General features: G+C 43.0%; 3 protein-coding genes across 5 annotated transcripts in view; 1 reads left to right on the forward strand and 2 right to left on the reverse strand.

Moving 5' to 3' along the window:
* Positions 1–20,954: 20,954 nt before the first annotated feature.
* Positions 20,955–47,042, reverse strand: baz1b (bromodomain adjacent to zinc finger domain, 1B). Its single transcript, XM_083773055.1, has 22 exons — positions 46,058–47,042; positions 43,692–43,808; positions 41,438–41,582; positions 40,601–40,793; positions 38,537–38,664; positions 38,047–38,244; positions 37,690–37,878; positions 36,099–37,021; positions 35,157–35,572; positions 34,601–34,807; positions 33,776–33,914; positions 33,114–33,256; positions 32,637–32,760; positions 31,775–31,873; positions 30,584–30,761; positions 29,843–30,034; positions 29,361–29,508; positions 26,559–26,706; positions 25,801–25,922; positions 23,451–23,593; positions 22,269–22,375; positions 20,955–21,641 (listed from the first exon to the last, which is right to left on the reverse strand). Exons 1-22 carry the CDS (start codon positions 46,186–46,188, stop codon positions 20,963–20,965), a joined length of 4,869 nt encoding a protein of 1,622 aa, XP_083629181.1. The 5' UTR covers positions 46,189–47,042; the 3' UTR covers positions 20,955–20,962.
* Positions 47,043–48,916: 1,874 nt separating this feature from the next.
* bcl7bb (BAF chromatin remodeling complex subunit BCL7B b) lies at positions 48,917–56,625 on the reverse strand. Of its 2 annotated transcripts, none has more exons than XM_083774084.1 (6): positions 56,461–56,625; positions 55,447–55,522; positions 53,511–53,604; positions 52,937–53,098; positions 52,022–52,110; positions 48,917–50,020 (listed from the first exon to the last, which is right to left on the reverse strand). In XM_083774084.1, the coding sequence occupies exons 1-6, from the start codon at positions 56,550–56,552 to the stop codon at positions 49,949–49,951; spliced, it is 585 nt and encodes a 194-aa protein (XP_083630210.1). In that variant the 5' UTR covers positions 56,553–56,625; the 3' UTR covers positions 48,917–49,948. The 2 variants fall into 2 exon arrangements, with proteins under 2 accessions (XP_083630210.1, XP_083630209.1); XM_083774083.1 differs by having other exon boundaries at positions 52,022–52,125.
* Positions 56,626–62,858: 6,233 nt separating this feature from the next.
* The window catches only part of hip1 (huntingtin interacting protein 1), a 67,859-nt gene continuing 58,628 nt past the window's right edge, over positions 62,859–72,089 (forward strand). For both annotated transcript variants that reach the window (XM_083773893.1, XM_083773895.1), the window contains exon 1: positions 62,859–63,281. In XM_083773893.1, coding sequence (XP_083630019.1) covers positions 63,153–63,281 — 129 coding nt within the window. In that variant the 5' untranslated portion in view covers positions 62,859–63,152. The remainder of the gene's footprint in view (positions 63,282–72,089) is intronic.

Here is a 72,089-nt window from a genome sequence, read left to right on the forward strand (position 1 = left end):
GCCTGTCTGTCGCTGAATAAAGTTTGGAGCATCATTAAGTGAGTTGCGAGCCCCTGGAGTGACGTTTGAGCCACGAGTGAAGAAATACACTGTTTTAATTCAGCAGCACATTTATGAATGAGCTCAGTCAGGATGACCACACCGGTCTATTATACTGGTGGTATGGGCACAGGAAGGCAGGCGCGCATGCACGAGCGCACGCACGCGCACACGCACACACACACACACACACACACACACACGCACACACACACACACACACACACACACACACAGAAGAGAGATAGAAAAAGCAGGACTGTGTGCCAGAACAGGAGGCAGACACTAACATAATCATTCACAGAGTGTAAAAGGTGACCAGGAAATTGCATTGCATGCCAAAAACAACCCAATATAACCACAGCAGTGACATGCTCCTAAATCTCTCCTCCTCTTGCCCTTGTTGAGTATACGAATAATTATTAATGCATTATTCACAAAAACAGAGCCTGCATGCTTGCTGCCCCACCCTTCTCCCCTAATTCTCTCTTCTGAAGTGCGTACTCTAGCTCTCCCTTTGATGATAAAAACCAAAGAAAGTACGCGAGTGAGTGCAGAAATAGAGAAGTTCAGAGGATGGGGGGGTTTTCTCTGGGGGAGACATGCAGTCAGAGATCTCATCTCAAAGGGAAGCCTGACGCCCGTACATACTACATACTACATACTACATACAGAATCTTCCTGCAGACCAGACTGCAAGTCAGCTTTTTATTTAACATGATGTCACTCATACTTTACAGTGGTGGAAAAAGCACTTTGTTACTTAAGTAAATAAAGTATCAATACATACCGAATACATTAGTCGGGTCTGTTTATACTGAGCAGAGGATTCCATATTCGCTTATTGAGTGAAAAGCACTTCAATGTTATGCCTTGACTTGATGAATTGTTTCTCTAATGCCACAAATCTGTAGTTTGTTAAATGTTTGGCCTTTGTCACCGTCTCTGTATAATAGACAGGAAATAGCTGCAGTGATAGTCACCCGGGATTTATTTATTTTAGAATGAGAGTTAAAGTCTGATTAACCATGAATAATGTTTAATAAGTACAGCGTGTCAAAGACGGAGCCAGTGTTTTCTATTTTGATCATCACATATATTTTAAGCAATAAATCTTCTCTTGATACAACATACAAGGCAAAACATTGTGTACTTCATATATCATGTGGAAGTCCTGGCTAGCCATGTTGGGGTGTTAATGCCGGTAACAGGTAGCGTCGCCCATAATCCATCTCATGCATCCATCTCCTTCAACCGCTTATCCATAGTCGTGGCTTCGGGGATAATCCATCTCGCACTCGTTTTTAAAAAGCCAACCACTCGGTCCGACGGTTCTAGTTTGTTTTACTGAGAATGAGGTTAGAAACAAGTTTAGCAAGGGGCACGGTGGCACAGTTGGTAGTGCTGTCACCTCACAGCTAGAAGGTCCTGGGTTCGATTCCCGTTCTGGGCGCTGGGGGTGCTGGCGGCGTGTTTCCTCCTCCGCGTCATCAGTGCCCATACCCGAAGGCGGGGTTGGCGAAAGGGCCTTTCTGTGTGGAGTTTGCATGTTCTCCCCGTGTCCCCTAGGGTAGATACCCTCACAAAAACATGCAGTAATCCTGGTCTCTAAACTGCCTCCCCCTGGCCAGCCGGGGCGCCTGATGGAGGGGAAAGGAACTGGTTGGAATAACGTATTCCTTCCACACGCTACGTCCAACCAGGGAAACTCCCCCCTGTCAGGTGTAAAGGAGCAACTTGGACACTCAAGCATATAGGAAGCATGAGTTAAGTCCGTTGCTCTCCCCAGGTTGGCGGAGGGTGTGTAGAGCCCAGGATCACATTAGATGATTGACACAGGGGTGAAAAATGGCTTACAAAATCGTGGGATAAAAAATATATAAAAAAAAAAGAAACAAGTTTAGGGTTAGGCACAGTTTTACTGGGGTTAAGTTTAGGAATAGGGTTAGGTTTAGCCGTTTAAACATAATTTACTTTAGGAATAACAGGCCGAGCAGTTCCGCCGGCTGTACGCCCGGCGCGGTAAAAGGCAAAAGGTATTCGTCATGCCTGATTTATGCTCCGTCATACGATGATTTATAAATCAGCCTAGAATGTGCATGATTGATGTACGTGAACGTTGTATTCTGCCATACCAATCCAAGCCCAGTTTCCCTTCAAGTTGCTACAGAACCCATGTAGATAAATTATAAGACCTGGCAGCATCAGAGTTAAGGGGTCCACTGGACCGGTGCTAAAACTAATTGCATTCACGGTACTGTAGCACAGGGGTTCTCAGCGTTTTTGGCTGGGGACACCCGGAAATGCTTTGGCCATGTCTCGCGACCCCCGCCCCACCCCCAATACAAATTGGCCGCTACATTAACCTTAATAATAGAGGAAATACATCATAAATAAATACTGAAACCAGATATAATCATTGAGGAAAGTTTATGCCCTACCAACAGTCATTAAGACATGTGAATCCCTTGACTCCTTCAAAACCGCTCTCAAAGGGCACCTATACGGACGGCTGCAATTCGAAACTGGCCCCCGTAAATTCTGAATCCACCCCCCACCGCCCACCCTTTTTTCCCCCTCACTCACTGTATAATGTTTCTTTTCCCTTTTTGCTTCCTTTATGATGAATTACTGTTCTGTTCTTTGACTATATAGAAGTGTCTATTTGTACGTCTCTAAATGTTTTGATGAATTGAACATGGTGGACCCTCTTGTAAAAAAGTGTAATGCTTAATTGAGTCGTCCACTCACAGTTAACAGTCTTTGTATTGAGTTTGTGCTTGAAATGTACTGTAATTCTGTAAACTGTTAATACATATTTCAATCAATCAATCAATCAATGCATGTACTATGTGTAGGCCTACTATGTAAACTCTTAATTTCCATTTTCCAGCCATTCAGTAAAAAAAAAAAAGAAAGGTGAAAAAGGTGACCCCCCCGGTTGAGAACCCCTGCTGTGGCACATTGGACAAAAAAGGAAAAAAGGAAGACACTGAAAGACCCGATCCATCTCCACAACCGCAGCAATAATATGCAATTAGCATGCTTTTTGAAACCTTTTGTACTTTACAACCATATTGTCTCCTTTGTAGATGTTTAACAGTTGTCTAGAGTTACCTGACGATGGCCCTGCTGTCTTATATGTGGTATGTTTCTCTGGAGTGTCTGTGCAGTCTGGTGAGAATAAATAGATTAAAGTGTGTAATGGTCCAGTGACCACCCTATAGCCGGGTCTCCCACACAGCTCTACTAAACGTGGGTGATTCATTAAAAAAAAGAAAATCTGCTGCAGCTGTCCAGCGACATAAGTTCAGATTCATGCCTTCAGTACAAAGAAGTGAGGTGTGTGAGAGTGTGTGAGAGAGAGAGAGAGAGAGAGAGAGAGAGAAAGAAAGAAAGAAAGAAAGAAAGAAAGAAAGAAAGAAAGAAAGAAAGAAAGAGAGGTATTTAGGTACTGTAGTTGTAGTATTTAGGGAAATATTAATTAAGTATTACGCATTTAATAATGTAAGTTTAAGTTTTAAGTGTGTGTATGAGAGACAGAGAATGAGAATATGTTTACTGAGGTATTGTATGCATTTAATATTAAGTGTGCGTGCATAACTGTGCATGCATGCACGCGCACAAGTGCACGTGATGCGCGCACGCACGCACGCACACACAGACACACACACACGTGCCGTGTACTAAAGTGTGTGCGTGTGTGTTTTAATGGGAAGCAGTCACTGAGCTGGGCTGCTGACGGCTCCATAAAGAAGCCTTTGAATGGACCTGGCTTTAGTAAATTCATAGCAGATGTGGAGGAAAGAATATCCACCCAGGTTGAGTGGCCCTCTCCACTCCACTGCATGAAGGCGAGAGCTAGGCGACAGGAGCCCAAACCAGGAGGCCGCCAGGAGCCGGGAGCCTGTGAGTGTGTGTGTGTGTGTGTGTGTGTGTGTGTGTGTGTGTGTACGTGCGTGCATGCATGCGTGTGGAGCAGGAGCTGGGAGCTAGACACGCTTTGGGTGCGTTCCAATCAGACAGGACTAGGAGGGAGTCGAGGGACCTTCGTCAGTGGTGTAAAAAAAACCAATTACTCGCCTTGTTTAGTTAAGTATAAAGTATAAATACGGCAATGTAGAAAATATGCAAGTAGAAGTGCGTAATTCAACTTGAGTAAAATTTAAATGTACTTTAGGTAAAGTAAAAGTAGGAGTCGTTATATGCAGAATGTCCCCATTTCACACAAGTTTTCAAATGTATGAAATCAAATCAAATATTTTGAAAATAGACGATCTACAAGCTCATAATGCGTCACATTGCGACGCATTATGAGCTTGTAGATTGTCGATTTTCAAATGGCCGAAATATATACGGTAGGTCTTAAGTGGTTAATATTGTATGTTTTGTGATAATAATCCAAATCTACAAAGTAACTTGGTAACTAAAGTTTTCAAAATAAATGTAGCGGAGTAAAAGCAAAAACAATATTTGCCTCTGAGATGGAAATTGGAAATAAGTACAGTACTTAAGTAAATGTACTTGTCTACTTTCCACCACTGACCTTCGTAGGAGGAAAGAGATGGAAGACGAGAGCTTTTTCCCTGAGACACTGCTACTCTTAAATAGCTATAATGGTCCCTCTTTTATATCAAGTTCTTAGAAAGAAGAAAATGTTAATAATAATATGTAGAGTGCCCTGCTGGGGCCATGCAAGAAGTGCTGCACTCTGGGCAGGAAAACTCTTTGCAGGGTGCAGTCTTTTAAGGTCCGGTCGCTACAGTTTGGAACATAGCCTCAGTCTTTGGAACCCAGGGAGCCTGGAGGGAGCTCCATGAGGCCAAGGCTGTATGCCACCTTTCCTGGCTGCGCCTCACGTCGGGGGGGTATGGGGGGGGGGGGAGACTGGCGCCTCACTACCAATTAATGTCCTCTCACACTGTGAGCAGGGCCAGGTAACACATGATAGGCTCCAGTCTCTCCAGAGCTACAGTCTAGAGCCCAGAGCTGTCGCTGAGTGACGGCCAGCCAGCCAGGGCTCCTGGCCATCGAAGACAGACAGGTGAGGTAACTCGTATTAACATACCCATGTGTCTGTCGCTGTGGTAGGATCCTGCATGGGGCCAGGGTTTGTTTTGTTTGTATTTTAACCACTTAATCCTCTACGCTTGGTAAACTGGACATGGGTTGAATCTCTACTTAACAGTTTCCGTGCCTTGAATGGATTACTCCAGGTTAATGTCGCTGCCGTATCGGACATACCCGCCTTTTGTTTTATGTGTTTAATCCGCCGTAATGTAATGAATCAAAAGAAAATCCGTCTTCGTCGCGGAGTATGAGACTGGATGCCTTCGCTGTGATGACAAAACCGGAAATCGTCACATGCTGTGGGCTGCTAGGGCTTCTGGGAAATTGAGGCCAATGGAAATGCATTGGATGCAACGCCTCATTGAAACCAATCTTGTGTGCGTCTTCCGGGTGCACCAAGATGGTGGATGCTACACACAGATCATAACAAACCACGGGAGCTTTTTTTGATGGATTTTCGCGGATTAAAAGCCCAAATAATTCAGCGTATGCTCTAAAGGTAATACAACAATCTCGGCAGTGAAGGGGGGTTGATTAAAATGCGGGTTAATCGTAAAAAACAGTCAAACTGTTAATTGTGCCCTTTCTTTTGTCACTCAACACCAAATCTATTTGCTAAAAAAAATCACACCCGTGTGAAGTGAGGGGCGCTCTTATCATCGTACGTCGTGACGTACATTCTCCATTCATTGTCAACAGGAATTTAAGACGAAAATCTAAACTAATATAGGAGGGGCTATAGCTCCCTCCAAAATAGCTGATCTACAATCTTACGACGTGTTGCATTATGAAATGTTGCTGTGAGCTTAATCTACTATTTTTGGCAAATGTTAACCGACAGAATCAGGGTTCGACTTCAAGTGGTTAAGACAGAGATGGAATGAAAAGTGACGGTTGAGGATAAAAAAAAAAAAGGTTATTTTGCAGAAACGGATTCCTTACATCTACTGGTTTTTATCTCAGCCTTGGTGCATTCTTACAGATCTCAGTCTTTGTATATTCTTATACAGCACGGCTATTACAGCACTGTTGGGTCACTGTGTGTGCGTGTGTGCGTGCGTGCGTGCGTGCGTGCGTTCGTGCGTGCGTGCGTGGGTGATATAATAGACTTGTTTCTCCAGTATATTATGTCACAGCTTTCATGGGTTACAGGAGGTAAAACGTGGGACCATAATGAGCAAATCCATTTGAGAACCATTGATTTAAAGCTTCGCTTCTGGTTGCCAGCTGTTGGAATTCAAATATAGTCGGACACTAGACACACTGATTTCCTGGTTACTTCCCCCCCCCCCCCCCCCCCTCTGGTTAAATGCTTGGAGATCAATGAGGTATGTACATTATTTAAGTCATTCGCCTCTGTGAGAGTTACCCGTAACTCTGTGGTTATTCCCAAATGACTCACACACACACACACACACACACACACACACACACACACACACACACACACACACACACACACACACACACACACACACACACACACACACACACACACACACACACAACACGACGGAGTAAAAATAATTTCCCACACTGATTTTGCAGCGGTAAACCTGCCCGTGACGGTGATGATGTGACAACAACATGGATTGTGGTGTGCTGCTGGTGCCTGGAGAACACTGCTGCTGTTCTGGCATTCCATACTGTATACTGTATACTGTATGTTGATCCTTCCCCACCCGTCCTTCCTCTTCGACGTCTCCCTTTTGACTGACACCTGTCCGTTCAAACTCTAGACGGGCCCGCCGCAAAGTTGTTATTGCAGCCGTGCCCGGCGGCCGGCGAAAACTAGAGTTCTCAAAAGGCCCAAAAATGACTAATTAGCACACATTTTACTCCCTACCCGGACGGAAAACGTCAAAAAATGTCTATATATGGGCATTCCCAGACCTGACGTTTCAGAGCGACCTCGTCTTTAGGGTTACTTTAAGTAAAAGTATCAATACTGCAATGTAGGGGAAAAAATATATGTCAATTGTTTTGAAAATACTTCTTTGTACTGTAAAAGAAATCAATAAACATATGTTTAAAAAAAAAGAAAATACTGCAATGTAGAACTAATCCGTTACAAGTAAAGTTGATGCCAATACAAAAGTATTGGCATCAAAATGTACTTAAAGTACCAAAAGTAGAAGTACTCACAAGAGGTTGACCACCGAAGACTACAACATGATGAGCCCCGGTGATCACCAACGCTCACACAACACATCTCTCCGTTTTTACTAACCACCGTTTCGGTGGTCACCTCTTCACCGAATACTGACTATGAATAGGCCACTATGAACAGGTACCTCACTGGGTACTCTAACCACGGGTACAAGAGGTACATACAATAGGTATTCATCACCGGGTGGGGCCTGCAATCTCAATTTGCATTGTTCCCGATTTACATCGTCCTCGACTTTCGTGGTCCCCAAGTATATTACACAGACGCACGCCACGCCATGCCACACATGCCGCACACACACACACACACACACACACACACACACACACACACACGCACACACACACACACGCACATGCATACCCACAAGCACACGTACACACACTTATGTCAAACTTGGTTTCCTGAAAATATCCTCTTTAACTCTAATGATGGTTTGAAATGGGGGGAAAATCTTTGTCCAGACAGCGATCCAAAACAGAAGACTCTCTGACACGGAATTGACTTCCAAAAGTGTGAAAGCTAAGAAGCAGACTGGAGCGAAATTGCTATCCGGGGAATTTCCTAAAAGTATCACTGCTAACCTATTTGTTGAACTGCACGTAGCCATATTCAAACCTATAGGTATAGGATCCAGGTTATAGGAATATTTCTTTATTAACAAAATAATTTCATGAAAATAATGACCATATTTTAACCCAAGTTGACATACAGTAGCCTACTGTAAATATCTGTCTAGATTTAGAATGCAAGGTTACCTTCAGCAAAGCAGGCCATGGACCTGTGTGGATTTCGTCCATCAAAAGCCTCATTTATACGACACCTTAAATCTGTTCTTTTTGGCAGGCAACATTGCCATGAATAGTGAAGCCTGAATTATACATGGCTGCACACAGGTGTCACGCTCCGAAAATAGCTGATCTACAAGTTCACAATGTGTAAAAATCTGGCTTAAACTAGAACTGCACTCTGTCGAGTGCCTATACTTGCTTGTTGCACACAAGTAGGCCATAAATGGTACTGTTGACCTCTACAAACTGTCAAATCTCAGCTTCTCTGTGAAAGAACGTTTGAGATATTGAATTATTAGGTTTAGCTATTTGCTACGTACCTAGTTTTTGGAGGTAAAAAAGTAGTAACGTAATGTTGTAATTAATACGGCTGAGTGACGGCTTTCGATGGTGACTTATATGTCAGTGCCGGGTGGATTAAAGGAAATGCCTCTATGTATGTATGTGTAATGTGTAAGTTGATTAGCGGTATAATGTAGTTACTTTGCGTATGCCCCGTTTGATGCGTATGTATCGTAGCAGCATATGACGTCAGGGTATAACTGGTATAACTAGCTCTCAATGATGACGTAATAAAAATGTTGATTAAAGGACCCAATGCCAGGGTGTAATTGGTTTTTGATGGTGACGTAATGACGATATGTTTTAGCGTCTGAAGGACCTCCTACTCCTACACTGTGTGTGTGGGGGCGACGGGCACTCAGACAACCTCCTACACTGTGTGTGTGGGGGCGACGGGCACTCAGACAACCTCCTACACTGTGTGTGTGTGGGGGCGACGGGCACTCAGACGCCCTCCTACACTGTGTGTGTGGGGGCATTGGGGCAAACGGCACTCGTCTGTGACCCAGAGAGTGTTATGTCTGACTGACTGTAACTGAAAACAAACAAGAAGAGGGCAAATTTCACACCATCAGCACCTCCCAAGATTAAGACCCATGACTCCCCGTACTCTCTCTCTCCTCCTTGCTCTGGCTTTGTTCCGCTCCATCTCTATGTCTCCCGATCCACAGTATCTCTCATGCTCTCTTTATCTCTCTCTCTCTCTCCCTTCTCATGCCATTTTCTGCTAGGATGGAAGACAAAGTAAGGGGTGGACACCACTGCTGTGCCACTGCCAGCAGGCATCACTTTCACTTTTAATTAAAACCCTCACACCGAAAATAAATGCAGCAGACTGATATCACCACGTGAGAGACAGACAGAGACCGCCAAGGCCGGGCCGAGTGTTTGTCTTAGCATGATAAATAACCAAGTGGCAGCTTTCTCTGTAAGGGGAATCGCGGCTCCCTCTGTCGTTTTTGTCGGATTAGCTCGGCGAAGGAAAACATGGGGATCGTGTTCCGCGTGTTTCCCACTCTCTGAGGCCGCTCAGCATAAACACCCAGGGCTTTTTTGGCTGCGCCTCACATCCGCCCCCACGACTTCTCCTCCGCCACTCTCTCTCCTCAGCCCCCCCCCCCCCCCCCACCCCACCCGGGGCTCCGGTGTTTGTGTGTGCGTGTTGGTGGGGAGTGGAGAGGGGAGGGAGGGAGGGGGGTTGTTTTAGTAGCGTAGCCCAGAAAGAGTGTTTGGTTGTGTTGTGTGTCACACTGGCTGAGTGTTTGATTATGTTGAGGGGTTACACAAAGTGGGTGTGCGTGCAGCACTGAGCAGGACCAACAGCCGAAAAGGAAGGGGGAGACGCTAATCCTCCTTTCACTTTGTCCTCCACAGCACAGCACAGCACAGCACAGCACAGCACAGCACAGCACAGCACAGCTACTTCAGAGCAGAGCTGTGGAGGAATTCATCTAACTGCTCCTCTGAGAGGGGCCTTTGGCTCCGAGGGCCCTCTTGGAATGCTGTACGTTGTCCACACACTGCGCACGCACGTGTGCACACGCACACGTGCATGTACATGTGCATGTACATTTGTATACACACAGACGCACGTGCGCCCAACGTGTATGCAAACACAGTCACACACTGTCAACTATGACACAAAGACAGGATATGAACCCAAATGGACCCATAATAAGGGGTCCATTTGGGTCTGGAGTCTGGCACATCATCATCATCACACGTCATCCGTGTTGACAACAAGATATAAAAAAAATCACACACGTGTGAACTGAGTGGTGCAATTCCCCCCCCCCCTCTCTCTCTCTCTCTCTCTCACTCTCTCTCATTAGAGTCACTACCCCTCTCACTGTTTCTGGCGCCCCCTACTGCTATTATTAAGTCACATACTCATGCTCACAGACAGACAGACAGACACACACACACACAAACAAACAAACACACAGACACACACACAAACAAACAGGTACGAGGACATTGCAAGCTGGTTGTAGGAGTGGTTTGCACCACTCAAAAAGTAATCATAAACGTGTGATGTTAGTAGTGCTGTAGTACTGGAGTGCTGGAGTTCTTCACTCATCTCCAGTCCGGTCTTGTCTTGGTCTCACTCATAATTTGACTCGGACTAAGGGACTCTGGACTCTTCCTCCACTCGAGTCACTACAATGCAATGAAATATTTGTTTATACCCATATTACCTTTAAGAGAGCGGTCTGGCGCTTATAGACAGCTCTCTCGTTAAGTAACACCTTCCGGCTCTCTCATGTTTTGACTCACATTCGTCCCCCTCCCACACTCGGGTCTTGACTCTCGGACTCGACCCCCTTCCACACTCACTCTGCCTTGACACGGACTCGACCCCCCTTGGATTTGGTCTTGACTCGGACTCGCTTTTAGGTGGACTCGACTACAACACTACATGTTGGCCTCACGGTTTCATGTAGACTACAATGAAACCCAGCCTTTCTTTAGCCACACATGCACGCAGCATAGCACAGCACACCTGGCACAGTTGGGTTCTGCATGGTCTCAGGCTATAGTCAGGCCACAGTAATAGGCACCCCCCCCCCTCCACACCCGGCCCTTACATCCGCCCAGGACCATACGTACTGCTTAACGAGGCTCTACCCAAGGCTGTAAACAAGGCCCAGATGCAACCCCAAAAACACACACACAGGAAATGTCTCATGACCACAACAACACAGGGGATCATGCCAGCTCACGCATGATGGGGTGCGAACAGGAAAGGCTGATCCTCGCAGGTTTTCTCTCTCGACTCCCACAAGCAAAGCAGCTATTATCCCGAGCCTGGAGGGAAAGACAACTGCATGTGGTGGTGGTGGTGGTGGTGGTGGTGCTGCGCTCGCTCGCTCGCTTGTTGCTCGACCCGCGTGCCAAATCCCAGACGGCCCGCCAAGATCATCACAGACCACTGCCTTCCTTTCGCCTACTTTTCCAATGCCTACAGTTACAGTGCATACACAAACCACAGTTTATTCAGCACCGTATTGGACCTGGCATGTAAGTGTTTGACACGCTACAATAGGAACTATGTCTGTCCTTACATAAAGAATACCTCTCATGCAATAGGGGGGGGGGGTTGTGAGTGTGTGTGTGCGTGGGGGGGGGGGGGACCTGGACAAAAGGTCCAGTGTGTGAGTGAATGTGGCCCCAGCTGGTTCTCTTTACTACTAGACTGGCTAATGTATAGTGATCAGCCTAAGTCAACAGTTCTAGTCCGGAAAAAAGGGCTTAATTGATGATAGGAAATTTGGGGTGGGGGGGGCAAATGTTGTTTGAAGTGTCCCATTGAATTCTACACTTGGCTTTTCCCGCCAACAACTGGGCAACTCTCCTGACTGTACAGGTAGTTGCCGTGGACTGTGTTTTTTTTTTCTTTTTCATAAAAGAATACACGGATACAAAGCAGGACTTTAGAGCAGTGCTTTTTCATATCAGACCCAAAACCTACGAATATTTTGTTAGGTCGACGACAGAGTACAGCATCTTGCAATGGGTCTGGTCCACAAGATTCGATACACCACCAAGATACCCATGTACCTGTCTAAATACTTCCTTAATGTAAACGAAGTCCACACCCACAACACCAGAGGGAGTGCAACAAACCATGTACAACCCAGATTCGGCACAAACAAGGGACTAAATTATTTTCGCTCCTATGCCACCAAAATGTGGAACGCCCTACCAACAGTCATTAAGACATGTGAATCCCTTGACTCCTTCAAAACCGCTCTCAAAGGGCACCTACGGATGGCTGCAATTCGAAACTGGCCTCTGTAAAATCTGAATCCCCACCCCACCCCATTTCCCCTCACTGTATATGTATCTTTTCCCTTTTTGCTTCCTATATGATGAATTCCTGTTCTGTTCTTTAGCTACATAGAAGTGTCTATTTGTATGTCTCTAAATGTTTTGATGAATTGAACAATGTGGACCCTGTTGTAAACAAGTGTAATGCTTAATTGGGTCGTCCACTCACAGTTGACAGTCTTTGTATTGAGTTTGTGCTTAAAATGTACTGTAAATTCTACAAACTGTTAATAAATATTTCAATCAATCAATCAATCATTGGATAAGATGCTGTATAGAGGGTATGCGAGTGATCAAACCAGGAAGTTATGCAGGAATGCCTACTGAGTGTCTAAAAACTACTTTCTGGCCTTGACAGCCCATACATCCAAACAGAAAAGTCATGTCTAATTGCATTAAACGTCATTAAGCAATGTTAAACTCACTTTTCCTGTCACTTTGCCACTCGATTTGCCATCCACTTTATGCATGCGCATACCCTCTATTGATGTCTGCACCATAGGAGAGATAACAGGCGAACGTTGATCAAATAACAGTTCTTCTACGTTTTCTAATTGTGTGTAGACTTCTTGTGAATTAAGTAAACAATAATTTAACTCTGTTAAATATAAATCTTCATTTTATGCTCTCAAGAGTTAAACATCTATAAGGGTACACACACACACACACACACACACACACACACACACACACACACACACACACACACACACACACACACACACACACACACACACACACACACACACACACACACACACACACACACACACACACACACACACACACACACACACACACACACACCTCTCGTCACCTGGGGGCCGCGGAGTTAATAAGCTGTGCGCTGAATATGTGAAAGTTGGTGTCAGCACTAATTTAATCATCACGTGTTTAGGCCTCATGGTGCAAAAAAGAACTCCCAACAGGTTCATTTGGGTCTGTTATAACGTTCTCTCGTTACATTAACACAGTGTCGTAGTCTACCGTTAAATGCTATATGTGTAGTGCGCAGTTCCGAAGTTTTTTTGGAAGAAAAGAAAATACGTATCCTTCCTGTCTGCTAATCATTTCATCCATTTAACATGCACGAGTGTTTAGCTTATAACAGAGCCATAGAGTAAGACAGTTACGAAAACGCCATTGACTTCATGGGGCCAGTCCATCTCTTCTACATAGACTTCTATTGGCGAAGAGTGTTCTATTGCGAAGAGTGACAATGTCCTGGACCGGAAGTTGGCAGAATGCACTGGACTCAGGCAACAGCCCAGCTTTAATGAACTGAAAAACAGTTGTCATGTTGCACACATGCCTAAAATTGCTGATATTTGCGCCGCACTCGTTGAAAACAATCTATTTGATCAAACTCCAGCTTCTCACTTTCCAGGCTTTTTTCACTTCACCATCACACGAAGCTTTACAACTCCATTCAACTAAACTTCACTCCTCTCAACTAAGCTTCCTTTCCATCAGGCCTGAGGCCTTACTGGGTCAGTTGGAATGTCAAGTTGACGACGTGTTCCAAGGTTGTAAACAGAAGAACGTGTTCTGTGCAGTGCTGGGGTCTCCCCTACACTGAGGGGACTCTTTACATCAACACATCATCAGGCTGTTGAAATAAAAATGAGAGGCCAGAGAGAGAGAGAGGAAGAGAGAGAGAGAGAGAGAGAGAGGAAGAGAGAGATAGATTCTTTGCCAGTCATGAACCAATACAGCAACAGCACAACAGCTCACAAATAAGCTCAGCAACCACAACACTAATACTCAACTGTTCATCAGCCTTCAGTTGAAAATGAACATTAACGTAACATTAAACCTCTAGCTCGAACCAAAAGGAAATAGCAAATTCACTCATAGGATTATTGAGTGATCAAGAGCCACCCACATACACTGTTCCCTGTTACGACTCACATACCTTCAACGGCAGATACAACACTGCAACAAACAAACTGTAGATTCACATCAGCATTCAATTCCAGAGCCACAAACAGTTACTGAACATGTTTCATTGCCACCCAGTCATTGGGTCGCAGAATGACAGCAATAGTACACCAGATCAGCTTGAATCACACTAGTATATACACACAGCAGACAACACAAGCAACAGCAGCAAAGAAGCAAAAAACTACCTTAAGCCGTCTTCTATAATTGACTTCATCAGTTGTGTAAGTTAAACTTTGGAACACATGGATACTAGAGATGGAGCCTCCAGCTCTCTCTTTAGTTCATGATGAGCCCTCCAGCCGTGTCTCCAGACATCTTCATCCTCCATCCATCCTCATTCTCCTGGCTGCCATCTTCTCACTCAGCCTTGGATGTTCAGTACTGCACATATCATTCTGGTGTAGTGCAGTGGTCAGGGATTAGGGCAGCTAGGCTCTAGGGTCCAGCATTCACAGCATGTCACAGGAGAATGGATGGACTCAGGGCTGAGAAGAAGCTGAGCTTGGGGGTCTGGGGTCAGACTCATCACCATGGCTCGTGTACCTGTGGAGCAGGTTGAGAGAGAAGAGACACACCATAAGCTTTGAAAGAAACAAAGGGCCGATTCATACATAATAAAAGTCTCTAGCAGTGATTCTCAACCTGTTTCATTTCAAAGACCCCCAGTTTGACATGCATTAGTCTACGGACCCAAGTAATGGCATTTCTATCTCTGGGACCCCCAATTTATAAGTGGAACCAAATGGACCCGTTAGGGTCCACTTGTACACTCTCAGAGTTACAGTCACACCTTTAAGGGTCCATTTTGGTTCCAAACTGTCATTTAGCTGGGGACCCCCTGGAACTCCCTCAAGGACCCCACTTTGGGAACCACTGTTGTACACCGTACCCTGTCACAACTTAAACATACACAGCCTGTATACAGTAGGTACAGTATACTGCATCCTTCCTGTCACATCATACTAGACCAGGTGTTTTCAACAGGTGGTCCGTGGACCACTGGTGGGCCCTGGAAGTATTGCATGTAGTCCCTGACCATTCATTTAGTAATGTAGGATTTGTTGATTTTTAAGAATGTCATTCCACTTCCGCTGGTGACCTATGATGACCGTCCATGTAGTCATTTACCAACAAATTGGAGGTCCAGAAATTCAACAGAAAAAGGGAGTAAGAATCTCAAGAGGGGGAAGTGCAGTGGATTGTCTGGTTGAGTCATTGTTATTATTAGGAAATTATTAGTAGTCAGTCAGTGGACAATTGGTTAAGAAACAGTGGGATGTTGTATACACATGGGATGCATAGAAAGTGTTACAAAATAAATCCATTCCCCACCCAACAGTGGTCCCCAGGTTGATTCTAAGTCAGGGTGGTGGTCCCTGGTTCACAATCAGTTGAAAACCCCTGTATTACACAGCCTAGTAGTATACGTATGGGTGTTCGTAGTGTTTGTTTTATATCGGATAAATAATATATTTTAGGACGGAAGCTGTGGGGACTTTGGATAGGGGTGTAACGATACATTGTAACAGCGATACGATACATGGTTGGCGATACGATATACATACATGGACGATATTGGTTCATTATGGTGATACGATATGATTCAATGATTTAAAATAGATACAGTAACTATTTATGTGAAACATGTGGATAGAGCAGGTTTTTTAAAGGGAAACATTTATCTCTGGCAAATACATGGATATTATATTTGAAAACATTATGGACCTGCAGCTTGACACGAACACAGAGAATAGACACATTTATCGATAGACCAAGTGTAGCGATATGGAAGGGAAAAGTGATGAAAAACATTTGAACTTTTTTCTTCCTAAAATCGCTAAATACAAGGCACAAGTGCTTAGTATGAATACAATTGATTATTTGCATTGCAAAGCGATTCGATACCGATTATTTGCATTTCAAAACGATACGATACAAAGTCAAACGATTACGATAAGTTTTCATTTTTCGAGTTTTCATTTCGATATATCGACATTCTTGAAATGTAAAATCGATTTTTCGATGCAGTTACTATATGTTACACCTCTAACTTTGGACAATGCCTGCACTAGGGTAGGCCTATAGTAGCCTTTGCCTTGAAATAAATTGATAGAAATCCATATGTGCAATTCAGGTTGTAACACTTTTGGGTTCAATTAAACCATCATTGGTAAACTGAAGAATGACATTTTATATAAAGGGTTTGGTGCTGTGCTGTGACACCCCAAACAAAACAGAGTCACTCTGTATGTCTGTATGTTTATTTACGACAAGCACCTTTGTTCATGTCTAGCCATTCACCCTCCCTCAGTCCCTCTCCCTCCCTCTCTCTCACACACACACACACACACAGCATTAGCATAGCTAACTCACCTGCAGAATAAACGAACAAGCAGTTTGTTGTGAAGATGAATTAACTTATTTTTCAAACTGTCACACACACACACAGAGCGAGCAGTTTTCACCCTGACTCTCAACTTCCATGAGGTGTAAAGTTACATTACAAGTAGTTTATTTCATTATTTTTTAAACTCGTGTCTATGTCTGTCTGTTTGCAGCAGCAGGTGTGGTTACTGTGGTCAGGTGGAGGGCGGAGGGGGCGTGGCTACCGGAGGATTTGAAAGAGCGCGCTTGACGCTAGCCTTTAGCTTGACGCCTGCTCACAGTGCCCCCCCCCCCCCCCCTTGGGAAGTCTGGAACCTTGTTTTAGGTGCTGTACTTGGTACCAAGAGGTGCATGCATAGTCGAAGAAACCAGCTTGTACGAGAGCTCCTGTTAGGGTCTTCAAGGTGTTTTTGTTGACCAGTTACCACATTTACCACATGTCCACATTGTGGACAACATCTTATCTTATTCAATGACATCACAATTCCATGATGTGGTATCATAGGAGAGATAACAGGCAAATGTTGATGTAAATTAAGTAATGTAGATATAGTTTTACAATAATTTAACTCTTGAGAAAAACAAAATAAAACAAATGGGTGCATTTGGTTAAAAATTGTTCAAATCCATAAGGGTCATTTGGCTGCAAACTCCATCATTTAAGTTTAACTGGGACCACCTGGAACTCCCTCAAGGACCACTGAGTGGTCCACCCAGACCACTGGTGGAGAACCAATCAATCAATCCAGTACCAGTAGGAAATACATTTGGTCATGTATAGCTTACTTTAGACGCGGTAAACATTATTCAAGCTGTCCAATGCATTTGAGGCCCACTGTAATAACATATTCAGACTTTCAAATGAATCTTTTTAGACAACCCACAGCTTAAAGGAGTAGTTCGTAAGACTTATAAGCTGCTTACTTTCACGAGGCAGTTGATGGGCACATTGGGCAGGGTAGGCCCATCATTCTCAAGAAGTATGGAGCCTTTCATCATCTCTGTAACGAAGATTCGGCCAAAGTTGTTCTCTGTTGATGCGACGACATGACCCATTTCTACCCATTAAGTGTGAGTTAAAATCAAATGTGATGACAATACATAATACACCTGTTCAAGCTCATAGCGCGCCACTCGATGGCACGCTGAGCGTGTAGATCTGCTATTTTTCAATAGCTAAAGCATAACATAATGATAACACCAAAAGGGGTTTCCCCCCAGAAGGGGTTTTAACCAACTGGAGTCCACAAACATAGAGCAAGACAATTATAGGATGCTTTTTGTGTGTATGTTTTATTCAAAAGTAATGAAGACACATCAGTCTGCGGTCCTGTGGCTACCAGCTTTTCCCCATCCTCCCTGTCAATTATGTATCCATCACAAGGTTTATTTATTTATTTGGCAGTGATTTGATGACTATATAGGCTGACAATTTCAACCTTAACACAAAGAAACCGGGGAAAAGAAATATTATCCTTTGCCTTTATTGGAAATTCTTTACATGTGAACCCCCCCCACCCCAAACTGTCCCCTGCCTGGCCCCAGATTTAGTGACTATAAATATATATATATATATAAAATGAAGTGTAAAAGACTTTGTTTGGTTCCTCCAGAAAAAAGCATTTACAACAGTCAGATCTTTTTCTTGAGGGCAGCCACTTCTGCATGTTTTTTAAAACTCAAAGCAAATGAAGAGTGATTTTAAACAGCCAATAATTTGCAATCATGTCACATACAGTTGAAAATGGGGGGAAACACCAACAAAGGAACCCAAAGCCTGTTTAAGAAAATCTGCAATGTCCAAATAAAGTCTGAAACCAGGAGGGAAAAAATGTGTTACCAGCGCTATAACAAACACTGGGAAAAAAGAAAAAGCAGCAGGCCACAGTACATACAAAACAGGGCAAACAATGTATCTGTAACCAACTGCCTAATCAGTATATACACACACATCACAACCCCCTACAAAAAACAATCTGCACATTCAAGGGGGAGCAAACCAATTCCCCGCAATTTGCTGGGCACAATGGCTAGCAGATTTCAAAAAATGGACTAGCTGCTAACATTCTGTCCAAAAGAGGCCTCCGGTGCAAATGTTGCAGGATTTGAGTCCCCTAGTACCTGGCTGCCCATTTACAGGAAAGCCAATAGTGCATGGTAGACCCACAAAGCACCTGGACGTTGGTGTTACGCCTCCACAATCATCATAGTTTACACAACATTGTCTAAGATTACTTGGGACACCTTTGCACAACGCAATGATAAGTGCAGCAGCAGACTGCCACCTGCTGTCACTGACAGGACACACTGCAGAGTTGGTCACTGGGCCTCCATACAAGTCTAATGCACAAGCATTTGACTTGTCATACTATTTTCCCCTCCATTAAGAGATGCAAAATGGAATAAGGGCAGTTGTCAGATGAAGTCAAATTCTGATTCATATTCGATTGTCCGAGTGGACAAGGAGTGCCTTGGGTAGGTTTTAGCAAAGAAGAGAAGTGGTTAACAATTACAAGGATCACATACATGTAGCCGAATAAAATGTTGTGCAAAGAAAAGAGTCCAAACTTCAAAATGCCCGTTTCTATTTTTCAAACACTGGTTACAATAGTTATGCATTTATTTATTCAATATAATCAAGTATGGTCCTGCCACGGCTGGCTTAATCGAAGTACATATCAAAATATAGTGCTGGTGAGCATGAGACAGATTAAGGGGTTTCTCCAATATGGCAGGGCAGCTCTGATGACAAAACGAACACACAACAGCACAACGGTTCCCCCACCTCCAAAAGCATCTTGTAACCAAGGATCAGCGATGGAATTTAAAATGTCAGTTCTAGCCTGTCGAGGTCTAGCTAATTCCACACTGGGTGCAGGCACACTTTGGCGTCAAGAAGTGGCAAGAAAACACCTAGACCAGGGCGCGCTAGCATCATTTCCATCCACCAGCTGTTTAAAAACCCTAGGATAGGCGTTGTCTTGCCGCCTCTTGACGCAAAAGGTGTGCCTGCACCCTATGCCAGCCCAGAAGTCAATGTCTGGCTGTTAACATCCATATGATGTCATCCATAGATTTGTAGTGGAACAGAGAGGAACTTGTTAAGCCCATTAACAACCTGGCCCAGAGTGGTCTGCACAGGGGACCGGGGATGGTGAAGAACTAATTTCAACCATCTGCAATGCCTTCCGTTTTCCAAAACCCTGGGACAGAGACCTCCATTCTGCCTGCAGGTAATAAAACATAGATATATGAATGCCTTAACAAAACAAACACAGAGACAACGTTTAATTATTAATCACCGGCGTTATTAACGACAAGCTTAATTAATCAGCCGTTATAAACGACAAAGCATAACACTTGAACGATGGATGATTGATTGTTACTGCTACAACTTTTTTTGCAATACCCGAGTAAACTGATGGCTGGATTCTGTGTATTGTGTGTGTGTGTGTGTGTGTGTGTGTGTGTGTAGCCTGAGGAAAGACCTCCGATTAAAAACAGAAGGCTGGTGTTTTCAGGGTCATGCAAAGCAATCCTTTAGCAGAGGCCTGCTGTTCCAGGGTCATGTAGATTAGTGGTTCTCAAACGTTTTAGCCAGTGACCCAAAAGACCAATTTGATACTAAAATAAAAGATCTACAAGCTCACAAGGTGTCGTTTCACGTCGCGTTGTGAGCTATTGATTGATCGGCTATTTTCACTACTACTTACTAGTTTTCTAATTTATCAAATTACTTTCTTTTCTTTTTTTGTAATGTTCTTTGAAAATGTTTTGAAATAAGAATTAAAAACTAAATGTAGGAAAGCCAAGGGACCCATAAAAATGGATCCCGACCCAGTGTTTGGGAGCCACTGATGTAGATTGTAGAGCAACCCTACAACAGATGCCTACAACTTTACAATGGTTTTATTTATTTTTTTACCAATTCCAACCAGCCAGATGATGCTCTGCTTATTGTGAGGTCATGAAGTGGCGGAGAAGGAAACTCAAATTAAAATACTCTTATTAAGAGCTCTCAGCATATCCTCGTTATATCAAATGTCTCAATTTTTCTTTTTTTCTTAGTTGAAAAAACAAAATTCACCAATATTAAACGCATTACAAAATATAAATCTTTTTCTATCTCGTTTTTTTTTTTCTTTTCTTCAAAATATGAACATAAATTCCCAAAACACAAAAGAAGAAGGTCTCCAAGCTGTGTCAGTTGAGTCCTGTTTGTCTGGCTATAGAAGGAGGAGGAGGTGGTTAGGAGGAGGGTTCCTCTGCTCAAATTCTCTTTTATTATTAGGGTAATTTGTTTTTTGTTTTAAGAGCGGGTACAGAAATTCAAAAGAAAAATATTAAGCAGACGTATAAAAGGAAAAACAAAAAATCACCCTGGACTTCTTCACGAGCGTTTCTGCCTTTTGGAATGTCGCGTTCTCCGTGATGTGTCCCGCTCGCCATCACTCTCCTGCTCCTTGTAACTCCTCTTACTGGAGGTGGCGGCAGACCGCTTGCTCCTCCTCCTTCCCTCCTCCTCCTCTTCCTCCTCCTCCTCACTTTCGCTCTCCTCCTCCACCTGTCCCTTGCTATGTCGTGTTTTCTTTCCCCGCTCCACCACCGCCGCCGCTTTCCTGCTACTGCCTGCTTTGCCGTTCTGCATCTTCTTCGCCTTCGGATCTTCCTCCTCCTCCTTCTCCTCTTCGTCTTCAGTGTCGTCTTGGTCCGACTCCTCGTCCTCATCTTCGTCCTCCTGTTCGTCCTCCGACTCGTCTTCCGAGGTGACTGGGTCGGGAACTCGGCTGACGCGTTTGCGCGAGCGCCTGCGGAGGTAGCCGAGGCCCGGCAGCATCTTGTGGAGGAGCTCGGTGAGGCTCTGCTCCGTCTTGGCCAGGCAGGTGAGCACGGCGCTGCCCTCCTGGTTGTACTCCTCGGCGTTGGAGAACACCAGCTTCATGTCCTCCAGGAAGTCGCTGCCGTGCCGGTAGGTGCCCTGGCCCAGCTTGTCCTGCATGGTCTGGAAGTCCATGGGGCTGGCGATGATGTCCAGGTAGTCCTCGGCCTCCTCGGTCGACACGGGCTCTCTGTGAGAGTAATGACAGGACACTTTAGCTTTTTAACCACTTTAAACCATTCTTTTTAATCTTTAGCGGTTGAAAAATAGCAGATCTACAAGCTCATAGCGCACACTACGAGGTTGTAGATCTGCAAAAAAAAAATGTAAATCATGAAAACGTGTGCAAATCTTTGAATATTTATTCTTTCTCAGTAAAGGTTTTTAACTCGTATCTTTTGTTCTGGGGGGACTCTGGTACAACATATGTTCAGGAAGAAACTAAAAGAATAAACAGGGAAGACATATAACGACACCTGGGGGGGTCTTAGTCTATTAAAGAAATGTTAACTCCATAGTCACATACAAAACAGAAAAAGCATTCCATCTTTAAAAAAGCTTGTAGATTTTGGAATAATAATACAAAATATATTTCAAATAATTTTAGAAAATACTGTTTAAGTGGTTGGACTATTAAAAAACTGCCTCCCAGAGCCTCAATGTTATTTATTTCAGGACAATCTGGCTGTTTTTACTCTACCAACCCACAAGTATTCTACCCAGACAACCATACAGTGTTGACATGTATCCTCTGTATAGCAGTTTCTCCAGGGTATGTTTCTCCACAAATCCAGGTGCAGTAAGCCGTGTTTTTTACCTGAAAGGCCAGCTGTGGCGGAATTTGATCAGTTTCTGCAGGATCTCCTCACATTTCTCCAGCTCCAGCACCTGCTTGCGCACGCCTGTCCTGGAACTCTGACGCACCTGCAAGCATCCGCACAACCAATCATTAGCATACAACATAGCTCATTGCTAATAAACATACTGACTAATAAATATGGTGTCGGGAGTACATGATGTGATGATGCCAATGCAAATGGTTCCTTCCTTGACAGGTCTGTGGTTTTATTTTTGAAAGAGCAATGTTGTAGGGGAATTGTGGAGCAATCCGTTACAGTTTATTTTGGAGATGCTCACTCCATTTCTACAACTGAGGGCAGATTCACACCGAGTCGGTTTGATTCAAACTGTTCCCGCATACGATTGCCTGGTCCCCGCTGGCCACGATTCACATTGGCCTGGATTCTTCCACACCCAAGTACACTTCATTCAACTGTATTCATTATGCTTTCACATTGCATAGATCCATATACACTTCAATCCGGCCCGAGACTACCTCCATGCGGTCCTGGGATGGTTGGGTGATCCACACCAGGGAACGGGACGCAGCATTCACACACACAAGTTACGTGCTATGGACTCAAGGAGGGTTAACAAGTGATACATGTCATACTGTGTGTGTGTGTGTGTGTGTGTGTGTGTGTGTGTGTGTGTGTGTGTGTGTGTGTGTGTGTGTGTGTTATCCTTTGTCCTGGCTGCTATTCAACTGCTGAACAGCAGATAGTACTTTATTCTTGCCTCTTTGCACATACTGCCCACTAATGCACTTTTGCTGACTTTGCTACTATTACTAATGACTAATGTCATGAATTCTCTGTCTCTAGTGCCCTGTTCTTAGATCTTAGTCTTGTATTGAATGTTGTGTGTATTCTTTACTATGATCTGGCTGCAAACCAATTTCCCGCAAGGGACAATAAAGATAACCTTGAAATTCAATTCCAGCTTGTGTGGGTTTATATCAATTCCGTCTTTGTGAGTTCAAGTCTGTGTTTTGACAGAGTTCAAGTCTGTGTTCTGACAAGACCATACAAAATGAGTTTTTGCCAGTGAGAAGGGAGATGAATGTTTTACAGGCATTGTGTGTGTGTGTGTGTGTGTGTGTGTGTGTGTGTGTGTGTGTGTGTGTGCGCGTGTGCGTGTGTGTGCTGTTCTTCCTCACCAGCTCATCGATGTCTGCAGGGCTGTTTGGACCAGTCTTGTGTTTACTGCTGCTCTTACTGGGTGGCGACTGCTTCTTGGATTTGTTCTTATTGGAGCCTTTGGATCGGGACGACGTCTGTTTATTTTTCTTCCTTGGTCTCACTGTGGGTCGGACATAAATTATATCATATTTTAGGTTTTGTGGAAAATTGGCCAAAAGTTTTAACTTACTAACACACATTTTCTTGTGAAAATGACCCAAACAGCACACGAAAATGTACTACTAGGCCACACAAACTGACCAAACGAAGCAGGGGTCTTCACACAAAGTTTTATTGGCAGTCACTCGTGAGGAAAGGAGGAATGGATGGATAGAAATATGAGGGGGAGAAAGAGGGGCTGGCGTTTGAACTTTACTTTCAGCCCCTCTAGTAAAAACAATGGTCTGTCACTCACAGCTACCTTGATGTGTGGTGTGTACAAGCCTGAAATCACAGACGGCTCACCCTGCCACATACTCTCTGTCAAGTCAGGGTTGAGTGGCCCGTATAACATCACAAACGGAGCTGGAGGGCTGAGTTAGAGCCCGACCGATGTCAGGCTGGCCGATATTATTTAACTTTTTTTTAAGTGGTGCAACCACTTCTACATCCAGCAAACAATGTCCGTGTACCTGTGTACCTGTTTGTGATGTACCTGTGTGAGCACGAGTGGTGTGCGCATGCGTGAAATTGGAACGAGAGAAGTATGTGACATGGCTGCCACCTGCTGGACGCAAACGATACAGAGAAGAATTTGGAACGATACAGAGAACCAATAGACGGGAGTTGCACCACTTGGTTCACACTGGTGTGATTTTTTTATGACATCCAACTTTCAACCTTTCTGTCCATATGTTTTGCGCCTGCCATTCGTGAAAAGGTTCCAAAGCTTCCGAAATAATTCAGAAATAGCAGATCTTCCAACTCACAATGTGTCGCAATGCGATGCATTATGAGCTTGTAGATCGGCTATTTTTGACCATTTTCTAATGGGGCTTAAAGGACAACTTTAGTTTTTTTCAAACAAGGTTCATGTTTTAGGTTGTTATTAGAGAAAGTAAAAGATGAGTTATTTTTTTTTCATTTGCTGCTTTCTTTCGTTTTAGGGATTTTGACAGGGGGGCATCCGAAAATGGGGCTAATATTTTTTTTAATACGTTTTACAGCGATTTCTTTATTAATATTTACTATAGTCCTACTAGCCTCGGAAACCCAGATGTTTTTATTTCCAGGGAGAAAAAAAAAGTCTGGGACCGAGTCCACTTCAATTCGGCATTTAATGTTTTATTTCGCCCTTATTTTATATTTTTTATGGAGGGACAGACAGTAGGCTGACAGGAAATGGGGAGAGAGATGGGGGGGGAAGACATGCAGTAAAGGCCGTCGGGATCGGGAGTCGAACCCGTGGCACACTGCCAGACTGGATTACCAGCCAAGGTGCCTGGACCGCTGAGCCACGGCCCAGGCCTCTGCTGATTTCGTAAAACCTAAAACATGAACCTTGGTTGAAAAAAACTAAAGTTGTCCTTTAAGTGTTTAAATAAACAAGTTCAAGTTAGATGTTCTCAAATAGAAACTTGACTCAAATCAAAATTTATTTATTTTTCTTCAAATTGATTAGACAATGTTTCACTTTGACAAAATATCGGTCAAAATCAATAAATTGGGGGGGTCTAGGACATTCCAAAACCGAGATCGGCATCGGACTCAGAAGTTCTGCCATCGGCCCGGGCTCTAGCCTGAGTAGCCCGGCCTACACAACAACACTGAGACAATGGAGACGGGGAGGGATCGGACCGGGGCCAGATTATGCTGCCCAAAGCATTCCCTTCATTCCCAGCCCTCAACACCCTCCTCCCTTAGCTGTTGTCCATGGCCTTGTGTCACAAAAAGCATCTTGGCAGATAATGTTCGTCTTATATTTATCCACTCCGACCTTGACTGTAACAAAAACTCTCACTACTACTTAACATGTTTCTGGATAACCCCCCAGCATAGGCTGTTGTTGGACCACCAGTTATACTGCAACTATTCAACTTGATAACCGATACCCGAACAAATCCGATAACAAGCTTATCGGGTACCCGTTATCAATAAGCTTTGGGCTTATCAAGCCTGTTATCGAGCATAACGTCACGTTTAAACAATCAAGACATAGGCAATTGTCTTTGGGTTAGTGGTTAAGATATTGGCTTTCCATACGGGAAACGCTGGTTCAATTCCCAGGTGTTACATAGCATGTTGTGTCATGTCTTTGATTGTGAAGCAACCTCCAGCACCACTTAACCAAATATTCCCTGAGTGTTAATGCGTTCTCATGCTACTCACAGCTGTGGCCCATGGCCTTGTAGTCGTTCTCCTCCTCACTCTCCTCGTCTTCCTCGTCAGACTCCTCCTGATCCGACTCCTCCTCACCCTCCTCTTCGTCACTGTCACACTCCTTGTAGCTCCTGGAAAGCAGCGTTTGTTCAGTGTCGGCAGAAGAGAAAGCACTAGTGAAAGTTCCACATGCACTGCTGTCTACTATCACTGGATGGATCGATGCACATGTTGGAGGACATCCATTCATTTGACTGTTCTTGTAACCACCGCGCTATGACTTATGGTGCGCTGTCCACTTAAGAGCAACATCATAAAAATAAAAAGGTGCTAGGGTCACACAGTGGAAAGAGTGAGTTTTAACTCTTTATTTTCTACATCACAGATGTTTCGGCTAATCCAGCATTCATCAGTGATGCATCTGCTGTTTTTCCTTTAACCTGTGTTAAGGCTGGCTCTGGTGACAGAGGCTTATGCTGTAGCTCATGTGCACCTGTTCATTTGACTTATCCAAGCGTAGCAGCTATACTGACCCGGTCATACCGTAGCACTAATCGACTCCCTAGTCAAAATCAAAAAGGGAGCAATGCAAGTGGCAACAGATTTAGTAAATTGTCAGTCTAGTCTCTCATCTGACTTAAAAGCACGACAAATTCCTCCTCCTCCAGCCTCTCGCCATGCTCGGTGGTCACACACACACACACACACACACACACTTCAAAGTCTCTCTAGATACCGTCTCTGCCAGGAGAAAAGAGAAGTTCTACCTTCCGCGAGCGGCACGTCTGGCTACGGCGGGTTGGCAGGCCGTACAGCGCCACTCCCCGGCAGGGATGCGGTACAGGGCCGGACGCAGGCAGAACAGATGGAAGGCCTTGTTGCACTCATCGCACAGGATCAGCTTCTCATCGTCACCTGGTTTAAAGGAAGGAACAACACCTTTTAGTCTTATAGTGTTTTAATCAAATCATAGTTCTACCTGAGATTGGTCTCCAGGGCCAACAACAGGTGGCTATTAGACTGACATAATTATACTGGGCCTGTCACGATTATTACGTCATATAAATCGACTAATCGCAATTATTTGAGATAATCCAAACTATTTTCGCGTAATCGTCAAATGTTTCAATGTTGAAAAATGTCCATACATTTTCAAGCATTTTTCAAAAATAGTGACGTGTAAATTGAAGTGTTGTAGACCTTGTAGATCAACTATATATATATTTTTTGTTTGAAAGAACACATATTTGTGATTAGGAAGCCTAAAAGGCCAAACAGAAATACAAATTGTAATGTTCCAATGTTCAATGCAAACAAATTACTTGTGTGACAATCGTCAACTTCAATTTGCAATCGTGACAGGCCTAACATACACCAGAACCACTGGGTGATATATTTGAAGGCTGAGACCCCTGAAGTGTGAAAGTGTGCAGAATTGGATAAAAAGGTACAAAAATCAGTACAATGACTATTAAACTAGAAATTAAATCTGGTGCTCCTGTGAGTGCAGAGTGGAAACCAAGTGCTGGGATCTAGGAATTAAGTGTTCCAACGCCACCTACTGACTCATTCTGGGATTACAGACTCAAAGAACACCTCAGTCACATCATCAGGTGGACAAGCATGCAGGCACCAACTATATAATGACCCACCGAACCAGTTTGAAAGTGAGTTAGTCAGTTGTATACAAATAAATACCTGTAAAATATGTCTTAATATCTGTGAAAATATGAAAACAACTTCATTCTGTTATCAGAAATGGGGACAATAATGTTGAGTTATTTACGTTATTTCATAATATCGTTACCCAAAAAGGGTATCTTTGAAAAACAAAGAAGAGGACCCACACACTGTCGGAAACTCTTTGTTTTTCAAAGATACCCTTTTTTTTATTATGCATTGCACCTGTCACTAACCTGTTGAGGTGTGCATCTGCCTATTTCTATAAAGAATATCGCAAACCTGTCCCTTCAAATGACACCAATTCAGATGCTACAATTGCAGATCATACGGTTCGTCTTGCGTAGCAAATTCAAGATGGGGCATAAAACTAGTTGATAAAAATAATACAAATTGGAATTATTTGGAACTAATGGCATTGCAGAACTAATGCAGAGACTTTAGGGCGGCCCTTAGTATTGGAACAGTGATAGGATTTGTTTTCACAGCGTATAGTTACGTAGTTCTGCATCATTATGTGAAGTCGATATACTCATGGTTTAAACAAAGCCAAATAAAATCTCATGACTGCCAACTGTTGTTAGGCCAAGACCCAATCTGTGATTTGTTAAACCGAGTGTTTCCTCAACAATTAGCACAATGTAGAATCTTTCTAAACCTATGCTCCACATTCCAGTAGAAGAAATTGCAGATTGAGGTTTTTTCTTTAATGAAACATCCGAGATCATTAGGGTTTTTGTAAAATGCTTCTGAACATTCACTCTATAACTACCGTAGTTTGACCACTTCAATTATTCTTTCATCTTAAATATGTGTATTCCATCTCCACAACGCTAAAGCTGCCAGAGAACTAGACATCTACCTGAGCGGACTCAAACTGAAGCATGCACCCTATCCAACCTACCTTGGTGTGACCCTCGACAGAACTCTGTCCTTCAAGGAACACCTAAAAGGGACGGCAGCTAAGGTGAAGTCCAGAAACAATCTGCTCTGCAAACTTGCTGGTGCAAAAAGGGGGGCGGCAGCCTCCACACTGCGCACCTCAGCACTGGCCCTGTCATACTCTGCAGCAGAATATTGTGCCCCTGTCTGGTCTAGGTCATCACACACACACACCAAGTGGACACCCAGCTCAATACCACCATGAGAACCATAACCAGGACTATTCGCTCCACACCACTCCCCTGGCTCCCAGTATTATCAAACATAGCACCCCCACACATCCGGCGAGCAGCAGTCTCTCAAAGGATGCTTCAAAAGGTCAAAGACTCTCCCCATCTACCAATCCATGCAGACATTTTCAACCCACCCACTGCTCGACTCCCATCGAGACGACCAATTTGGAGGAACCCCCCATCAGCTGACTTCACCATCCAATCAGTTTGGAAAAGGGAATGGGAGTCCAATGAGGTCCCAAACAAACACCTGGTGTCAGACCCCAACCAACAGGTCCCTGGTACCACCCTCCCAAGGAGACAGTGGTCTACGCTCAATAGATTCAGGACTGGACATGGCCCCTGCTTGGCCAGCCTCCACAAATGGGGCAGTAGCCCAAGCCCACTGTGTGCGTGTGGTGAGGAGCAAACTATGGAGCACATCATAGAAGTGTGTCCTCTCCAAAGACTGGAAGGAGGATTAATTACCCTCCACACAGCAGACCAGGAGGCAACCGTTTGGCTTTAGGACTTTGCATTCGCTAAATATAACTAATAACCGAAAATAGCCAATCTATAAGCTCACAACATGTCAAAGAAGCGTTATACAAGCTTATACATAGGCTATTTTCGGTGAACAACATGATTCCATTGAAGACTGTTGTGGAACCCTTCAGTCATTTGGGAACTTTAATCCATGCATAAACTGCATGTTTATCGTAACGCTTACTGTACCTTTCCGGCGGCAGACTTTGCAGCGAGCGTTCTCGGCAGACATGTCCCACTTGATGCAGGCGTCCAGCATGCCGAGCAGCACGTGCATGCGAGAGAAGGTCTGGGACTCCCTGATGGCCGTCTTCCACTTCTCCACGGCGGTCGCCACCTAAGAGCGAGGAAAGGGGGGGGTGGGGGGGTCACACATCTCTTTTACCTCAACTGTTCAAAATTAGAGGTGCTCCGATTGAGTTTTTTGGGGCCCCGAGTCCCAATCACTGATTGTTTTCCTCACAATTGGCCAATGTTCTTGTGCGTAAGGGGAAAGTTGTAATATTTCCAAAATTATTATTATGTCAAAACTGTTCCTGTGTATGAGGGGAGGAAGGAGGGAATGTTTAGACCTGTCACAAAGATGCAAAACGATAAAATATCAGACGGAGTTTACCGTAAGGTTTTAACCTAAACACAAGCACCAAGTATTTCCTCCCAGTAATTCTCACCCTAGCTTCTTCTGCCATTTTCTTCTCTTCGTCCTCCACTTCGGCTGCCTTGCTGGTCTCCTCTCCTCCTCCCGTCTGTCTCTTCCTTTTCTTCTTGGGGGCCATGAAGCCTTGTAGGAACTTCTTGATGACGCACGCCTGGATGGTGATGACGCACTCTCCAAAGTCCTTTAAGCTCTCCATCTCAGACACCTGTAGTAGGGACGGACGGACAGACACAGACAGAGACAGAGACAGACAAGGACATGCAAGTCAGGTTAGGGGACGCGGCGCTAACATGGAGTGTGAATAATTATTCCCTACTCATGTTTTAGGTTCCTTAACACCGGTGGGTTATGACCTCGACCACGCCTCGGCGACCTTACAGGCGCATACAAAGGCTCAACGTATGTAATTTAGATAGCATATTATGTAGACATAGCACTCTAGAGTGTATAACCCTCTTGTGATGTTGTTGTTCTTGCTTACTGTAAGTCACTCTGGATTAAGAGCGTCTGCTAAATGCTTAACCCATTTTGGGCAGGAACCCCTTTTGGTGTTAGCATTATGTTATGATTTAGCTATTGAAAAATAGCAGATCTACAAGGTCACGAGCTCTACGAGCTTGTAGGTCTGCTATTTTTGAAAAATCGAAGAACGACTGACATAAAAACATAGCTTTTTCAGAAAACTGTCAGGATGTAGAAGACATTTTTTTAATCTGATCTCAGGTCAAAATGGGTTAATTGACGCAGCAGTCACCTGACTCTCTATGTCGGTGTTGTCCTCCAGGTAGCCGAGGCCTCCCTTCTGGAGGCGCGAGGCCACCTCGGTGATGTCACTGCGCAGGTATTTGAGCAGCTCCTGGTGACCGTCACAGGTCCTCAGGCCCAGACGGCTCTTCCGGCCCAGATGGATGGAGTGGAGGATATCCTGGTACCTGTTATGACACCGTGACACGTTATTATGTATCCCACCGCAGTTCTAGGAAAGCCCTGCTGTGATTGGCCAGTAGTCGGTGTGATTGACAGTTCTCGTTTTTGCGACCAGTCATTAGTCCTACAACTACAACCCATCTCAAACCCTCACCCTAAACCTAACCTCCCACGGGGCAGCACACCTAAACCTAACCTTAACCCATGTCTAACCCATAACTAGTCTAAACTAAGTATGCACCCCCCTAAACCTAACGCGAACGGCCTAACCTCAGTAAAACGATGCCTTCCCGGGAGCCAATCAGACACATGGTGAGGCGGGTCTACCCTAGAACGTTGGTAGGATTCATAATCACGCCACCGTGACACGTTTTTTTTTCTCCAAAAAACATTACCAAAAAAGCACAACTTTTCATGAATTCATAACTGAATCCAATGATTGTTTCAGTAATGTCATGAAGAAATGAAAGACAAATCTAATAAATTCCATAAATTAGAACAAATATGTAAGAAGTAGTGAAAATAGCCAATCTATAAGCTCACAACGTTGACATGTTATTTTCACTAGTTTGGGTCCCGGGCTAATTTCAGTTCTGGGTCACGGGCGGAAAGGATTTATATGAACAAATAATAATGTACCCGTTTGTTCTTCAGTTTCCACACAAGGATGAACAAAATATCTGTTACCCAGTTGTGTTCTGCATTTACATTTGTACCGATTCATTAATGTTTGGTTTTTACAATCGCTTGTTCAAATTCACTCACTGGTTAATTTTCACAGCAGTAATTATGCCTCGTTAGTGTTGTGTAATGTATGTGCGTGTGCTTTGACCCCTTATGTATTTTGGTCTTCAGGTGTGTACTGTATGCATGGATTAAAGCATTGCAGACTCATTGAGAGCTTCTAGAATAGACTACTTTGGCTTATGGCATCTGCAAAATCCAAATAACTGAAATCAGGTGGTGGTGACTGAGAACTTTAATCCAGGTGTGTGTGTGTGTGTGTGTGCGCTTTTACCCGTTCTGGATCTTGGTCTTCAGGGCGCTCTCTCTGACGCCTTGAGGATGAAGACTCTCCACCAGCTCCTCTAGATCCGCTGGGTTGTCGCAGACGAACCTGCAAACGCAAAGACATCAAGATAAGCAGGAAGGAAACCCCCCCAAAAATGTCATCTTTGACCAACATGCACAACATCATGAGAACATGCTTGTTGCTATGTGAGCTGCTACACCAGTGGTTGTCAACATTTTTCGTATCAAGGAGTAAGGACCATTATTCATTCGGCATTTGAGCCACGGACAGACCACCATTTGATGACCCCAAACTAGAGATGACCCGATACTGTATCGGTATCGGGAAAAGTATCGGATCGGCCCTTTTTTGTCATATCGGGTCATATCGGTGAATATGCCAGTCCAACCACCGATCCGACACAGGGGTAAAGGGTTGACACTATGGCAGGTAAATAAAATGTTGGGACAGTTTGCTTTGGAGTTGCTCAAACTGCAAGTGCACATTTGAGTGAAGAGTACTGCTATAAACACAACACGAGATATACAGTATAGAAGAAAGTGTATCAGGACATCCCTACCCCAAACTAACGAATATTTTGTCACAGTTCCATGCCGATTGTGTAGATTTCTGGTAAATTAAGTAATGCATATGTTTAATAATTTAACTCTCATGAGTGTAAAATTTAAACGAAATGGGACCCGTCGACTCATCATCATCGTTTTAGGTAACCTAAAAAAACAAGATAAAGTTAAAGATCTACAAGGATCCATTCGGTTACCAACTCTCCATCATTTAGCTGGAGACCACCTGGAAGCCCCTCAAGGACCACTGGTTGAAAAGCAGAAAAATAAATCCATGGCCTCACCAGAGGTTTTGACCCTGATTGGGAACGGTGGTCTCTATGCAAACATCAGCTGCTGATGCCCCCTGCTGGGCGCCGTCGCTCATTGCACCGTCGTCACTAGTGCCATCCTCCTCCTTCTCGGCTCCTGCAGCAGATATTAAAGGAGTGTCAAAGAAGCAGGAAGGGCAATGCATTTCATTAGACATGAAGCTGTCTGCCGTGTTAAGCTGCGTTCAGACCTGAAGATATATATTTGTTTCCAGTCGCTTCAATTGATTCACTTTGGTCACACTGATTGGCTGTAGACACAGTACCCGTCCCTATTGTGCTGAATATAAGACTATGTCGTCGTCCCCCCCCCCCCCCAATGGAAATATCCTAAAAAACGGGGTCGTATTATAATCGGGGACTAGACTATAGACCAATTCTTTGTTTTTACTAGTACATAAATACCCACCACGGGGGAACAAGACAATTCAGGCACAGAATAATACTCACCCTCCTCTTCTTTAACTTCGTCTTTAACCTCTGCTGGTTTCTCCTCGGGAGGAGGAGGAGGGGTGTAGCTGTAATCGATGCTTTCGTGCACCCAACCCTTCTCGATGTACAAGCCGGGAACCACATCAGAGAACAGCCAGTACCTGAACGAACAATGAACCATGTACATCAGTGGTTTAAAGAACAATGAACCATGTACATCAGTGGTTTAAAGAACAATGAACCATGTACATCAGTGGTTTAAAGAACAATGAACCATGTACATCAGTGGTTTAAAGAACAATGAACCATGTACATCAGTGGTTCTCAACCCTTTTCAAATCAAGGTCAATTATGTTTTCAGCCTTTGAGCCACAGACAACCATATGATGAAGCCTCTCGGACCCCAGAATTAGAATATTTTGTTGTTGAATTGAATAGAATAGTCCCCACTCCTTGGCTTCTGTTCTTGTAAATGAAGTAATGCAGATGTGTAACAATAATTTAACTCGAGAATGAAACATCTAATAAGGGTCCATTTGGTTACCAACTCTCCATCATTTAGCTGGGGACCACCTGGAACCACTAGTTGAAAAAACACTGATCCATTTGGATCATAATGTGCACGTGTTTCTCCGATCCAAGTAGTCTATCATATCAGTTCTGTTTGCAGTTGTTCTGACCTGTTGTGGTTCCTATCAGTGCCCAGAGGGATTCTGCGCTGGACGAGCTTGGCTTTGGCGATGCCTTCATGGAAGGCCCTCTCTGCGCTGGCCCTCTGCTTACGGGCACGTTCCTCCTCTGCCTCCTTCTCCATGCGCTCTGAGGGAGGGAGGGAGGGAGGCACACACACACACACACACACACACACACACACACACACACACACACACACACACACACACACACACACACACACACACACACACACACACACACACACAGTAAGAAAAGAAAGAAGAAAGAAATAACATATTGGAATTTACTGTCCATTTAGAACCTGGTATAACCTGGTTTTATTTTTTTAATAAGCATTTGAAGGTTTTAAGAAAACCTTACGTTAGGTTTTAGAAGGTGTTTTTAGAATCAGCCACAGGTCTAAATGGGTCAAGTGTGTACTGCCAAGTATCGGTTATTCACATATTCAATAGATGAATGAATGAATAGTCCATCTCCATCTGTCATTAAGTACATTACCCATTCTGACCGGGCACCCATTTTGGTGTCAGCATCATGTTATGCTTTAGCTATTTAAAAATAGCAGATCTACAAGCTCATATCGCGCCACCGAGTGGCGCGATACGAGCTTGTAGGTCTGCTATTTTTGAAAAATCGAAGAGCGACTGACATTTTTAGAATCTGATCTCAGGTCAGAATGGGTTCATCAGACCCAGTGTTTGTCCGGCGGAAACCTCGTATGAATCTGATCTCAGGTCAGAATGGGTTAAGTACATTTTTAAGCCATTTCAATCCGTAAAGATGGACTCAGACTGTGTTGTGTTGCTGACCTTTGTTCAGTCGGTCATGCTCCTCCTTGTCCTTCTTGGCCTGGATGGAACTCAGTCTCCTGCTCTTCACGGAGCTGATCATGTCATCGGCCTCCGCTTCAGGCTCCACCTTCGCCTCCTTCTTGGTCTCTTTCTTAGCGCTCCCTTCTTTCTTTTTTTCTCCTTTTTCTGCTTTGAGTAAACCCTCCTCTTTACCCTCCTCTTTACCTAAAAGAAATAAGAGGATAAAGTTACACTATAGCAACATTCTTCCCTCATAAACCACATTCAGTCAACACAGTCATTTATATTAATTAGCCTTGGTATTTGCATTTCATGACGATTAACAGAAAGAATGCTAAATGACTGTTGACAAACGTTATGGCGGTATCAAATAGCAGCACGAACTAGGGCTGGGCCCAAACGTCCTGAGGTCCAAACGTTCACTCCGTTATATTGACGCTCATTGTATTTATCATCATGCTTGATACACAAAACCTAATGAATAGCTTTGGTGCCAGGCCGGTGCACAAACCAACACTTAACAAGAATCATGACAGTATCAGGTGATTCCTACCTTTCTCCTCCATCTCCTTGCGCCTCATCTTCTCCGCCCTCTTGCGGTCGTTCACCTCCTTGAGCCTGGCCAGATGTTCCTTCCAGAGCTCGGCCGAGCGCTGCTGCATGGCGTCCACGTGGTCCTCCACCGAGTAGGTCATCAGGATGCGGTGGCACAGCGCCGCCATCAGGCTCATCTTCTCCTGCGGGCCCAGCTCGAACACCTCCGAGGTCTCCAGGCGCTCCAGGAACTCGCTGGTCACCACGTCGTCGTAGCCCCCCAGAGCCCCCCAGTCCTCCCCCGGCGGCGGCGCCGTCGAGCCGTGGCCGGCGCTCTCCTCGCCGTGCGCGTCCGACGGCCGCAGGCACAGGCGCACCAGCTCCGACACCGAGTGCATGGTGAGGGGGATCTCGGACAGGGGCATGTCCAGCTCGCTGCGATCGATTGATTGATTGAAAATTTAGTATGTAGAATGGGTGCATTTCAAACGAAAAGTACATACAGGTCACATGCGGCCCCCACCTTCACTTCATGGGTCCCGCAGGTTAATATCCGAAATATTGATATATTTATTTCAGCTGTTACTATTCCAAACATGACGTGCTTGAATTACTTAAGTCTATATTAGTAGCTGAATAACTAGTATTATAATTGTATATGTCCAATTGTATACGGTTAATAAAGTTAATATAAGTAAGCTTTAACTAAATGCATTTTATTTCAGGATTCCAATTGAAAAATAGCAAAAAGAATTAATACATTTTCAATTCAAATATAGCAAAGATAACAGATCTACAAGTTCAAAACACGCCTCAGTGCGACGCGGTTTGAGCTTGTAGATCTGCAATTTTTGATAAGACAGTATATTCAACGTGTCCCTTGGCAGTGAGTGTGGAACTATAGCGGCCCTCTCCATCTTCCACGTTGCCCACCCCCTGACATAAACCTGTACCCTGTTACCTGTAGCCCTCGGCCAGCTCGTCCTGCAGCAGCGTCTGGAGCAGCACCACCAACACGCGGTTCAGGTAGTGGAACCCGCCGGCGTCGCCGGCCACCGCCTCCATCAGGGCGGTGGCCGTGATGGGGTACTGGTCGTCGGGCATCAGCAGCCCGGCGTAGCAGTGCAAGAAGTCCACCACCATGGCCACGTCGCCGAACAGCGAGTTGGGCAGGCCCTCGGGCATGTCCACCAGCTTGAACGCGGGCAGGATCCGGCCTTCCGCCTCCGGGATCTCCTGGTCCTCGTAGCGGCGCGACTGCTCGCGGCGCACCAGCATCTCCTTCTCGCGGCGCTCCTTGGCCCTCTCGCGCAGCTTCTCCTTGAGCTCCGAGCGCCTCCTCTTGGACTCCTCCTGCTTCTCCTCCTCGCTCATGGCCGCCCAGCGCTTCTTCTGCTCTAGCATCTCCCAGCGTTTCTGGACCAGGTCCCTCAGCTCCTCGGGCAGGCGGCCCCGGTCGTCCGGGGTCAGGGTCTTGGCGGTCTTGGAGAGGAGGGTGGACAGGGCGTTCCTCTTGTCCTCCTTGCCCTTGTTCTCCTTGTAGTAGCGCAGGAGGTGCAGCGCCATGGGGGGCAGGGGCTTGCCCAGCTTGGGCGTGCCCGGGGTGGAGCTGCGCGCCCTCTTCTTTGGGCTGCCCACGGGCGTGGTGCTCTTGCTCTTGGCGAGGTGCAGCAGGGTCATCTGCTTCATCTTGGGCGACTTGACGCCCGCCTTGCCGTTGAGCTTCTTGTCCCCTCTCTTTCTTTCCCGCTTCTTGCCCTCTTTCTTCTCGCCTTTAGCTTTCTCCCCCTTTCTTGATTTTGGGGTCGAGGGCGTCGAGGTTTTACCGTCTCCTTTCTTAGGGGTCCCACTGTTCTTCACCTTCAACGGAGATCCGTTCATCTTCTGAAATGGCAAAAAGTGAAGCAGCTGATGATGCAGAACAATAACGACAACCTGCAATTTATCTCTCCGACACACAACCCTTTCTACATATTTTTGAGGGGCGCTATCCCCTCCTATGAACAGCTATAGAGGGTATGCGCATGCATAAAGTGAATGGGAAATTGAGTGGCAAATCGAGTGGCAAAGTGACATGGCAAACCGAGTGTAATGTCGTTTAATGCAATCCGATAGGACTGTTCTGTGTGGATGTATGGGCTGTCAAGGCCAGAAAGTAGTTTTTTGCCACTCAGTAAGCGTTCCTGCATAACTTCCGGGTATGATGATGATGTCACGCGCATACCCTCTATAGTGTAGATTCTGTCTTAACACAAACATTAAATGCCATAGACAATGAATGGAGAATTAAGTAATTATGTGTCTGAGCAAATCGGCTGTGGGTATGTCTGTGGAAACCCTTGGCCATTCTTGGTGACGCAACTAAGATATATTTCAATGTTGGTATAAAAATCAATAATTAATTAGAGCGGCCCTCACCGCTAATCAATTCTTGAAAGTTTGTGATCATGCTGCCACTAGGCCACAAAATACATCAACAAAAAGAAAATGTCACGCGCGATTTGACAGGACGTAAATATATGTATGAAATGTGCATGAGGATGAAAACCAACCTGCATGTGACCCCAGATGGTGGGACTCAAGGGCATGCTCAGAGAATCTTTCTTCTTATTTTTCTTCTCTCCTTTCTCATTGGCAGACTCCTCTGATCCTGGGGTGTCGGAAGTCTTCAGCTTTTTGCTGGGCCTTCCCTCAGGAGATGTCAAATTCTTACGCTTTGTAGAGGGATTTTCTGCTAAAAACTGACGATACAAAGAAAAACTATCAATGACATACACAATTATTATTAACAAGAAAACATCAGGGATAAATAGGAATTTATATACACACACACACACACGCATATATACATACAAACACATATATACCATACACACATACATACACATGGATGGAAGATGGCAAGTTACCTTGTGTGGATCAAGGAGGAAGTCGCTGAATTTGCTTGGCAGACTGTACTTCTTTACTAGTTCATCCTCCACCACCCAAGGGCCCTTCTCTCCCATGCCCAGCCTCAAAGCGTAGTGTCTGATGAAGTAACGGATGATCTCCTTGGTCGGAGGGCGCTCCGATCTAAACAGGCTGTCGACGGGAACGTCACTGATCACCTGATATAGGATGTCAAACGGGAAACTCATTACACCTTGCAGGGACTTATATTAATTATTATAATCTTTATTGTCCTGAAGGATAATCAGGACAATAACACCAACAAATAAAAAACACATACATTGAGCATTACACCAAGACAATACAAAAACATTAAGTCCCCAATGTATACAGAACCATCCTATCGGCGGGGCAGTTTGTTTAATGCCGCGATGGCTGAGGGGACAAAACTCTAATGACATTGAATGTTTGCTCTGGCAGGTTTGGGGGAAAGAAATGGAAGACACTGACCTTATCCTCGCTGACCAGTTTCACGTCATACTTATGAGGAAGGAATTTGGGCATGGTCCACCTCTTCCTCTCTTCCTTTACAACGCTAGCATTGGGGAGTTTCCTTGGGGAGCGCCGTGCTCGGTCACCTGGAAATAGAATATAAAAAAGTAAATCACACTGGTGAGACTAGTCCATGTGTGCCTTGGGATTTTGTGACATAAACACATTATTATTACAATATACTGTATGTACTATTCAGTTTTTGGTGTGTCCACAAACTTTGTCCTACACAAAATTCCCATTGACAATGAACGGAGAATTTTACATCATAGTGTCTGAGCAAATAGACATAGAGGCCCTCATTTATCAACGCGAAACACCGCAGTTTGTCATTCCAGCGTGACTTTGAACTTTGGCGTACGCCATGCCAAAATTCACGTCAGGTTGGGAGCTGTCAGCACTTTTTTCTGTCGTACACAAGCGGAACAGCATTGTCTGACCAGCTGACAGGCTGTCACAGGCATCTAAACACATTTATTCACTATTTCACTCCTCTTTATTTATTTAATATAAGTTGGGCGGCGTGTTATTTAAATGACGGTCGGTTTTAGCCGTGGCATTTATCAAAGCTCTGGCCAAAAAAAGAACACGGAAGAATCAGCTGTTTAGAAAAGTAAACGATCTGTAAAGAACAGATTTTGAGCTACAAAGGAAACAAACAGTAGAGGGCGCCGTTTTTCCTTTTTTTGCCAATGGGTTCCCTGCTCACTGTCCCTCCTGTTGTCTCATGAAGCAGTAGTTTACAACCAGTGGTCTGGGGACCACCAGTGGTCTTTGAGGGGATTCCAGGTGGTCCCCAGCTAAATGGAGAGTTGGTAGGGACTCGGGAGGCATACTATGATCCGACGGAGCATTGGTTCGAAGGAGCATTGGCCCCAGGTGCAATGGGGGTCGGGAGAGGGTTGGGGTTAGGGTTTGGGGTAAGCTGTCGTTCGGACCAATGCTCCGTCGGACCAAACACATGAACCCGAGTTGGTAACCAAATGGACCCTTATAGAGCTTTAACTCTTGAGAACGAAACCAAATGGACCCGTAATTCATTTAACACTCTCAAGAGTGTGGAAAAATCGTATTCAAAGACAACAAAAACTAAATATGTCTTGGGTCTGAGAGGCTGAATGTCATGAAATGGTGGTCCGTGGCTCAAATGCTGAATTAAAAAAAAGGGCCTTGATATGAAAAGAGTTGAAAACCACTATTATGAAGTAAAGAAGGTAATGTTCATTCAGCTGGTCATAACATATAAACGTAGACGCCCTTTTCGGCTCAGAGGTGCGTGTCACAATCAAAGGCACAATTTTCCCGATATTCCTTGCAAAGCCTTTGCCTTCAATGAGCGCTTCCGCGTGCGTATTATAAGTCCTGGAAAAGACGCCCTGTGATTGGCCAGTAGTCACTTGAGTGACAGCGAGAGACATGGAGGAGTCGCATGAGTGACGTCACTTGGGCAGCGACGCAGCGTGCCTTCAGCAAATGCCTTCAGCACTACTTCTAAATAAGAAAGCTGCAGAGAACTGTTGCTTTGTCTTGTAATCTTTTCTGTTAGTAATCCCCCTGGCTCTGATGTTGTATTAATAACTTTGTTGTTTGTTTGTCTTGTATTGTAATGTATTGTCATTGTCGTTATAAAGATTTGTTAAAAAAAGATTAATAGCCTCCAGCAATGCACTTCCACTTGACTTCCTGCCTTCATTGGGAGACATGTCGCTCCAATGAACTGCAGCGGCCAGTAAGGCATCTATTGTTTTTTTTGAGTGGTGCAACCACTCCTACAACCAGCTTGCAATGTCCGTGTACCTGTGTACCTGTGTACCTGTGTACCTGTAACTATGAGCACGAGTATGTGACTTATTTATACCAGTAGGGGGCGCCAGAAACAGAGAGAGGGGTATTGCTGTGCCTTCTGCCTGCTAATGAGAGAGAGACAGAGAGAGAGAGAGAGAGGGGTGTGTGGGGGGGGGGGGGAATTGCACCACTCAGTTCACACGGGTGTGATTTTTAAATATCTATGGGTATACTCACTGAGACTCTCCCTCCTGTTGTCTTCCTCTCTGGAAGGTTCTTTTCCCTGGTTCTCCTGGCTGGCGTTCTCCTTGTCGCTGGATGGAGAGTCGCAGGCTCCCTCCAGCTTCTTCTCCCCGGCGTCAACCTCCGGTTGGTTCTCCAGCGGGTGGATCTTCGCGACAGTGACTCGCAAACTTTTATCCTTGCCGACCTGAACACAGCAGGAAGAGAGGGATTCACTTTATTTATTGGGTTTTCTTTCCCAGGTCACCGAATGTGTTAATGATAATGTTAACTTAACACTTCTGGGGCCGGGGAATCGTTCCGAATAAAGGCGCCAAGGAGTGCCAGGCTGATGAGGGAGATTTTATTCTTCTTTTTCACCCCAAAACTGGGAAGCGAAATCTTCTATTTCTACCTTGTGCTAGTAAGTCTGATCTCTCTTTAGATTAGCGTTAATATTGTAACCGAGATGCATGATGAAGTCAGAAATGAATATACAGAATATCTGCGTTATGATCAATCTGCGCGGAGGCAGCATAGATTCAGAGAAAATATGGTATTTTGTCGGGCCGTAAACAAGGAAGTAAAGGGTGCGCGCGGACGCACAAAGGTCGGGAGGTTCTGCCTCCAAAAGGAATGTTTTAGCGCTCCCGTTTTACATCGATAAAAAAATCTAAAATAAAGAGTGGAGAAAATGGAAAATGAGAATATAGTAGAGGTATACTTGGAAATATTATCACCTTCTCATTTGTGAATAACAATTTTTTTTTTTTATGATACAGACCATCTCAAATAATAGAAAAATATTCAAATGCAAATAAAATCAATGATCAAAGACGAGGATTTACTGACCAGAAAGTCACATTCTTCGCCCACAGCATACTTGGTAAGGACCTCAACCCAGGCCACTTCCACCAGCTTGTCCAGAACCACCGTATTGTGGTGGACCATTTCCAGGATTGGCTTCTCAAACCACTGGGGATACTCCTCTTGGAGTCTGGAGGGGAAAGAAGATCACGTTTTGATACCTTCCATTACACAATAGGAAGTACTAGTCTCTGTTACATGCCATTTACACCCACCATCCATCCAGGCTATGGGACAGAAACCATGACTACTACAGATCCCATAGCCTGCAAGAACCGCTCACAAAAAACCCCACTAATAAACAGCTTAAATTTGGGAAAGGGGAAAATGTGGCTTTGTCACTCTCTTCATATATGCCAATAGCCAATGCCTGTGTGCAAGTACATTGTCATTATTGAGGACAAGAATGACAGCGGACGCGCTGCTGCTTTTCCTTTTGTTTGATATGGTTCTACAAAATATAGAGATATTGAATGTTGATTACAGGTAGTTCTGACAAAGTAATCTAATTGGTTGAAATATCTATCTCCGCGTGCTACAAACAAGCCTGACAGCACACCGTGCTTCAAACGTAGCGCCACCGAGTGGCGCGCTACGAGCTTGTAGGTCTGCTATTTTTGAAAAATCGAAGAACGACTGACATTTTTAGAATCTGATCTCAGGTCAGAATGGGTTCATCAGACCAGTGTGTGTCCAGTGGAAACCTCGTATGAATCTGATCTCAGGTCAGAATGGGTTAATTATATACTGTACCTAGCCCCTGGCATGTAGAAATTATTATTTAAAAATATATATCTTGTAAATTGATTTAATTATTTTTTGTTGGGTCAATATATTAAAACGATAATTATGTTCATCTTATAATAACGAGACAGTCCAGGTTACAGACAGACCACCCATGAAATTAATTTGCCACGTGTTACAGTCAAATTAACTGTGGTTTTCCTGATGGGTGGGTGCCGAGACACCCAGCTCTGCTTTCGCCTCAGCAACTACAGACAAGAGCATTACATAATAGGGTAACAAAGGAAAGGATTAAGGCTGACCAGTAGAGGGAGCAAATTCACCGATTGCTATAAAAAGACATGTCTTAAATGGAGCCCCTGATCCCGCCTGCCTGAGTTTATAAGGTAGACAATGCTGCCTTGCCATAGGCCTGAGTGCTTAGCTGTACACGGTGTGGCTTGTACGTCTAATTACCTGGTTGCCTACTATGCAACTTGGCCTGCTTGTGATGCTACATAATACATTGCATTTAAAACAGAGTTTTGCCTTCTGCTTGCAACACAGAAAACTAGGTTCTCTAAAGAGCCCATTCCAGATTCAGGGATGACTCAACCATATAACCTCCAAATAGAGTGGGAGGAGTACCCGATTTGCCCAATCACAACACGGTAGGTAGTCATGTGACCTTTGCTGAGAACACTGTGACCGTTTTCAGATGCTACTACAAGCTTTTGTGTGAGAGCCCTTCCTGTGGTGTATAATCAAAAGTGTATTTTTTGGGGTCAATCGGCACAAGGACTGTTATAAGACTGACCTTTTAGACAGCCGAGAGACAAATCAACAGGTTGAGATGCCAGTTTTGTGACATCCAACATGCACAGGATTATGCTCCTGCCACACTATTCTTCGTATATCGGTGCCATTTCTGAATCTTTGATTATAACTGTATTTATTACATTCAAAGATTTTTAATTGATCAGGCATGCAAACACACTAGTGATCCGTAGATTCACAAGTCAATCTACAGACGACACATGCAAATACAGTAATATGTATATATATATATCAGTGGTTTTCAACCAGTGGTCACCAGTGGTCCTTGAGAGGGTTCCAGGTGGTCCCCAGTTAAACTTAAAGGATGGAGAGTTGGTAACCAAATGGACCCTTATAAATCATTAACTCTTGATAGCGTGAAATGAAACCAAATGGGAACATTTGGAATTAAATTGTTGTTAAACATCTGCATTACTTAATTTACAAGATTCTACACAATTAGAGCATTTAGAAGAATTGTTATTTAGAGTTTCCCTGTTATGTCTATGGTACCACTCAATACAGCACGGAATTGTGGACAACATCTTATTCAACGACAACCAAATATTCAAAGTCAAGTTTTAGGTCCGAGAGGCTATGGTGGTCCGTGGCTTAAATGCAGAATAAATAATGGACCTTGACTGACATGAAAGGGGTTGAAAACCACTCGTATACAGTATCTTAATGAACAGATACTAACAGTTCGGTGACTTCTTGCTCCTCCTCCCACGCCTCTTTGTGGGTCAGCTGGTTGCTGCCGGTGCTCTTGCATGTCCAGATGCGCTCGCTGTATCTCTCCAGGCGTGCCTCGTATTCTCTGTGGTCATTCTGTCAAGGACCTTGTAGTCAAAAATGTGAGTGGCACAGCAGCACATGAAAAAGGTATGGCAGCAATAAGCCTTTAAGACCTGAGACCAGATTCTTCTACAAATGTCTTCTAAATCCCAATAGTTATAATTCAGTGGTGCTCAAACTATTTAATGTCAAGGACCCCTAAGTTTATATGTATTTGGCCGTGAAAACCAATGTCAAAATATTTTGTTCCAGGGACCCCCAGAAGCAAAGATTTTTAGTTAAAACGTTCGCTGTGAAAGAATATATATTCAAAGATTTGCGACATATTGATGAGTGATTAAGAGATAAAGTGACAAAGATGCGTTCCAGCCAGGTATTAATGAGATAATGGATAGTGCCACGGCAAAAAAAATGATCATCTCCGTTTAAAAGAAGTTGAATGAGATATGTATGACAACAAAAATGAAATGCTAATGAAAAAGAAAATCCTGCTATTTCCTCAATACTCCTTATTGTTAGTATAGTAACTACTATGGCCCCTCCTCTCAATCCTGCCTGCACACCAGCCAGCCACTAGAGATCCTCAACCCATAATTAATGCATTATGTATGTCTGTCAATAATTAAAAGGGTGAGAGAGACAGGCATCCCATCACTTCAAAACAATGCCAAATGTTATTCGGTTAAGAATTAGATCATGGATGTCTACACAAGGACAAAACTGCAGCCAAGAAGAAAGCAGAGAGAAAATCAACGATGAGTGCTTCTCTCTAAACTCAAAACTAAAATAGAATAAGAAATTCATACCCATGGACACTTATTAATGTGTGCCATCATGTGACTGTTGTTAGACACTTTTTGAGCGTCATGTTGTTATCAACGGCAAATTCCACCCGTTTTACTGCAAAACTGAATGTAATGTCAATGTAATTAACGGTTACTATAATTACATCATATTCAGAACTGGACCTAAACAGGCTTGCCATGCACGGAGTTCCTTGGTTTAACTACAGATGCAAGTGTCACTGCAAAGAAACAAAACTAGCCATGTGTCTTATGATCCCCTGCCCTGCCTGCACTACAACTACTATTACTATGTTGTTACATAAGATATAAAGCTTATAAGCCCTCTTTGGGTTGACCAGGGGGTCAAAGCTGACAGTACCAGTTTTTGTTTAAGTTCACCAACTGATACTCTCCTGTTTGACCGTTGAGGATATCGGTTAATTTCAAACTGTCTTATTTAGTGATTTATTCTACGCCCAGAAACTATCTATTGGTAACCAACTATTGGTACTGATTTATACCTGTCAAATATGGATAGATATTTCATTTGACAGGTATACCTGTCAAATGAAATATCGATAGTCGATCAACGGTCGACCGAGTATAAATGACTGAATGGGAGCTGCCGGCAGTGGAGAGGCAGACAGATAGACAGACTACGTAGCATACTATTACTGACTGGAAGACATAATGGGCTAGCTAGCTGCTAACTGGCTATCCCTATACTTCACGTTTAGTGATTGACTGACTGACTGACTGCCTGCCTGCCTGGGTGGTTAGAATTAACAGACAATTGGCAAAAGAACATAAAAACAACATGACATGTGAAGTGAAAGAAAGCTTGTTTCAAGGATGTGGTTATTATTATGAAACGGTGAAGGTGTTTAATAGCAGCAGCAACCAACCATGTGATTTGTTTTGTCTTCAGCGGACTGACTGACTGATGTAAAACATCATGTGTCAAGCAAACACAATTGAACACAAGTCATCAGATAGATGTGTGTAATGCGTCTACTCTGTACTGGTGATAGGTTTAGATAGCATTTTATGTAGACATAGCACTTATTTCAGACACTTTCGAGACCCTAAGAAAGTTTACCTTTTCTGTATAATTCCCAAATACAGAAAAAGGTAAACAGTGGGTCCCGAAAGAAAGGAGTTTAACAAACATAGCACTCTCTACTCATAGCTTCACTGTACAGATATTCTACTGTTAAGACAGATGCTGCTAGGTTAGCTTGTTTAGTTATGATCCTTGTTGACTATTTCTATGTGATGTATTACAATGTGTTGTTCTTGCTTACTGCAAAGTCGCTCTGGATTTAAGAGCATCTGCTAAATGCCCAAATTGTAAATTGGTAACTAAGGTTTAACTGGGTCGGTACAGTAGTTGGTGTTTGATTTCAGCTTAATGCCGACTGCATGGTGAGAGGTCTGTGTGTAGTCTGTGTTGTCTGACATGCTGTGTATATGAATCCAAGGATACTCTTTGTTCCTGAAGGCCTCCTTGGTGTGTTCGATGATGTACACCTCCTCCTCTCCCGGGCCTGCTGGCAGTGCAGGCTCGGCTAGCGGCTTAGCCAGCGGATACGGTTTACGGCCCAAAAGCGGTGCCATGGTCGAGGCGAGATGATGATGATGGCACACTGGACTGGGCTGTACTGGACGCCTGTCTCCTCGACGGGCGGGGGAACAAAACGAACAACGTCCTCCTTCCTCAGACAGAACCAAACCAAACGTTAAATCAAACTAGACCTCTGGCATGTAATCCCGAGTTAGTCCCCCCGGTCGGTGTGTCACCGACTATACCGTTAGCACGTTTACCGTTACCGCCTGTAGGCAGGCAGGCCCCGGTTGGTTTGCTGCTGCTCTCAACGTGTAGCAGCAGCTAACGCTAACGGGCTAATGGCTGCTAGCTCACTGCAAAACAATAACACCACAGCAGCACTAGCACTTCTTCTGGCTAGCTGCAGCCTCCTCATCGCATCCGTTTAGTTCGTTCTGATCGTCTACAGACTCACTCACACTGTGCCATGTTGATTTCATCAGTCCGATCTGATCTCAGACTCGAGTTGCTCCTCCAGATTAGGTCGGGGAAAACTTTTACCTCCTCCAGACAGTCCTCGGACTCACTGAAGACTGAACGGATGAAAACCTTTGATCTTTCCAACGAACGAACTCGCGGCTTTCTTTCCTCCAGCAGACGGGTCTGGCGCGCTCTACGCTGCCGCTGCACGTTGTCTGACTGTCTTCTTCTTTACATAAACTAGATAGAGCTATTGTTATGAAACCACGTATTGTCCTGGTGGTGGCATTCCGTATGGTCTGACTGCCCGGAAGATCCTGTTCAGGAGAAAACAGTAGCGTTCGCTATTCTTACAAAATTGTAGAAATCAATAGGTTATAATTCCTTCTTTGCTGAAATGGCGGGAGTTTCCACCGGCACAATATTTCGTACTCCGTTTCCCCGGCAGCACGCAGCGTCCCGCCCTCTGGCTCATGTCATTGGTCTAATTGGTCTAAGACCATTCATTGGTCACTACAACTGTCTGTTGTCAAACTCGAACCACCCCCTTGAAGTAAGTCACGCCCCTTATAGAATATAAAATGACAGGGTAGAGGTCAGGTGTCCATTTGTCACACAATATATAGTATTAACCTGGCTTTCTTTGTCTTAAAGTGTCAATCTTATTATCTTGAATCTTCATGTGTGTTTCTCAGACATTCATGATGATTGAGAGGACACCATTTTGAGAGACTAGTTCGAGTCTAACCTAACGTCTAATCAGGCAGGGGTTCTCAACGTTTTTGGCTCTGGACCCCCCGAAAATGCTTTGACCATGTCTCGTGACCCCTGACCAGCCCCCCTCCTCACCACCAATACAAATTGACCACTACAATAACCTTAATAATAGATAAACATACCGATATAATCATTAAAGAAAGTGTATGCATGCACTATGTGTACTTGTAAAGAATCAAGTTTCATTTTCCAGCCATTCAGTTGCAAAACATATTTTAATAATTTGGGGACCCCCCCAAAATAAAATTAGGGACACCCCGAGGGGTCGCGACCCCCAGGTTGAGAATCCCATCTTGAACATTGGCATACCACCGGCACCAGTGGTTAAAAAAGTATTCAAATGTTTTAAGTAAAAGTATCAATACTGCAATATAGAAATACTCCGTTACAAGTAAAAGTCCGGAATTCAAAATTTACTTGAGTAAAAGTACAAAAGTATTCAAATTAAAAGTATCAAAATGTACTTAAGTAGCCTACCAAAAATAATATATACTCATTGTGCAGAATGTCCCATTTCAACATTTTCCAAATGTATACAAATGTTTTGAAAATAGCAGATCTACAATCTCACAATGCATCACATTGCAACATTGTGAGCTTGTACATCGGCTATTTTCAAAATGCTAAAAATGTAGTGGTTCATGTATGTTTTGTAATAATAATCAAAATCTACAAAGTAATTTGTAACTAAAGTTTTCAAATAAATGTAGTGGAGTAAAAGTACAATATCTGGATCTGAAATCTAGTGGAGTAGAAGTAAAGTACAAAATGCTACAAATTCCTCAATATTGTACTTAAGTACAGTACTTAAAGGACAACTTTAGTTTTTTTCAACCAAGGTTCATGTTTTAGGTTGTTATTAGAGAAACTAAAAGGTGAATGTTAATTCTCTTTTATTTGCTGCTTTCTTTCGTTTTGGGGATTTTAGCAGTTTTTGACAGGGGGGCGGGGGCATTCGAGCATGGGGCTAAATATGTATTTTTTTTACCAAATTTGATGGTGATTTATTTTTGTATTATTTACTATAGTCCTAATAAACCCCAGGAAATTACATCTGGCCACAGAAGATCACAGGATCTACTGAATGTGACGGTAGCCTACTGGGGGAAGGCTTATACTGTGTGTATAGGCTCAATATGTCAGTTTGTCACATTCAGTAGATCCTGTGATCTTTTGTGGCCAGATGTAATTTCTTGGGGTTTATTAGGACTACTAGTAGTAAATAAATAAAAAATAAATCACCATAATATTTTGTAAAAAAATACATATTTAGCCCCATGCTCGAATGCCCCCGCCCCCCTGTCAAAAACTTCTAAAATCCCCAAAACGAAGGAAAGCAGCAAATGAAAGAGAATTAACATTCACCTTTTAGTTTCTCTAATAACAACCTAAAACATGAACCTTGGTTGAAAAAAACTAAAGTTGTCCTTTAAGTAAATGTACTTTCCACCACTGCACACCACACACTAGGGACTTTGTGAATGTGTCTTTCATTATCAAAGACACATTCTCAAAGCCAGTGACATTAAAATAATAACAATGTTAAACAGAATCCAAAAGTCACATTTATTGAGGTTTACAAAAATCTGTCATATAAACCCAACAGATTTGATAAGATGTCGATTGTTGTCAATTTAATAGCAGTGACCCACGCGCGAGCATGCGCGCGCGCACGCACACACACACACACACACACACACACACACACACACACACGCACACGCACACACACACACAAACAAACATAACAAACATAAAACAAATTGGTGACAGCTAGAACGTCAGTTCCATATCGAGAATATTATAGAAGATTTTTGTTCACAATAATGTTCTATACAGAACAAAGCCACAGAGCAAGAGTTGTAGATGACCACACATTCTAATGTGCATAAAGGCAGATAAAAGCTTTAGAGGAAAGCCTTAAGTAAAGGAAAGCCTTAAGTTCACTAAAATGAACATTGTACTTGTAATTCTAGGCACATCTAAACATTTATCAACATAACAAAACAAAGGCATCTTTTGAATACTTCCTATGAAGAAAAGCAACAGAAGCAAATCACAATATAATAAATTCAAAGCATGCAGTAGGCTACATAAAAAAACAGTTGACTGGCCGCACCTCTGCAAATGAAGCTAGAATGTAATGTCTTATTACAAAGTATAGAATATTGCTTAACATTAGACATGATTAGCTCAAACTAATCATTAATGTAGGAAGATTGTTGTAATTGTGCTCCGGACATACATTCTGTAAAGGTTTCATGCGCATCAAACCATTTAATAAGCAACCGGATTAATGGGAAACTTATTATCATCCTCATTCATGAAGTTAGATGATACTTGGTTATAAGGTCATAATTACTTGTGTACAAAGAATATATGCTTCTTTATCTTGTTCAATGTAACTTCATGAGCAGCATATGTGCAAATGTATCAAAACAATTCTTGGAATGAAATTCAAAGACAAAGAGAATTTAAAAGTTAACGCATACCATTGTGTCGAAGCAGAGCGTGGTATAGGCCTACTGAAACTGACAACAGGCACTGTATGCATTTTGACTAAAACCGAATAAGTTATCTCAGAACACCATTCTCTCCTGTGCAAATCTTCTTCAAAGGCGGTGCTCCAGATCCATCCGGCTCTCCCTGTCGAGTTAAATGGAAAACCAAATATTCAATGGAAGATTTAATGCAATTTAATATCAATGTTCCCCTCAAAGTGTAGATCTCTGCCAGGCTGGGTTGCCTATAAAGAGTGTCACAGTCCCATCCCCGACGAGAGGCCCGGAAGAGAATTACCCATTCCCATAGACGTTTCAAGTATTTATTTAAAGACCTTTAATGCCCCGGACAAAGCCAACTCGACTGCTGACAAATCATGACAATAAACACAATTTGTTTGGGCCAAACAATAATTAACTATTTTATTGCCGGCTAGCATTTATGAAGACCCTAGTGCCACCATACGTGTTCACTTTAAAAGTCGGAGTTTGCCCGCCCCGCCCCCCACACACACTCACTACACTACACAGTACACACACTTTAGTACCATTGGCACAAGCACACACTGTTTACCTTTGGTCAGAAGCTTTTACATGGCGGGAGCGTCGCGGTACAAAGGCACAAATTAAATCCGAAATTTGGATGGCAGAAGATCCAACAAGGACAGCTCTGCTGGATTACGATTTATGGATGTTTGAAAATCCTCCTTTCAACTGCTTTACACAGTGATTATATTTTCAATCCCATAGCTGGAGCGGTGGGGCATTGCCATAGCAACCGGGCCAATGTTAAAAGCTGCTGTGGGACTCAACCATTATATAAACAGACACATTGGTGTCTGGATACGGACCTAGCAAATAACGTCCCCTAGCGGGGACGGTCCCGGCGCAAAAATAATTGGAAAGAAGAAAAAAGGGTACAACACCTTTTTTGTTGTTTTTCTTCTTTCTAATTATTTGTTCAGCCCATTTTTTTTGGTTTATTGTCATGATTTGTCATCCGAGTTGGCTTTGTCCGAGGTTTACATAAATACTTTTTGAAACGTCTGTGGGAGAAATGAATTGGGAAATTCTCTTCCGGGCCGCTCGTCATCATGAAAGGAGGCAGGACTGCGATGCTCTATAGTCTATACTCTGATTTGTGTCAATCATGTGTCACAGCCATCAGAACACGAGGAAGCCTACATAATTTGTACGACAGTGGCTGTGTGGTACGGTATATCTAAATCGTTTGACGGTCATTGTCATCTTAGCCTAATTTGGTGGGGAAAATTTGCCAAAAACAGCGATATACTGTATATAGTGACAAACAATTTTGTTGTTATTGTTCATGTCATGTCTATGAATTGATTGCATATATGGCCTAATTGGAAACAAGAGAGCAAGGACTTATTTATATTACTGTTTATACATTTCTGACTAATAAACCATTCAATCCAATCAATCAATCAAACATTTGTAGCATTTGCGGCGTGCCCTATCAGTGTACGTGAAGTTGTGGCCTACTGGTGTGTGCGTTCACATGTTCACACCAATCGGTCCAGCGGTGCCTGACGTTAGCTGTTCACGTTCGCGGACACACACACAGGAGGCGAAAACATAATGTCCGCCTCCCGGCACTGCTGATGACATTGTAAATTGTAAATCATTAAGCAAACAGTAGACTTTGATTTCTGTCAATGGAAATCTATTAGCAAAGAAAATATTAACAACCACACCAAGGGGTCTAATATAGGGTGTGTTCGGAAATGCGCACCGGGAATGTGGTCAGTTTGTTGAGTGTGGTGGGCGGTGACGTCACAGAGTGCGTTCAGTGTGCCTTATTTATGAACGACCACAGCTGTGACGCATTCACACGGATCACGGAGAACCCCAGCTTCAGGGTAGGTTCGCGCACTGGATTTTTCGAACGACAACGCACCGAGTGCACTGAATAAACCAACGACAAGAGAGCACACCAGTGCGTTCAGGGTCCATTTCCGAACACACCCGAAGTACTGTCCCCTCATAAACACATATAAAACTAGAAAACAAATCACGGCACTCCCATCTTTAAGCAAACAGTAGACTTTGATTTCTGTCAATGGGAAATCTAATAGAAAACAAAATATTAATGTAGCATTGATGATGTCCATAGATAGTTAACCTGTGTGCTTGGGGCACTTCGTCTAGCGGTGCCCGATGACAAAAGGTCCTCCTTGATCAGCGTCGGCGGCTCGTCAGCTGCATCTGGCCCTGGATGGATGGGTTCTAAGGTCAGCATTAAACATGAAGTTAGACACGACATAACATAGAGTTCATGTAAAAGTATATGCAATTAACATTACATTTACACAGTTAAAATAGTATAATGACAAAATCTTAATGTAAAATGTATACGTTATTAGCTAATAGGGCATAGCATTGTTTCACCATAGCAGTGGGCGTGGATTTATGGCACCAGATAAAAAATCTGCCATTAATGTTTTCCCATCGAGATTTACAAAAATATTTATACCAATTATTTAAAGCCTAGAATCAAGCCATCCGGGATCCTGGTGAATCATGACCATAAAACCTTTGATATTGTGAAAAGAATGTACTAAAAATAACTAAACTAACTAAAAAAAAAAAAAAAGTGTTGTACCCTTTCTAATTATTTGATCGGCCCAAACGTCGTGTTTATTATCATGATTGATTTGTCACAACAAGAGTTGGCTTTGTCCGAGGCTTAAAAGGTATTTAAATAAATACTTTTTGAAATGTCTATGTGAAAAATGAATGGGGAATTCTCTTCGTCGTCGGGGCGGGACTGCCCGACGAAATATCTGAACAAATGTATTAATTATACAAATATACGGTATACATTACACATGTTAAGTTGATAAACGACACAAGTTCTTGAATATGAAGGAAGAAGTCAACACTTTCCCAATGTCGTCCATTATATCACTGCGACACTGCAGGCTGATGCTTTCATTCATCAAACTATTTAGTCTCTCTCTCTCTCTCTCTCTCTCTCTCTCTCTCTCTCTCTCTCTCTCTCTCTCTCTAAAATAGCCAGCCCCGGTTGTCTACTTGCCATCCACACTCTCTTGGCCCAACATGGGTGGCTGCGAGTCTTCACTGCGGAGGGTGGTGGAGGTGTGTGGAGGGCTGACTTGCTGTGAGCTGGAAGTGCTGCTGCTGTTGTCCATTTTAGGCTGGTAAACATCTGACAGGAAACTCTGGTTGCTGTTTTCATCTGCAATTAACAGCCAAGAAGAGCCACGATTACATTAGAACTTTACGTTTCTTTCTTTTTCCAGGCGTTATTCACAGATATGGTTGATTTTCTTTCTTATCCCAGGCTTTATTCACAGACATGGTTGCTTCACAATCCCACAACGAGGCCATACTACGGTAAATTGTCCTTTGCTGGGCTTCACACAAAAGCAATATTATTGCATCGTAAATTGTAGTAAACATGTATTGTTTCCAGTGAGGAAAAGACTAAGAGCATGTCACTTCAAAAACCTTCCAAATGCTCTATTTTTGGATTTCCACATGCATCATCCCACGTGCAGTGGTTCCGCTATTTTAATTAGTGGTGTAAGGTCAACGGAATTATATTTTTGTCAGACTACTAGTGTCATAAACATGATCCCGGTACTCACCCTGGAAGTCCAGTAAAGAGTTGGTGTTACTGTTTTCTAAGACCACATCTTTCAATCCTCTATCTCCACCAGCAGCAGTTTTGGTTCTATATATCTGGTACACAGGAAAAGCGGTAACATTATTAGGCTAAAAGAAATAAGGTGCAGGTGAAGGAAATCCATAAAGGGGTTATATACAAGGTTATCACCTAAAAAAAAAAAAAAAAAAAAGTAGTAAGTTAATCAAAGTAATCAAGCATAAAGGTACAAACAACAAATGTGTTATTAATAAATTATATTCTTTTTGTTTCAAACAAAAGGTTTTTGTTTGTTTTGTTTGTTCATTAACAGGAGTATCACCGTCTCTCCAGCTTTGTTAAACACAAATGTCACTTTTATACCGCATTGTGTCAAATATAAGACTCTGATTATAACACTTATATATACCGCATTGTGCCAAATATAAGACTCTGATTATAACACTTATATATACTGCATTGTGCCAAATATAAGACTCTGATTATAACACTTATATACTGCATTGTGCCAAATATAAGACTCTGATTATAACACTTATATACCGCATTGTGCCAAATATAAAACTCTGATTATAACACTTATATACCGCATTGTGTCAAATATAAGACTCTGATTATAACACTTATATACCGCATTGTGTCAAATATAAGACTCTGATTATAACACTTATATATCGCATTGTGCCAAATATAAGACTCTGATTATAACACTTATATATCGCATTGTGCCAAATATAAGACTCTGATTATAACACTTATATATACCGCATTGTGTCAAATATAAGACTCTGATTATAACACTTATATATACTGCATTGTGCCAAATATAAGACTCTGATTATAACACTTATATATACTGCATTGTGTCAAATATAAGACTCTGATTATAACACTTATATACCGCATTGTGCCAAATATAAGACTCTGATTATAACACTTATATATACCGCATTGTGTCAAATATAAGACTCTGATTATAACACTTATATACCGCATTGTGTCAAATATAAGACTCTGATTATAACACTTATATATACTGCATTGTGCCAAATATAAGACTCTGATTATAACACTTATATATACTGCATTGTGCCAAATATAAGACTCTGATTATAACACTTATATATACTGCATTGTGTCAAATATAAGACTCTGATTATAACACTTATATACCGCATTGTGCCAAATATAAGACTCTGATTATAACACTTATATATACCGCATTGTGTCAAATATAAGACTCTGATTATAACACTTATATACCGCATTGTGTCAAATATAAGACTCTGATTATAACACTTATATATACTGCATTGTGCCAAATATAAGACTCTGATTATAACACTTATATATACCGCATTGTGTCAAATATAAGACTCTGATTATAACACTTATATATACCGCATTGTGTCAAATATAAGACTCTGATTATAACACTTATATACCGCATTGTGCCAAATATAAGACTCTGATTATAACACTTATATACCTACCGCATTGTGCCAAATATAAGACTCTAATTATAAGACGACCCACATTTTTCTAAACTAATTTGTGGAAAAAGAACATTGAATGTCAAATAGTCTAGTCTAGTCCCCGAAACCCGAAAAAACCCTGAAAAGAACGTAGTCGGGCCAAAAGGGGACAACTGTGTCACTTATCAGCATGTGTTCCAGTTCCAATTGTATCTGATGATAATTGACTTGTTTCATCACTTCAAATATACATGTCATCCAATCAGGATTTATTTCTCTCTTGTTATTGAACAAACACTATAATGATTCATTACTATGGGGATATAGAGCTATTAAACAACCATTGTAACAAATATCACTTATGCATGCACAGGGGTGCAAACATGTAGCAGACATTATGATTTACAGGCTATATGGCATATATATAATTTATATATGGCCTACCTGCTTAGTTTCTGTTACTGGTACCCACTTGAATATGCGTAAGGATGTGTCCCCAACTGTCACCCACTTCTTCTCCCTGCATGGAATTAAAAAAATTAACTATTATATTTAAACATGTCAAAGAGATTTGTCTTAAGTTTAACACTGAACTCTGTTTCTAGTACATATAGTCTACATACAGAACTGCTAATTAAGGCTATTAAGGTATTTTATCCAAAAACGAGAAAATATATTGTATGGTAGCCTACAGTATATGTGGATTGAATGCATCTAGAACAGTGGTTTTCAACCAGTGGTCCAGGGACCACCAGTGGTCCTGGTCCTTGAGGGGGTTCCAGGTGGTCCCCATGCAGCTAAATGATGGAGTTTGTAACCAAATGGACCCTTATAGTCTAGATTTTTAACTCGAGAGGCTGAGCATAACATGAAACCAAATGAACCCTTTATGCTCTCAAGAGTTAAATTATTGTTAATCTGCATTACTTTACAAGTCAAGACTAGCACAATTAGAGGATGTGGAAGAATTGTTATTTTTATCAACATTTGCCTTATCTCTCCTAATGATACCAACATCAATACAGCATGGAATTGTGGACAAAATCTTATCCAACGAGTCACGACAACAAAAATATTCAAAGTTTTGTATCTGATAGGCAAAATCTCATCAAACGGCCGGTCCGTGGCTCAAATTGCCAAAAAATTATTAGGCCTTGATATGAAAAAAAAGGGTTGAAAACCACTGGAATGCGATGTGAATTATACCGTAGCATGCAGCATGAGATACTGTACTGTAGCCATTTTGACAGCTCATGGCTTGGCGGAAAAAATATATGTTAGTCCCGCCCCCCCTCTCTGAAGAGGGGGAACCCCATTGGTCAGCATTTCAGTCCATCATCAAACTTTTACGAGTGAAGTTTATTGAGCGTCGCTGCAGATGTATAAGGCTACAATGTAACAAACACTTCTTTACCCTCCATGGGCATGGATACATTTTCTCTCCACTGACCGACATACCATTTCCGCACTTTCTCGATAGCCGCCAACACCTTTTTGATGTCGTCTTTGGCGCGACTTCGGGTCTCGGCGCGTCCTGATCGACCAGACATCTTCTTGCTAGTTGTTATGATTTCATGTACAGATGCATCTGAAAAGTTTAACACCACACCAAGCCCCACTCACTCCTCCTCAGTGACAGACAGTATGGCAGTCTCGCGAGGTTTGATGATCTATAATATACTCCTCCTCGTTTCTATTTTTATTCCTGTGGTTTTCAACCAGTGGTCCTTGAGGGGGTTCCAGCCAGGTGGTCCCCGTACAGCTATAAATGATGGAGAGTTAATTGGTAACCAAATGCATCCTTATTTAGATCTTTAACTCTTGAGAGTGTAAAATGAAGTTCAATTTGACACTCTCAAGAGTTAAATTAGGCCTATTCTTAAACAATACAGCTGTATTACTTAATTTACAAGTCTACACAATTAGAGAATGTAGAAGAATTGTTATTTTGATCTTTGCCTGTTATCTCTCCTATATGGTACATCAATATAGGCTAGTAATAGCATGGATCATTGTGGACCAAATCTTATCAAACGATAACAAAATATTCTAGGTTTTGGGTAATTCTACAAACTGTTAATAAATATTTCAATCAATCAATCAATTGTGTCCGAAAGGCTAAATGTCATCAAATGATAGTCCGTGGCTCAAATGCCCAATAGATAATGGATCTTGATATGAAAAAGGTTTTATTTCGTTCATCCTCTATCACAGTGGTTCCCAAAGTGGGGTCCTTGAGGCAGTTCCAGTCCCCAGCTAGTTTGGGAATTGGAACCAAATGGACCCCTTATGGGTCTGTAACTCTGAGTGTACAAATGGAACCAAATGGTCCCCTTATGGGTCTGTAACTCTGAGTGTACAAATGGAACCAAATGGTCCCCTTATGGGTCTGTAACTCTGAGTGTACAAATGGAACCAGATGGACCCTAACAGTCCATTTGGTTCCATTTGTATACACTCTCAGACTCGGAGTTAAATTAACATTGATTTTACCATTTTAATTGGGGGTCCCAGAGATGGGAATGCCATTAAATGGGGGTCTGTATATGCATGTCAAACGGGGGGTCCTTGAAATTAAAATGCTTGAGAATCTCTGCGCCATAAAAATCTTCTCTCACTGGAATATCTTTTCAAATGGGGGTCCGTGGGCTAATCAGTGTCAATTTGGGGGTCCTTGACATGAAGAAGTTTTGTGAACCACACATCGGTCTTGAGTGGATTTGCATTGGGTCATTATAATATGTAGTCGATCATTCGGGTAACTGCATGGATAACTCACCCCACTGGCGTAACATAAGGGGGTGCAGCCAGTGCAGTGCACTGGGGCCCAGCGCCCCCTAGGGGCCCATGAAGGGGGAAGAAGAAGAGAAGAAAACGAGTCAGGACGAGACGACGGTGAAAGGCAAGCCTGGTTTCAGAGGCTATCGGTCGCAGGAAGAGTAACACCAAGGATAAGTCAGCGATGTCACTGACTGACTGGTTTATAAACAGCTTCAAGTCCATAATACTTCCCTGTTGCATAACAGTGACATCACTGTCCTCTCCTTGTTATCTTTACCACCTTGTTTCACAGTCTATCTATGCCTCTATGGTGTGTATACTGTGTTCATGGCGCGCTGTCTGTGCCTGTCGTCAGCACAACAGGCTCAGCTGTAGACTATTTTGTCACGTTCCGTCGCGCTAATGAAACACTAGATGGGAATCATGGGATTATTATGTCATGTCAGCAGTCAGCACTATCAGAAGATAACCCAGGTAAAGATATCTGTCACTCTGCAAGTTTAACTAAAGTTTGTCCAAAGTAATTTCTGATAGCCAGGCTGCAGCCCTGCAGTCCTACAGATTGATTGAAAGTGAAACATGCAAATACATACATACAGATTGAATTAATATTTATATATCAGATCGCATCACAACCCCCCCCCCCCCCCCCATGCCACAGATTTTGGGAGGCCCACACAAGATATCTGCACTGGGGCCCACTGTGGCCCAGTTACGCCACTGACTCACCCCTTTTCCAACTCACCACGAAAGTACGGATAACTCACCGGTCATGTCAACCGGCCGTGAGATGTCTCTACCTTCGGGGTGAGTTATCCACTAGTAGTCCCCAGTGTGTGTGTGTGAGAGAGAGAGAGAGAGAGAGAGTGCAAGAAGGTATAGATGATTAATAGATGAATAGATGATAGCGTTATAGCTCTGTCCCCCAGATGCACTCAACCCCATTACACAAGACATTCTCCCCTCCATAACAATAATGAACTGGCCCTTTTTGTGACATCACATCAAACAATATATGTGATTTCTTAATCTCATGCATGCAGCCATTAGTCACATTAGATGCCCATACAGAACCCACCAACTGTACAGCCCACTTGACTGTCTGCAGCCTAAAGGCCTATTCATAGTCTGGATTTTCGGTGGTGAGGTGACCACCGCTCCGGTGGTGAGCTGACCACCGGAGCTGAAATAACGTTGAGCGGTGGTGAGTAAAAACAGAGCGAAGGGCTGGAGCGGTGGCGGTGGTTTGCTCTTCACCGCGGCGCGTGACGTCATGTTGTAGTTCGGTGGTCACCTAACCACCGAAAATCCAGACTATGTATGAGCCTTTATGGCTCATACATAGTCTGGATTTTCAGTGAAGAGCAAACCACCGCCACCGCTTTCACTCAGATCAACTACCTCTCTAGGCCGCTTCAGGACTTCCCTGTATTCACATCTCCAAACAACCTGTTCATGCTTCTAATACGGCTTGCTCACATGTTTACCTCTAACTTTGACACAGGTTATAGTACTGTTTTCCCCATTATTCTCATATACAAACGAGCCGAGGGGTCAAGGGTGTGGTAGGGGTGGGAGAAAGGGAGCAAGCTAACTGTACCTGTATGTGTATGTATGTATAGATACAGAGTATGAATACAATGACATTTATTTTGCTCAGAGCACTCTCAGTCTTACATACACAGGACATAAACAATGTCCTGTGTATGTAACAATACAATATAGTGCAAAGAAAAAGACAAAAACACGAAAGAAGTGCAAGTGAAGTGACAATACAGTGCAATACAGTTCAAGGTCAGCTGTTCAGCAGCCTGACTGCCTGGGGGAAGAAACTGTTACTGAGACGGGTGGTGCGAGATTTGATGCTCTAGTAGTGTCATGTTATGTCATGTTATGTTATGTTATGTTATGTTATGTTATGTTATGTTATGTTATGTTATGTTATGTTATGTTATGTTATGTTATGTTATGTTATGTTATGTTATGTTATGTTATGTTATGTTATGTTATGTTATGTTATGTTATGTTATGTTATGTTATGTTATGTTATGTTATGTTATAACTTATGTTATTTTGCACCTACAGTATGTGTACTTGCGCTGCTGTAATGTTGTATGTATAGGACCCCCTCTAAAATGAGATGCTGCATCTCTAGGGGCTATCCTCTCAATAAAATGCTGACAAAATTCTGACACATGCAGGTACAGGTAGAGTAGTGGCCATCTTGAGTAAAATAATCACAACCCTTTGTGTGAGAGTTCCAGGTAATATTAAAATATCTAACATGGACAGTGAAAGTCTACTGAAGCCTTTATTTTGTAACCATTTTATTACTAAAAGTGTGATAACTACTATACTATAACTTGACTACAAGTTAAGGTGTACTATTTGAATGTCTCTTTGGGACATAAAAATCACTTTATGGACATGGAAACATCACATAGCAATGGTGGACCACTCCACACACTATCTTACTATTCACTATGCATGCCCTGCTGGCATTTACATGTAACTACAGTAATTACAGTATATATAATAGTAATTTGTGTGACTTGAGAGCTAATTTCAAAATGACCAACTCATCAAGATCTATATTATATCATTGCTGAAAATAGTTAGTAATATGGCAGCGCTGGCGTTACATATAGGCCTAGTAAGACAAATGCACTTGGAATAGGAATAGAGGGGAATAGAGCAGAGTTTTTTTGTTTTTAATTTGTAATGCTACCAACGTTTGCGCATAGAAACACTTGAAAACAAAATATTGCATTGTGAGTTTGAGCTGACAGGTCCTTTTTGATGTAATAGTCACCTAATTCAAGTGGCAGATGCAGCCCAAAACAGGTTTTTTATATTCAAATTAAATATTCTTTAGGGGCATGTCATGTGATCTACTGTACCTGCCTTTGTGATATACTGGTAGATTGCGATCTACCCCTGGACTCCAACACTTAATTGTTTACATCAGGGTCCTCCATTTTCAATTCACCAGCACATTTGAAGACGTACAAATATACATTATATGCACACACAAAAATAAAGAAAAATAAATCATTATATAAAAACGTGTACGGTATGGAAAAAGGGGGTTGGGAGAGGGAATTATATTCGCATATCAATTATATATAGGCTTGCTGAACACAAGTAAAAACAAAATCTGTTCATGACATGTAACACTTGAACCTTTTGAATACCGGTAGTCATACAGCTCAGCTAATAGGCCTATAGCCTGCCAGGGACCCCCAAATTGACAATCAAAGATATGCCAGGGACCCCCATAACAGCTCTAGCAGAGATTCTCAATCTCAACCAGTTTAATTCCATGGACCCCCAGTTTGATATGCATTAGTCTACGGACCCCCATTTCTATCTCTGTAAAATCATTGTAAAATCAATGTTAATTTAACTCTTGAGAGTGTACAAATGGAACCAAATGGACCAGAGTTACAGACCCATAACGGTCCATTTGGTTAAAGTGGGTAAAGTGTCTAGTTAAAGTGAGAGTTGAGGGGTCATCAGCCTCTTTTGTTTGAGTGTGCTGGGTCGTTACTACAACAAGAACAACAACAGATCCACCTGTTGGTGGCGCTGTAACTGGCCAATGTGAAAAGGGTGGGATATATTCCTCAGCCTAGTATGAAAGTCTGTGAAAGATTCCACGTAAATTGCATACTGCCTTCATGACCTTCAGTTTTCAAGACTATTTAAATAGCATAGGCCTACAAAACAAATCCTCAGATTTAAAATGTGCTTAAAGGTATAGCACTGCAGTGACTGCACATGTAATAGTGTTTTAATGTTTGACCAGCTGGGGGCAGCATAGTCATAAAAGGGGACTTTTACAGTATGTGCATGGTTTTCAACGGTTTTCACATCAAGGTCCATTTATTCGGCATTTGATCCACCATTGCAAGACTTGGAATATTTTGTTGTCGTTGGCTAAGATTTTATCCACATTACATTTTACGCTCTCAAGAGTTACAGATTATGTAATAAGGGTCCATTTGGTTACCAACTCTCCAAGCTGGGGACCACATGGGGACCTCTCAAGGTGAGAACCACTGTAGCCTATAGGATGGAAAGAAGTGATGGACAGTGAGTGGACAGTATGTACACATTCACAGCTCAATGTCAGCAATATGTCAACAAATATGGTTTGTCATTGCCAATTTTACTTTGCCTACTTTAGACCTAGTCTTAATCAAAGGACTCGATCTAGGCTATTTTATAATATTAAAATGTATTTAACAAGATAACAAGCCAGTTGGCTTGTGAAATTATAATATTGCAGATCACTTAATTCAGTCCTTTACATATGTCATTTTACTATTATTACCCTACAACACATTCCTACACATGATCCCTAGTAAACATATCCCTCTTATTTTTTAACTATCCTAACCGGAAGTTTCAATGGTGTGGTGTGGTGTGGTATGGTGCTTAGTACTATGGTTACATGACAAGTGTTATTATTATTATTATTGAATTTTATTAAACCAGTGTTTTTTTTTAATTATAAGTTCATGTCATAATACTAGTAGTAGCCTACAGTTCGATGTCATGCGCCTGAGCAGGATCAAACGCATCATGTTTGTGATTGACGGACGGTTTACATCAGGGTCCCCTGATAAAATGTAATGTACACTTCTATGCAAAGAAATCACACCTGTGTGAAGTGAGGGGCGCTCTTACCATCATACATCATTCAGAATCATCATACATCATCTCATTCCGGCCAATCACAATTTGCGTCCTCACCTTTGTCTTCAATGTTTGTGTTTACGCAATGTCTGTGTTTGCACAAACTCTCAAAACTGCATGGCCATTCATTGTCAATGGCATTCAATGTGTGTGCTATAACACAATGTTTGTGTTTACACAAACCCTCAAAGCTGGACATAAAAAAAACATACATCAAATACACAGTTAATTAGAAACAGGGACCTTTTAAATGTGTAGTTGTGTACAGTATAGAAAAATAGAGAGGAGGGGGGCGGAGTGAACAATATTGTATTATGAAAACATTGTACCGGAAGTGGTTGAGGTAACGGTTAACTTTACGAATCACAGTGATGTCTGTCTGGATCGGATGGGCCATCATGGCTCTATTCTCCTATGGTCTAGCTTCATGCGGCTGGCCTGTCTGTCTGACTGACGCTGTCTGGGGCGTTGGGCTGGACTGACTGACAAATGACACACCGCGTTACAAATAACTCAACGTACAGTACAGCGGCATGGACCGTTATAGTTAGCGCGTGCCGTTCATTTTGACAGTACACGATTCGTGGACAACAGTTTTGTTTATTCCTGACTGTATCGTGCTGCTCATTTTGAGATTTTGAATCAATCGGATAACAACAACAACAACAATGGACCGAGTGAAGAGCTCCATCCAGCAAGTACCGAACGCTATCCCCAAAGTAATCCGACGGACAGCCGCCGGCGGCGGCGGTGCCAACAGTCTGGAACTCGAGAAGGAGAACTTTGAGCGAGGCCAGGTACAGTACGAAAAGAGAAAACAACCCTATACTATATTACATTTACATTTCATGAACGGGAAAGATAGAACATGCCATGTTTACTGTTGGGCTCAATGGGCATGGAAAGCCTGTGGTGACGCGAGGTTAGTTGGGCATTGGTGTATAAGCCCTGGCTGGGTGGACTGGACATGCAGTAGGCTACAGTGGAGGATACTGTTCCAATCCAACCCAAGGATTGTGTACTCAACTGTAGTCTATTTATAATTAGATTCTGATGTGCATTGTGTAGGCCTACTATACACTGATCACATTAGATGATGTATGTATATTTTGCATTAATCATAAAAGATACCGTTCATGCAGTTTATGCATTGTACCACCTATAGTTCCAGACTTCCAGTGACCGTCAGTCCGATGCACATTTGACACTGTGACACTGGCGTAACATAAGGGGGTGCAGCCAGTGCAGTGCACTGGGGCCCAGCGCCCCCTAGGGGCCCATGAAGGGGGAAGAAGAAGAGAAGAAAACGAGTCAGGACGAGACGACGGTGAAAAGCAAGCCTGGTTTCAGAGGCTATCGGTCGCAGGAAGAGTAACACCAAGGATAAGTCAGCAATGTCACTGACTGACTGGTTTATAAACAGCTTCAAGTCCATAATACTTCCCTGTTGCATAACAGTGACATCACTGTCCTCTCCTTGTTATCTTTACCACCTTGTTTCACAGTCTATCTATGCCTCTATGGTGTGTATACTGTGTTCATGGCGCGCTGTCTGTGCCTGTCGTCAGCACAACAGGCTCAGCTGTAGACTATTTTGTCACGTTCCGTCGCGCTAATGAAACACTAGATGGGAATCATGGGATTATTATGTCATGTCAGCAGTCAGCACTATCAGAAGATAACCCAGGTAAAGATATCTGTCACTCTGCAAGTTTAACTAAAGTTTGTCCAAAGTAATTTCTGATAGCCAGGCTGCAGCCCTGCAGTCCTACAGATTGATTGAAAGTGAAACATGCAAATACATACATACAGATTGAATTAATATTTATATATCAGATCGCATCACAACCCCCCCCCCCCCCCCCCCCCCATGCCACAGATTTTGGGAGGCCCACACAAGATATCTGCACTGGGGCCCACTGTGGCCCAGTTACGCCACTGCACTGTGATAAACAGAGGTAACAGCTGGGGAAACAAAAGCTGTTGAAATGTAGTTAACTCAATGTCGGATGTCCCTTTTTAGAATGTTGTTTTTTGACTATGCACATAAACCGCATGGCAACAATAATATCCAGCTGCCATTGGGTTTAAAGGGTTATTGTAGGCCTACTCTCAAAAGACACATTGCAATAGTGACCCCGAGTGCATGGTGGTGGTATGAGATCATGGAAGTGCTAGCAGAGTGAGATTTAACTAGATTAACCTACATCATTATCAGATAATTTAGATGGTGCCATATGTGAATGTATTATGAAGTTAGGAAAACAACACTGTCTCCCATACACTGAGCATGTGCAGGCTGCTGCTAATCTGTGTGTGTGTGTGTGGGGGGGGAGAGAGAGAGACTACCGCTTCCTGCCAGCCTGTCTGTCTGTCTGGTGGTCTCCCCCGTCTCCCCTACCATTAACCAGTGTGTGTGTGTGTGTGTGTGTGTGTGTGTGTGTGGGGGGGGGGTAAAGTAGGTCAGATGACCCTGCTATAATGCTGGTGGAACTGTTTTCAACCTGTCAATGAACAGAACAGAACAGCTGAAACTTTGCATTTATAAATTTGATGGTCAATGCAATCTACAGTGCACTGTGTGAAGAGTTCTGTCTCCGCCCACCCAGACAGTGGCAGGATCATCATGGATGGTATTAGACTAGGCTCTGAGAGACACACACATAGCTTTCTATGTCACAAGTCAAGCCTGGTCCCTAAAGGTCACTGTCAAGCCGCACTTAGCCCCTTTCGGGACCCTTTGTTTGCTTTTCTGTATTTGGGACGAATATGGAATCTGTGGCTAGTCTGCATTGAGGTACAACTCTCCGAACGTTTTCATCAATAACAGACGACGAGTGCATGTATACATACAGCTTCTTCTCATGCTGTGGTATTGCATGCAGCTACAGTATGGCATGGTTATTGTAGCAAAGGGGATCAGGTTTCATTGGAGTAGGATTGCTTCCTTAGGTTTAGGTGTGCTGCCCCAGGGGAGCTTAGAAGTAGGTTGTCGTGCGGAGTCTGCGGACCAATGCTCCGTCTGACCAAACACATGAACCCGCCGGCTCCTACTACAGAAATCTGACATACATTTATTGAGTGAGGATTCGGAAGTGCTTTGTATTTGTCAATCCAAGTTAATCAGCTGCCATGAAGAGAAGTAGTATTACAACAAGATTAAACAAGTCCAAGATTGTTATTGTCATTTAGATATCAGTGTTCAAACATGACTTTGGCCTAACCAAACCATGATGCAATTAGTTGTTCATTTTTTTTAATGTCAGTTTACATTGAGTTTACTATAGACTAATTTAAGTATGTCAGGAATGCAAGATTTCTATTTATTTATTTGACAGAGTTTCCAACTCTATATGATTTGTAATATATTTTAATGGTTTGTGTGATCTTGTGTGACTATGGTCTTTACATTGATCAGAAATAATCTAGATAATCTAGATAAGTGCCTGGATGGTAACCGCAAGGTTGCCAGTTCGAACCCGGGCTCCCCCAGAGTTACTGTCGAAGTGTCCTTGAGCAAGAAACTGAACCCCTAATTGCTCCCGATGTGCTAGTTGGTGCCTTGCATGGTTTCCGCTGCCATCGGTGTATGAATGTGTGTGTGAATGGGTGAATGTAATGCACAATCTCTGTAAAGCGCCTTGGATAAAGGCGCTATATAAATGCACCATTTACCATTTAAAGCTTCCTAAATCAGTCTGCCACTTTGGATAGACTTTCCATCAGCTCCAGTGTAAGCTACCCGTTTTATACTTTAAAACTGTCTGTGTTCAGTTGGGTAAACAACCAGGGTGTGTTCAAAATCCTCTCTGTCATATTGTCCACACCAGGTTATAAAAATAACCTTGCAGGGCAACCAGATAACACACAGTACTTGCTTTTGCTTTTAATGACATGTTGTATCTCATAATAGCAGCTCCCTCTTTAATTTAGACTTGAGGGGATTTAATTCCTGGCCAACTTGTTTTTCACTGCAAGGTATGTTATTTTGCTTCAGTTGTAGTCTACCAGACTGCATCCAACATTTCACATAGTTGTATGGCAGTAAAGCTCGGGAAATAGGCCTGCACTTTACATCCAGGGATTCCAGGCCAGAAAATGTAGGAATTTTGCTTTGCTGTTTCCTAGATTGCAGGACAGTAGGGTTGTGAAAGACCAATGGTATTTTCTGTTTCTTTTCAAATGAAAGCCTGTGTGGGTAGTAAGTTAGTAATCTTTGAAATGATATCAACCATAATGAATGCCTGTGAAAATGGACTCGTCAGCACCCTCTCATATCCTCTCTGGGATACTATAGCTCTCTGACAGGGATGAATTTGTGGCATATGGAGTGACGCCACAGTTTCATAATTAGGCCTAACATCTTAAAATTAGACTTCTTGTCAGCTTCCTTTTTTTCCCGTTTACGTGTGTGTGTGTGTGTGTGTGTGAGTGTGAGTGTGAGTGTGAGTGTGAGTGTGAGTGTGTGTGTGTGTGTGTGTGTGTGTGTGTGTGTGTGTGTGTGTGTGTGTCTGTATGAATGGGGGTGCATACTTAGGTGCTATTTACACGAGGATGGTGTTCATATAAAACGTCAAAATAAAGTATCGTTTGCTGCTGTCATTTAGACGAGAACCGTGTTCTCAGGAGGTGAAAACGCAACGAAGTGAAACCACCTCCCAGAGTGGAAATCATTCAGAACACCGTTTCCTATGGTCTCCATATAAACAGGCAAAACGGTGAATCCGCAAAACTTATGACATCATGGCTCATGTTGGCTCACAGCGTATATGTTTATTACATTGATGCAGAGCCATATCATTATGATATAATGGAGTTCCTGAACAAGCCTCCCTCCTCGCCTACAAAGTGCTGCTCATCAGCGATGTTGAATGTAAAACCATGATGTAAATAAAAGGCCTTGTGATAGACGGCAGCCGCGGCAGCAGCGTTTATGTAGCCTAATGTATTATAAAATATATACCATCCCGTGGCGCGCCCAGAGCCGTGTTGCGCAGGCTTGCGTGAAGGTTTCTTCTTCTTGTACGTGGGTGACCTGTCTATTTGGCAGCCCGTTATCGCCACCTAGCGACAGTATAGCATAATAGCACATCATATCATAACGTGTGCGTTCTCGTGTAAAGGGTAAGAAAAAATGAGAACGCAACGGGACTTTGACGTGTTATATGGAGATGGTCGCCGTCTAAAAGAGGCCTTAGTTTAGACTAGACATGGGTTAAGGTTATGTTTAGGTGTGCTGCCCCGTGGGAGGTTAGGTTTAGGGTGAGGGTTTGAGATAGGTTGTAGTTGTAGGACTAATGTCTAAACTAAGTACTGCACCCGTATGAATGTGTGTGGGTGGGTGAGTGGATCTATGGACCTGTAAATGAATCGATGCTCCCCCTGCCTGTGCCCCCCTCAGACCTCAGTACTGTGTGGTGCCCTGGCAGCTGTGGAATTTAGGGGAGGAGCGTGGCCACTAGCCCTTGGGCACAAGCAGGACGCAGTCGGGGCAGACTCAGACAGGCACTTTGAATCTGTATCTCACTCCCTCTCACTCGCAGTCCCCTCTTTGGGTCCCCCTTTCTGTGTCTCTTATCTGTTGACCTTATGATGATGATGATTGATTGATTTATTTCAGACACAATTAGGTCCATATACAAAACGGACAATAAAAGTAAAACACAGGAGATTCACTTCATACAGCCCAGATCAATTAAAAACATAATAAACATTGCCTCCAGTCAGTGTTTCCAAAAGCATGAGGAAAACCTTGTATCACTCTGTGTGATCCCTGTTGAGGCCATAATTAATACATTCTGTGACTCATTCAGTCTAACACATTAATCTAAACATTACAATTCTTCAATACAGCATGAAAGGTGGACATTACTGGTCACAGACATTTCACTTGCACTGGTCCATCTTGGGAGTTTCAGGAGTCACCGCCCGGCTACGATTCCCGGGCGTTACATCTGCAAGTGACACCATCATACTATGGAGTATAAATGATGAGCCTTATCCAATGATTCCAATCCACTTTATTTATATAGCATGTTTCAAAACTCAAGGTTTACAAAGTGCTGTACATCATCATGACGTAAAATAGACACTGTTAGTGTCTATTTGCTCAGACTGTATTTTGGTCCATTCATTGTCAATGGGAATTTCATGTTTGTGTAGGACAAAGTTTGTGCACACACACCTAAAGCTGGATATAGGAGGCAGGGGCTAGCGCCCCTCAATAAAAAAACAAATACACTATAGCTAAATCACAGAAAAACAACAGCACGAACACACAGTACGAAATAGTGAAACAACTGAGGCACATCACTGAAAAGTACAAGACTGACGCAGCAGACGGTGAAACAAAACAGAACATGGACCAAAGAAACTCTCAAGCGGCGTTATAGTAGACGTGCAGCAGAGTTTTTCAAGGGAGGCTTGGTTTTAAACCAACATAAAGTGCATTACAATAGACCAACCGCATATAAATAAAGGCATGGATGAGCCGCTCAAAATCCCTAAAGGATAGTGCAGACTTGATCCTTTCTTTCTCTTACTATACCTGAAACCGTGCCTTGTAAAATCATAGGATGATATGCATTTTCCATATGCGTATGCATATCCGTATGCAGTATCCACAGTTTAGTTACACACACACACACACACACACACACACACACACACACACACACACACACACACACACACACACACACACACACACACACACACACACACACACACACACACACACAGTGTCACACACACACACGATACTGGGGGCATTAGAAGCACTGAGGCAGGCGGAGGTTTGTGGCCTCATTGCACTGAGGCTGTTGATTAATAGCCCTGGACATGAGTGACAGGGCACTGAGTTAAACAAAGTGGACTGATGAGGTATACAGGCATTAAGAATGGATTTAATACAGAGCTGATTTAAATGGTTGTTAACAGCTTTTGTACAATATTGAATGGGACACTAGAGAAAAGCTAAATGGACTTTTGTTTGTGTGTGTGTGTTCTTTCACATGCACATACTCACAGCCCATACTCACATCTGCTCACTATATGAACCCATTCTGGACGGGAACCCCTTTTGGTGTTTTAACTAAGCATTATGTTATACTTTAGCTATTGAAAAATAGCAGATATGCAAGCTCATAGCACGCCACCGAGTGGCACGCTACGAGCTTTTAGGTCTGCTATTTTTGAAAAATCGTTAAAATGCGGCACAAATCTTTGAATATATATTCTTAAATTCAGAGCGAACGTTTTTTTTATTTCGACGTCAGGCCTAAAGTGCACCTTGTTTTTTTTAATTCAGAGATCAGTTGTTCAATAGCCAGTAGCCATTACAAAATCAACATTAGAATAGATAAGAATGACTATTATCCTATGAGTATGTAATTGACTAAGAATTCCTTTAGTCTAGAAAGAAGATCAGCCCAAGGCTGTTGTAAAGTATAGAACACTGACCATGCCAACTGACATGGGCCATTATTAATTTGTAGTTAATTATTACAAACAATGGGAGAAGGCACTCCCATTGTAAACTACCCGGGCCAGTCCTAATTGCCTAATATGGCTCTATGCAGCTGTTGCAATGCATTGTAAATGTAACTTCGATGATATTCAGCGAGGAGTCCTTTTTAAATAAGAAGATGGTTGGAGTGGCTTAATTCTTTGGAGTTGGTCAAGCATTAGCCATGTTTTTTGTTTCGTTTTTCTTCCCTCTGAGAAGTTGGACCGGGCATCAATCATCGCACTGTGAGCATTTCACCAGCTACAAAGCTGAAACGTTTAGTGGGATACGAGGGGAGGGTTAGCATACTGTATAATGTATATCTGTCTGTCCTGTCAATCTCAAAGGAGGAGCAGGTGTTCTTAATTGTGTCACTGGGAGTCAAAAGTAGAACTTAGAAAAAAGAGTAGAACTTAGAACTAGGGGTGCACGATTATGAAATTATGACCGATATCTGATTTTGCAGGGTCATACCTGCCGATACCGATTCTGACCGATTCTGATATTATACCGAGGACCACGATGGAAACAAACCTAGGCACTATAGGGGCTTGGCCTAAAGCCTGTTAATAAAGTATTCAATCAATCAATAAATAACCTATACTCTTTTCCAAGTGTCTGTTTTCACAACTGAATGACTGAACTGAATGAAATGAGTGCACAAATTTAATTTAGATTAATTTTTTTGCTGGTGAAAACCGATTATAAATCCGATTATGCTACCAATTAATCGTGCATCCCTACTTGGAACATCTGTCAAATACATGTGCATTACAGACTAGGACAGTGACTAGAGGGGAGAGAGTGTGTGGACAGTATAGGTCAGTGTGTAAGGAAAGGTACTATGTTTACCCAGGGTAACTGGACTAAGCTCAAGAACTTGTTTACAGCCAGGCCCTGCTCATAGAACATTTCATGGTAGGGGTTCAATGCCTTGCTCAAGGGCACTTCAGCGGTGGTAATTTTAACGTGCCGGTCCGGGGATACGAACTAGCGACCTTCCGATATCAAGACCGCTCCGCAAACCGTTCGGCCACCGCTGCCCCGGTGTGGACAGAGTAGGACCAGTGTGTGGAGTCTGTGGACAGAGTAGGACCACTGTACTGTATGTGAGAAATGCAGAGTGCCTCTGCCTCGTTTACGGGCCCACGCTGTACCAGGAAGTGAGCCTGACACTGTGGAAAAGAGCAGGCATTGTCTTGAGACCGTCTGTTTGGTTTGGAGTAGTCTGAGGGGTATAATGTATCCTTCCATCCCCAGGGGGACCATGGTAGAATGAGCAACATGCTGGTTATTGTCACTGGCTTTATCAGCGAGTGCTCTGTTTAATTGCATAGCAGTGTTTTGGTTTAATGTCTTTCGTTATGGGTATTGGTATCCCAGACATTATTTAAATCTGTCTGGCTTGTATAATATCTCACAATTATGGTTATGCATTCCTGACCCGGCGCAGTAGTAATATTGGGCAGGTTTGAAAACCTTGCTCCTGGGCTGCAAAATTAACAAAGGGCCACGTGACAGCTGGGCCAATTGAATTTTGATTGCTTTCATTGCATCTGATGAGATTCCTCTTAGAGTACTACAAATCTGCTGAAACTTGTGATGGAATGGTCTCTCAATTAGGCTATAGAAATACTATCCTTCAGGTTCAATTTATTTACACATAAATACAATGATATTTATTTATTGTTTTATTTATTTTGTAACTTTTTTTTGGCTGATCCTCAAAGTAGAACTCGCTGCATTTTGTTAAGCTTTTAGGGCTGTATTTTGTCTTAAGTACAGGTCTTATTACCTAACTTGAGTAAACTAAAGACCTAGGGCGTGATCAATGCCATTTGGCTATTCTGAGTGGCCAAAGAGCATTGATCACGCCTCCAGGTCTTTAGTTTACTCAAGTTAGGTAATAAGACCTGGTACTTAAGACACGCAAAATACAGCCCGCCTAAGACTTTACATGACCAACATTCTTGGTTGAAACCAGATGGGGGCAGCCCTTACCTAAAATCGCATCCCTCCCGTGGATGTAAGATGAGCTTCCCTTCCAATCCCGTTTCCACCCTTTGAAAAGCATAATGGAATGAGCAAGACTTGTTGT

The sequence above is a fragment of the Protomyctophum parallelum genome (assembly GCF_964188405.1).
Source record: "Protomyctophum parallelum genome assembly, chromosome: 9".
In the NCBI taxonomy this organism is placed as follows: Eukaryota; Metazoa; Chordata; class Actinopteri; order Myctophiformes; family Myctophidae; genus Protomyctophum; species Protomyctophum parallelum.

Excerpts from the sequence above, each read along its gene's own strand:
- baz1b (XM_083773055.1), bottom strand. The coding sequence starts at position 46,188 with ATGGCACCGCTTTTGGGCCGTAAACCGTATCCGCTGGCTAAGCCGCTA. Across the intron at positions 31,874-32,636 it reads AATCAGGGTCAAAACCTCTG|GTTCGTCTGCGACAACCCAG; the intron begins GTGAGGCCATGG and ends TTGCGTTTGCAG. Across the intron at positions 29,509-29,842 it reads AAATGGCAGAAGAAGCTAGG|GTGGCGACCGCCGTGGAGAA; the intron begins GTGAGAATTACT and ends CCTCGCTCTTAG.
- bcl7bb (XM_083774083.1), bottom strand. The coding sequence starts at position 56,552 with ATGTCTGGTCGATCAGGACGCGCCGAGACCCGAAGTCGCGCCAAAGAC. Across the intron at positions 53,605-55,446 it reads CAGTAACAGAAACTAAGCAG|ATATATAGAACCAAAACTGC; the intron begins GTAGGCCATATA and ends CCTGTGTACCAG. Across the intron at positions 53,099-53,510 it reads CTCTTTACTGGACTTCCAGG|ATGAAAACAGCAACCAGAGT; the intron begins GTGAGTACCGGG and ends TGTTAATTGCAG.